This window comes from Aulonocara sp. 'chitande type north' Nkhata Bay, linkage group LG3 (assembly GCF_057382095.1).
Source record: "Aulonocara sp. 'chitande type north' Nkhata Bay isolate Kocher_YH1m ecotype deep benthic linkage group LG3, A_spYH_male_GT1.1, whole genome shotgun sequence".
Taxonomy (NCBI): domain Eukaryota; kingdom Metazoa; phylum Chordata; class Actinopteri; order Cichliformes; family Cichlidae; genus Aulonocara; species Aulonocara sp. 'chitande type north' Nkhata Bay.
Window position 1 is genome coordinate 24519077 of NC_141346.1, and position 70281 is coordinate 24589357.

Here is a 70281-nt window from a genome sequence, read left to right on the forward strand (position 1 = left end):
TACATATGATCAATAAGACTGAGATCCCTCGGCTCAGACAAAAGCTTGTATGTGTGTTAGGATTTAGCCTAAACAGCAGGCACAGATACACAGAAATAGGAAGGTTTTTGATTTGATTATGTATAACAATGGGAAGAAGTAATTTGTGTTGTGATTGATAAACACTAATGTTCAAGTAAAGTTCAATAACGGGTGTTAAAAAGATAAAGATAGAATAAGTACTCAGAAATAAAAAAAAAAATGCATTAACATCAGATGTTGTTCGTATCATAAAAACCTCTGCAGTTGATGATTATTCGCAGTTTCCCTGGGGGCATTGTCAAAGTGAGCAGAAGACTGGAAGACTCTGGTTGACATAGTCTTTTTTTTTTATACCCACTAGAGATAATTTTTTTAAACTTTTCTTTAAACTCTTACATTTTGAATGTGAATATTATTAACTGATTGAGCTGTTTCATTTGTTGTTTCTAAATTGCTTAATAAAGTATCTTTTTTTGCGATTAAAGTACATTTTGTGGACATTTCATTCTTTTGACGTAAAGATTGAACTTGGGCATGATTATTAACATCTACTTTTTTAAGGTTCTTATAAGTTATTCTAGTGTTTTAAAACTAACAGATCCCTGTGGTCTATTTTAGACCGGGGAGGGGGGGGGAGGTTAATGAATTATGCTAATAGTGAGTAAAAAGTAAACAGTATAATACAGATAAATAAAAAAACACTCCCAAAACAGAAAAAAATTATTACAAATAAATTATTACAAAATATTAATAAAAGAACTATAAAAATGGAGGCAACTTTGCCTGTGGTAGAATGTATACAATGTATGAAAAAATCTTTGCTGCAGATACTAATTTTGTGTTTTAAGATTTATGAGTTTCATGCTTTCATAGTGGCACATGGAAGAACTGACATTTTCTCAGGTGGTACACACTGTAAAAAGTTTGAGAAACACTGATAAGGTAAGTGTATGTGTGCTTTTGGAAAACATTTACAGCTGCAGTACAGAATCTTTGAAACAAGCTAGCATAAAACATTTTTAGAATATAAAAAGAGCACTCTGCTTCTCTTTACAGCTCCTCACTCCACCAGGGAACCGTTTGGCATTTTCTGTGCAAATGTGATGTATGTACTGCGGCAGTCATAAGTTTTAGTAGAGTTGTTGCTGAACCACATAAAAATATATCATTAATTTTAAACTCCCCAATCAATGATAATGTTATGTTGGAATGTTGTTAAAGAGGGTCAAAAATGTTTCAACCCAGTTTGTTTTGCAGATTCTGTATAGCAGCTTTAATATAGGAAGGACACAACTTCCAGATTGTACGAGTAAAATAAGGTTTTTTGTCTTTGTCAGTTTAAGTGATCTAGGTAGCTCTGTTTTGGAAGTTCAGTTAACGCTAGAAATGTGTTTTGGAGTTTGTACGTGCTTTGTCTCTAGGGGCCACCGTAAATATTTATATATAAACATATGTAAATAAAATCACTTGTTTTTACATTAGTAATTCCTTTTGTGCATAATTTTATATTATTGTTAATAATAAATTAATTAAAGCAACAAAACAACCTGAAGAGCCGGTTGGGAGCCGAAAGAGCCGGCTCTCTAAAAAGAGCCGGAAATCCCATCACTAATCGCTCTGGCAGCAACACCGCTAGAGCCAGAGCAGGGGGGAGCTGGAACAAACCATTTTGGGAGGGGGGGGGGTTATCTATACATTTGTTGTTAAAATGTTATGGCTCAACCAGGTATTGTATGCTTTTTATGTTTTTAGTAGTGTGTCACACAAATAGCAAATATTGTCAAAAAAAGTAAGAAATCTTTGGGGGTGCTTAAAATGTGCTAAAATCGCCCCTGGTCAGAAGCGCTCCGTCTTCACTGGACTCAGTGCAAAAAGAGATACAAACTATTAAAATAATGGTAAATGGTAAATGGCCTGTATTTATATAGTGCTTTACTAGTCCCTAAGGACCCCAAAGCGCTTTACATATCCAGTCATCCACCCATTCACACACACATTCACACACTGGTGATGGCAAGCTACATTGTAGCCACAGCCACCCTGGGGCGCACTGACAGAGGCGAATAATAGAGAACAAAGAAACATTTCACGAAGAGTGAAAATAATATCACAACCAAAACCTTGATCTTGGGAATGTTGCTACCTGTAAACTTCATGTATTCAGTGGTTTATACAGTATGAACATTGGATTTAATTTTACTTTGTGTATGTTCATTTTTTTTTTTTGCCATATTGAAATTAACCTTATATATTTTTAGATGATTGGTTATGTCTCCTACAGAAGAAAAGTTTAAAAGATGGATTTAGTCATAATTTCAACACATGCAGTGATAAGTAGGATGTATTCTAGATGTTGTGGTAAAAACTACAATTACGGACAAAAACTTCTACATGCATGGGCCACTTGATTAGGTACAACTGCACATTAAACTATACTGGTAGTCACTCTCAATTTGCCTATAAAAAATATAATTGCACCTGTCAGGGAAAACACTTACTGTGCAAAAAAAACCCAGACTGTTAAAACACATAAATAAAATAATAATAATAATAAATACAAATAAAATATATAATAAAACTTTTCTTCATAGTCAGCAAAGAACAAAAATTATTGGAAACATAGTCAAATTAATGAGCATGAGAGTACAGTATATTCAGCTTTGCAATATATATGAAATATATTCAGTTTTAGAATTTATATTCAGTGTTAAATTTAGCTAGGCTCAAAGTGTTAATTCTAGTTTATTTAAATAAACGACATACTCACATGCAAAAGTGGGGAGGCACCAAGGGTGGAAAGAAGTTAATGTAAGGTGGCACATGCCACCACTGTAGATCTGGCCCTGCTTAGTACATTAGATCATGTTTTAGCTACAAATTTGCTCTCTTGCTGGAACGTTTGGTGTTCATGAAATGTAGTAAATGTGTCTGTTTGTTTACCAATTTATGAATTCATTCATCCTATCATTGAAATAACCACATGAGAGATGATATTGCAAATTAACTGCACACAATAGCAGCAATTTTAGTTGTGCAATATTTCCCATCACTGCTTGCCTTTAGTTTCTCTAGTGTGTATACAAATGCATTGTAGAATAATTTGGGTTTTAGATTGTTACACTCACACTTGTCCATTTTCTAACCAGGAATAGGCTAAACATCTTATTCCATATTTCTCTAGTTTCCTGAATAGTAGATCATATCAGATCTACTGTATGAAAAGCTTTCTGTAGGTCAAGATAAAAACCATCGCAGAATTCATCATTTTATTGATTTTAAAAGACTATGAAACTTAGATTTACTCTCATCAACACAGCGTCAAAGCAGTTTGAGAATTATTCACAACGTTTAATCTATCAGTTAATTTCTGCCACAAACTCCCCTCCATCAATCTTACTCAGTTCACGAGACATCACACACTGGACTGACTGAGAGACATGAACTACTTTTTGTGCAGGTCTTCTTGTATTAAAACAATATTTTCTTCTATGTAAAGGAAGTAAATAAACAACAGAAAGGAAGAGAAATCCTGCCAATTCAGAAAATAGAACAAACTACATAATATGTAGTTTGTTCTATTTAAACTACATAAGACTGGCCACCTATAAAATCCAAATCTTTAAGAAATAAAAATAAATAAAGTTCCAGTGTTATTGTCGTTTAAGCAATGAAACCCTAAAACTGTTGAATTATTGCTTGATTATGTTTACGATAATTACTTACTTTACTTACTTTGGGGTCTAGTGGAAACTGTTTTGAAATAAATTTCTCTCATGTCACTCTGATCTGTTCACAAAGATTCAACAGAGAAAAAGTGCTGCATTGATTTGAATACAATTTCAAAGGTCTATTTGACTTTAATGAACTCTGCAGTGGCTCCATTTCCCCAAATATAAAGTCCAGCATAGAGCGGCTGAGTGAATGTGGTCTGGACTCTGTGGAGGAGAGTCATGGTTTCAGAGACGCTGTAGAAAGACAGAATACCTGCTCTGTGATCCAGGTACACTCCTACTCTGGAGGACCGAGGACCTGAGAGGACAGTTGGGACATTGTTGTGAATAAATGTATATCTGTTTGTGTAACAATATAATGCCCAAGATTTGTCATTGTTTCCAAATAAACATTCATTGCCCGTCCCTGCTCTGCTGATATTCTTGTATGCGACTGCAACACCAACTTCTCCCCCTCTCCACTCCACCTCCCAGTAACAACGTCCAGTCGGACTCTCTCTACTCAGGACCTGAAGCCATACAGTGAATCTGTCTGGATGATCAGAATAAGACTGTTGTTGTTTCATTCGTGTTACTTTTCTGTTCCCCTCAGATAATAACAGACGTCTGTGTGCTGTGTTTGGATCCAGTGTGATTTCATGTGAATATTTTAAGAATCCAGCTCTGGTCTTTGGCTCTGCTGGTGACAGTAAAACATCCTCTTCAGTGACTGTCAGTGAGATGTTTGTCCATTCCTCTCTCAGAATGTCCTGTAGTTTATCTCTCTTCTCTGACACAGCTGCTGTCACATCCTCAAAGTAGCTCAGAGGACGAATATTGATGCTGGATGAGTGTGTAGACTCACTGAGTGCTGACAGTGAGGGGTAGTTGTGTAGAAACTGGTTGTGATCCTCTGTGTGTGAGAGCTGCTCCAGCTCGCCGTCTTTCCTCTTCAGCTCAGCGATCTCCTGCTCCAGCTTCTCCTGAAGCTCTTTGACTCGACTCCCTTCAGTTTCCTGCTGGGATCTGACCTGCTGCTTCACATCAGAGCTTCTTTTCTGGATGAGACGGATCAGCTCAGTGAACATCTTCTCACTGTCCTCCACTGCTTTATCAGCAGAGCCATTGATGGCCTCCACCTCCTGTTGAAGCAGCTTCACATCTTTCTCTCGCTCCTGGATTCTCTGCTGGATGTTTAGTCGTCTCACCTCGAGCTCCTTCTGCTTCTCAGTCCTTTCTGCTGCAGCTGGGACTGTTTCATGGCCTTTATGTTCATCCATTGTGCAGAGATAACAGATACTCTGCTGATCAGTACGACAGAAAATCTTCATCACCTCATCATGACGAGAGCAGATGTTCTCCTGGAGCTTCACAGAAGTTTTAACAAGTGTATGCTTTTTAAAAGCTTGAGATTCATAGTGAGGTTGGAGGTGTTTCACACAGTAAGAGGCCAGACAGACTAAACAGGACTTGATGGCTTTCAGCTTCCTCCCAGTGCAGACATCACAGGCCACATCTTCAGGTCCAGCATAGCAGTGATCAGCTGGAGCAGCTTGGAGTCCAGTCTTCTTCAGCTGCTCCACTAAAGCTGCTAACATGGTGTTTTTCTCCAGGACAGGCCTCGGTGTGAAAGTCTTCCTGCACTGAGGGCAGCTGTGGATTCCCTTCCTGTCTTCTTCATCCGAGAAACTCTTAATACAGTTCATGGAGTAGCTGTGTCCACAGGCTGTAGTCACCGGATCTTTCAGTAGATCCAAACAGATGGGACAAGAAATTGTTTCTTTGTCCAGCTGAACTCCTTTCTGTGCCATTGCTCCTCTCAGTTTCTCTCTGGCAGAAAGGAAAGCATTCTGACCTCTGATCTCATAACATACTTTTCTGTAGTGAATGGAGCCTGTCGGCTCTGAAACGTTACAACATGTTTGTTATACCCATCTTCAAACTGCAGATCTAAAGGGGAGGGAACAAGGAAATACATTTACAGTGTTTCAGGAAGAAGAGGGAGGAGTTATCAGGCTTTGACACATTCCAGGAAGTGGAGCAGTTTGACGTAGACACTGTTTAACCCTTTGAACATAAACAAAGGAAGCAGATCAGTTTTTACATTCATAATATACAAATGATGAGCAAATAAAAAAGCTGCCACATTGTAACACCATGGCACATATTATACCATGAATTGTTTTTCATTTCAAAAATGTTCACATTCAGACACAAAAATCATTAAATATCACACAGTTATTAATCCTTCAAATATGAGACATTTGGCTTTCAGACACAGAGCCAGTGACTTTATCTTTACTGCAAGTATTTTTGTGTTTTACACCATTGAATATCAAGTTAAATATGCTGCAAAATGTGAACATTTACAGAATAAAAGTCAGAATGTGTAGAACAGGGTTTTTTTTTTCCACTTATAAAATGTTTTCACATTCTTGTCTTTTAAACTCGCAGATACAGGAAAAAATATTTGCAATCAACTGATATTTTCACAGATATATTGAGAGCTGCAGACTTGCAATTCAAATTTTACTCTTATTTATTATTTTTACTACTTGGAACCACAACTCTGTGATTCCAGCCTCTCAGATCAGTGAATACAAGTGCTGGTGTCATGATCCGGGGTGTCGGTGGTGTTTTGGGGAATGTTTTCTTACTCTGTTCAAAGCTCAGGTCCTTCCTCCAGGTGAAGTTCTGGGTCTACATCTGCCTCTCTCCACATGCGGCTCATTGTCTGCAATCAGCGATGAAGTTTTAAGGACCACCTCAGAGTATTTATCAGATTGTCATCTAAACAGTAGTTTTAAATCAGCCTCCATGTTCTGCTTGCTCCAAGTGTTCCTCTGTTTAATTTCACCTTCTCATTATCCACTCACCTCCACGCTTATCTGGATTTCTTCTGTCACATTGTGTTCTGTCGCTCCGTTTCTCCCAACTTCCTGTGGAGAATCTGGAAACCCACCTGCCTGCTTTCCTGCTCACTGTAACCATCCATCAGTCCAGAAAAGAAGGTCTCCCTCCCTCCAAAACCCAGATTCACCAGCCTGCCAAGGAAGCAATCTTCTTTACTCTCCTTGCAATACAACTCACCTGCACTGGAAATAATACCGGTCTCCTCTGTTACAATGGATCCAGCCTCTCAGACGTTTCCTCCTTGTAACATTTTACAGCTCTCTCTCTTTATTTAATAAAATCAGCTTGAGGTTGAAACAGCCGTGACTTGAGTCTGCTTGTGGGTTCACTTTCATGCTGGCCTCTCGGCCCTGAAAGCCTGACTTCTCCCTCTCGAGTCACAAATTCACACATTGTGAGCTTCCACTTTGCAGCTCTTCTTAAGAGAAATCTGGTACAAAACTTGCACTTCTAGCTGAAGGGGGACAGGTGGTGGTGAGGGAATTTGTGTGGTTGAAAGCAGAGACAATAGGAATGGAGGTCAGCCGATCAGAATATTGATAACTGGTACGTATTGCAGCTCTTTGTATTGTGTCTTTCTGGGGGTGTCGATCAGAACAAGCAGCAGCCAATCAAATGCAGTGCAGTCATTTATTTAGTTGGCTCAGATATTTACACAGCACAGTAATGAAGGGCACAGCACAGGTTTTACAGTCTTTGTAATCTGTGAGTGTGCATTGAGCTTTGCTCTGAAGAGGAAATAAAAAACAAGAAATAACATTTAGTTTCATGTCACGTCTGTAGGTTTATATAACAGTTATAATTAATTAAACTAAAACTCGTACACATATTTCTGTGTTAAACTAAGTACATCCTAACTCTGACGTTACAGCGTTCACAAAGACAAACACAGTCCAACATCACCATCTACTGACTACACGGGTTTAGAGCAGCGTGATCATGTGACTACATTTGCACAAACATGAGTATCAAGCTAGTTGCAAACTGTCTGTATCAGTGTTTCCATTCTGAAAGATGTGGAGAGGTTTTAAAAAATAAAATACATATGAAATAAAATAAATTAATAAATCATAACACTTTTAGATTCAAATATTTGATTGAATAAGCAATTCAAGATTTCCAACTTATGATGACAACATAAAGTCTATTCATATATTTTAATGACACAGTAAGTATGTTATATTACTGTGAACATTTAAATATTTAAAGACATAATTAAAGAGATCATCAAGAAATCCTTATTGGACCTCTTTTAAATGTAAAAATGCTGCAGATGTTTGGTAAAAGTAGATCCACAACGACTGCATCCCTGCATCTGTTTCTTTCCTGGTAAAAATTAAAGCAACAATAATGATGACAAAACAGTAAAAACAAACCAAAAAAACGATAAAAACAGAAATGCTACTCAAAACATAAACCTGCTTAACAGATGCTGATCAGTACGACATAAAATCTTCATCACCTCATCATGACGAGAGCAGATGTTCTCCTGGAGCTTCTTGGAGGGGGCCACCAGCTTGTGTTTCTTTATTGGAGCTGCATCATAGTGAGGTTGGAGGTGTTTCTCACAGTAAGAGGCTGGACAAGATAAACAGGACTTGATGGCTTTCAGCTTCCTCCCAGTACAAACATCACAGGCCACATTTTCAGGTCCAGCAGAGATCAGCTGGAGCAGCTTGGAGTCCAGTCTTCTTCAGCTGCTCCACTAAAGCTGTAAACATGGTGTTTTTCTCCAGAAAAAAAAAGTTTCCTACACCCTACATTTAAATATGTATCACTCTGAACTTTGCCAAGATGTGTCACCCTCATTTAAATTGTAGAAGACTGGACTTTGGTTATATAAGACGATAAGAGAAAATAATGTATTTAAATTTACTGCCATGCATTTGCTCTTTTCTGCCAACAAGTAACACTGATAAACCCAGCTAAACAAACCATGCAAACAAACAGTAACATCTCCACATAAACTAACAACACCTGCACAGCAAATTCAAAAGTGTTAAATGTTTTGGTGTTAATAGTCTTCTTGCAAAAGTAGAGTTAATTTTACTCTAAGCAGAGTCACATTCTTTTAATGTAACTCTGAGGTGTAAAATGATAGTAGTTAAAATCGAGTGTTAAAAATGAGTGTTTCTCTGTCAAATCTGGAGGTGTTAAAATGGAAACATTAACTCTTGACCTCTTAACTCTGAACTCCTAGAGGGGCTATGACACCAACAGAGTAAATTCACAGACTCCGCCCCCAGCACGGCTCCAATCGAAGCTGAAGTGAAGCCGTTTCAGAACATTTTGCTCTACATATTTGAGTTGTTTGCCATGCTTGGCAAGTCATTTTTTCAAAGATTGTTTCAATTGTTATTATGAGCTTTTACTTCTGTGGCTCTTTGGAGTTGAGACAAAGCTGTGTGAAAGGCATTAGCCATGTTGCTCGGTGATAGCATAATATTCTGTTTTAGCTAGCTGAAAGGTATTGTTTGCGGGCAAATACCACAGCCTTGAAAAAAAGCTTGCATGTGAATTTTCAGTCAAATCTTTGGTCAAATACACCTAAAACAATGTGTAGAATGTGAAATGTTGGTATAATGGTGCTACTTGAAGCCTGAAAACGATCGCCCATAAAAAAAACAAAAACGAGCAAACAGCAGTAGCAGGCGTCCTGACTGGGTTCTACGTTAGCATAGATCCCTCCAGAGTTTTGTGCACACGGTTTAGGTAAAAATTAAAAAGGTTGAGGTTTTACATTTAGTTCAGTATTACCTGTTGCCTGTGTCTTTGTCTTTTGGGAAAATACTTTACACAAGTAATGGCTCAAAGAGGATTCCTTTTTTTTTTTTTACTGTGCTGCAATTGTTTACTGGATTATTTGTGCCATTAATTAGTGTCAACTAATTTTTATTCAATCTCCGCACAGGATATGCTTGTGAAGATGGAATATGGGGGAGAGCAGAAGTGCGTTGAAGTTCCACAAAGGGATGAATGAAGGACATGCATATTGTATTGAAGAAATAAGTGATGAGAATGCTGTTATTTGCATTTACCATGTCAGACCTTTTGATAAACAAAATTCTAATGAAAGTGAGAACATGTATACTGTTACATCTTTCAGAAAATGTTTTGAAATTGTGGTGCACAGTTCAGAATAAATGTTTTCAAAAACCATTGCATCTTTTTAGTAAATGTTTATTTCCAAAAGAAATTTCTAGAAGTTCAGAACAGTAACATTCCCGCTTTTTAGAATGAATTATATATATATATATATATATATATATATATATATATATATATATATATATATATATATATATATATATTTTTTTTTTTTTTTTTTTTTTTTTTTTTAGTTATCAGTTTGTTGTTTGTTTTATGTTTGTTTGCCTGTTTGTTTATTTTTTGGTTTTGAATTGTACACTGTATTTTGTTATGTAATTATGTACTATTTGTGAAAATAAAAAGGAGAAAAGTTAAAAAAAATAAAAAAATTAACACTCTCTGGTGTGGACCCATATAGACACTTTAATAGTGTTGAAATCAAATCCGACTGTTAATTTGGACATGCTGGATTTGCTGTGTGCAATTAAATAAACCTTAAACCATAGCAATACCTACAACTGCAGATCACAACGTTTGCATCTTAACTAAACCCTTAAATACAACACTTAAAACACAAGACAGGAACTCCTAAAGCTGCCTGTAATAAACCACCTCAGGAGCTGCAGCACCTTCCTTGTAGATTTTGCAACTACTGCAACATATACAATGAATCACTGGAACTATTTCCACTGAACCTGCAAATGATAACGCTCCAGATCAACCGTGCAATCATCAATGCAAGAAGAGAACACTATCACTTCTGCAACAAAATAACTCCTAAAACCAGCAATCTTAACCAAAGGTTGTCCTGCATTTATCTTTACAGAATATCGTGACCTGCTCAACCTGTAAGCCAAACCAGCGCCCCACGCTTCTCATTTATGAGTTCTCAGTAGTGATTTTTTATTTTTCTGAACAACCATTGACAGACTCTGTCACACAGTGACACATGTCAATGTTTTGATCACCAACAATGCTGAGAGAACATAAAGGAAGAAGGTGCTAAATCTGGCAGCTTAGTGCTTGAAAGAACTTCTGCAACTAAACAAACTTTGGTCAGCTCAGTTCTTATGTTAAAAACTTATGTTTAATGTTTTCACTGATCAATAATTTTAGAACTGACTCTGTGTGTGTGTGTGTTTGTTTGTTTGTTTGTTTGTTTATTTTACCGAGTTTTTATTAAATACTAAGGTAAAAAGAAAAAAAACAGTCTATGAGCAATACCTCATTAAGAATCATTCAAAGCTACATGTGCAGTACTCCGTACAGCTTACATCCTTAGAGAGTAACCACTTCAAGCATTAACCCTTTGAGGTTCACACCAAGAAAACTGCAATTTAAGAAATAATTCTTTGCATTGTTTATTCCTTTAGAACAACAGCAACAAAGTTTAGATATTTTTTAACCAACTCCAGCTTCTCGTGTTCCTTCTTCCTGATGTTGCTGTCATTCGGAACCGCTACATCGATCACTACGGCCGTCTTCTTCTGTTTGTCTACCACCACTATGTCCGGTTGGTTAGCCACCACCATTTTGTCCGTCTGTATCTGGAAGTCCCACAGGACTCGGTTATTCTCCACCACTCTTGGGGGCATCTCCCATTTTGACCTCGGGACTTCCAGGTTATACTTGGCACAGATGTTCCTGTACACTATATATAGAGAGGGGGTTCAGTCTAATATGTGTGCTCCAGTGAGACATTAGACTTCAGTAAAACTATGCAGTTACCTAATTATGCCCAGTGTTTAATCTCCACTGAGAGCTAAAACTCAGTTTTAAAGCTGTGTGCTGGTGAGCGTAAACTGTGACTATCACCATGTTACATGGGCGCTACAGAAACATGAAACAAGGCAGAATTGTTATTAAAATGATTGCATTGTTGTCCGAAGACAATACTGCTACTAACACATCCATATCTGCCACACAGAGCTCTACATGTACTGCTCATTTAGAACAAATGACTGTCAGCAAACGAGGACACAATCACACAGTCCACTGTCTAGATGCGCGCCTGTTTCAGCAAAGTTCACAAACTCCCTCCAACACAACGTCCGGCCCACTGTGCGGCTCCACCAATGAGATCCGAGGGCCCGCGCAGTGGTATTAGCATACAGCCTGTATAAAAAGCGCCGCTCTCGGTCAAACAGCTCATTCGTTACTGCAGAGTATCGAGGAGAGAAAATGCCTGAACCCGCCAAGTCCGCGCCCAAGAAGGGCTCCAAGAAAGCCGTGACCAAGACCGCCGGCAAGGGCGGCAAGAAGAAGAGAAAGACCAGGAAGGAGAGCTACGCCATCTACGTGTACAAGGTGCTGAAGCAGGTCCACCCTGACACCGGGATCTCATCCAAAGCCATGAGCATCATGAACTCGTTTGTCAACGACATCTTCGAGCGCATCGCAGCCGAGGCATCTCGCCTGGCACACTACAACAAACGCTCCACCATCACTTCCAGGGAGATCCAGACCGCAGTGCGCCTCCTTCTCCCCGGTGAGCTGGCCAAGCACGCCGTGTCTGAGGGCACAAAGGCCGTCACCAAGTACACGAGCTCAAAGTAAACTGACTGGATCTCACACGTCAACACAACGGCTCTTTTCAGAGCCACACACTAAACTGACGAGCAGAATTCCAACTGCTAAACATGCAGCTCACTATGTTACAACTACTGTAATCGCGGATGTGCACCTTTGTGTCACTGGGTGCTATCAATCCGCTGTACCGACCCCCAGTCAACAGAAATGTGTTCCGGTTTTTACTTTGTAGTCACTTTGTCTTTCTACGAACACAATTAATGCGACTTTTTATTTAACACTTGGTTTTAGTTCAAAGTATACTTCTGATATGCAAAGTTGAGCAGTCATTAGATTAAAATGCTTTGGCACAAAACTAGACTCAACATTCATGTTGCAGCTTTTCATTGCATGGTCGTGTCTGTATAGTTTTGGTCGTCTGTATTCATCTTGTTGCAGTTTTCTGCTTCTGCTGTGAGGTCCCACCTCCATGCACTTATACAATTATTCGCTAGACGGGTATTTCTTATAAATGATATCATATTAGGGAAATTTTCCTATACATATCTTTGACCTGGAGTAGAATTGATTATGAAATGGAAAGAAAAAATGCTTATGAACTTACAAATTAGCAACATGATCCGTTTAAGGTAACCCTTTTCCATTTTTATGGAATTTGGAATTAAGAGAATTTGTTCCACTGTGCGAAAAGGCTGGAGTGCAGAAAAACTGGTACAGATGCAGTTACAGTGTACCTGGGCCCCACCAACTATCAGCTAAAGAGAAGAAATAAATAAAATTGCTGCACATTTTCTAGACCCGTCTGTGGTCCTGTCTGTTATATGCAGCACCATGCTCTTGCTTCACTGTTAAAAGTTATCAACTACATTTTAAAATATGCTATTAAACACATAATACATTTATAGATGCATATTATTATTCATGTATGAAATATTGAGTTCTATTGTTATTTTTAAAGCCTACACTGGCTGTTGTAGTGGAGGGACACATTTTATTCCAAGCTGAGCGCGTACTGCTATTTATTTTACCATGTATTTATTTCATTACTCGTTTCATAACCATTTTGATTCATGTACATTTGAACATATGGAGTTCTGTAGTGTTAAGGCCCTCCCAGCTGGAGGAGAAGAGTCAGTGGCTGCCCTGTGTCCCCCTCCTCAGTACTTTTCCACTAAAGCTGAGGTTGAAAGTTGCGATTTGGTGCGAGCCTCCCTTCGGTTAGACTTAATTTGTCATTAACAAAAGACAACATTTCCACATTTAGAGAGTAGAAGAGTGGGCGGGGCCACTGAGCTTCGAGCGGTCCAGCGAACCGTCTGTTTTCTTTTACGTCCGCCGAGCACAGATAATAACACGGCTCCGTGGGGTTGAGATTCATTCGACTTTGTTCGTTCAGAGAAGAAACAATAACCATGAGTGGACGAGGCAAGGGCGGCAAAGGACTCGGCAAAGGAGGCGCCAAGCGTCACCGTAAAGTTCTCCGTGATAACATCCAGGGCATCACCAAACCGGCCATCCGCCGTCTGGCTCGCCGCGGCGGAGTGAAGCGTATCTCCGGTCTGATCTACGAGGAGACCCGCGGTGTGCTCAAGGTGTTTCTGGAGAACGTCATCCGCGACGCCGTCACCTACACTGAGCACGCTAAGAGGAAGACTGTGACCGCCATGGATGTGGTGTACGCTCTGAAGAGGCAGGGCCGCACTCTGTACGGCTTCGGCGGGTAAACTCATTCTCTCCAATCCATCAAACGGCTCTTTTAAGAGCCACCCACTTTCACTTTCAGAGCTTTGTTCTGCGATCTTGTTGGTTTTTGGTTTTTTTTTTTTTTTTTTTTTTAAAATCATGATTCAGGCAAGTCCTGAAAGTTATCAAAATATCTGCCAGTATCCCCCAAGCAACTTCTGAAGTAATATGTTATAACTTAACAATTACCAACTGAGATTCCTAAAATTAACTCTTCATTTTTCTAGAGTCTATAAAATTAAGCTGTTTATCATGTGTGCTTTCCTTTCTCCTTAACTGACAGAGCCACAAACTGAACTTAAAGTTACAGACCTATTCAATACCACTGTTTCATTAAACTCAACTATAGCAGGAGTGTAGCCCAAAAGAAAACTGAAAGATTTCACTGATTAACCAGTTTATTTGTAAATGCTGTCCTGCCACAAATCCGCTTAAAGCAGAAGTACTTATTAGTGATGGGATTTCTGGCTCGGCTAACTAAAAAGAGCCAGCTCTTCAGGTTGTTTTGTTGCTTTAATTTATTAACAATAACAAGAAATTATGCACAAAAGGAATTACTACTGCAAAATAAAGTTTTTTTTTTTAATTTATATATGTGTGCAGTGGCCCCTGGAGACAAAGCATGTACAAACTCCAAAGCATATTCCTAGTGTTAATTGAACTTCCGAAACAGAACTACCTAGATCACTTAAATTACAGAAATGAAAGCATATGGGTATTGTTTGTGTATTTATACACAAGCACTCATATATATTCAAGTAATTTTTAAAAAAAAGTTCATTTACCTGCTACTACCACACACTAAATCCGGTCGTTAGTACTTCCTGGCTTGTGTAGCCACTAGGTAACAAAAGCTCAACACCGCGCCGAGCATCCTGGAGCACTTCTGTTGTGTTTTGTACGTGTTTTGGAGTTCGTATGCGCTTTGTCTCTAGGGTCCATTGTAAATATACTTTTATTTATTCACTCCTAATAAAATGTAATAAATCATATATTACAAAAACCAACTATTCAGTTCAACTTTTAACTATTTACATTTTCATCTTCATCTTTTTCCTTTTAAACAAATTTAAAGTGAAACAACACCAAACACTGCAAACCACAACACAATTAAATATAAATTCTAATATGAAAACAAAAAGATGCATATATTCTGTCATATGGACCTGCATGAATAAACTTTCTGAATCCTTTATCATCTGCAACTGAAAATAGTTGTGGATGATTACTACACCTTTCTAATGTGACGTTGTTGTCCGTGGCTCTCTTTCCCCCTCTCTTCCTCCTGATCTGTTCCTGTGCTACTGAGATTGTGACTACCGCCCTCCCCTCCTTCCCAGCGCAAAGCACAACCCACAATCATAAGAAAAGTGAAAGAGAGAGAGAGAGAGAGAGAGAGAGAGAGAGAGAGAAAACAACCCACATCTTGCGATAAGGAGCCGGCTCGCATCGTTCACGTCAAAGATCCGGCTCTAAGAGCCATTTCGTTCGCAACCGACACATCACTAGTGCTTATGTAGTATGTCTTTTTTTTTTTAAGATAACCAACCCACCTTTGATCTAGTACAGCAGGGGTCCCCAATCCCAGTCCACGAGGGCCGGTGTCCCTGCAGGTTTTAGATCTCACCCTGGATCAACACACCTGAATCACATGATTAGTTCATTACCAGGCCTCTGGAGAACTTCAAGACATGTTGAGAAGGTAATTTATCCATTTAAGTCAGCTGTGATGGATCAAGGACATCTAAAACCTACAGGGACACCAGCCCACGTCAACTGGGATTGGGGACCGCTGTAGTAGAGGGTGGACATGCGTGGATGAAGCCCTATGAAGCTTTTGAAGCCTCTTCCTGATGTGTGCCTGAAATTTTATTTTCACCAACAGGTCTGTTTAAACTGCAAACAAAATATCAAAGGCAACTGTTAATGCTCTGTGATGAAATGACCCACATCGCAAACAAGAAGTTTTGCCAGATTGTCTACGTTGACGTGCTTCCAGGTAAAGAAAAAAAAAAAAGAAAAAAAGGAGAAATATACTTTCCTACATTTGCAATTCTACATGCTTTTAAACAATTTAAAAAGTACAATTCATAGTTTGTGAATTACTTAATGTTTAATTACTATTGAACAAATGACCGACTAAGAATTTTAGACTTTAGTTTACTTCAGTCATATTCCATATAAATCAGGTATCATACAAAAATAAAAAAAAGCTTGAAATACAATCATGACAATAAAAGAATATGACTTTAAGGACTTAACATTACTTCAGTTATAGGACACTGTGTTGGTTCTGTCACCAGATAATAGGACATAGATGACAAGAATAAAATGGGTAACTGCTTCAGTGTTTCTGTCAGTTTGTGCAGATCTTGATATTTGTCTCAAAAATGAACCCTATGAATATGTCAGTACCATTAGGATGAAATTGTGTCACCAACATGTTAATGTTAGATAACATTTTAACAGCCTCTGCACTCAGAAAAATAAAGGTGCCAACTGGAACCAAAAGTGGTTCTTTAGACTGATGCCATAGAAGAACCTTTTTTGGTGCCACAAAGAACCTTTCAAACGATGGTTCTTTGAAGAACCATTTCTTTCAGTGGTTCATTGAAGAACCTTTAAAGGTTCCCCAAAGAACCATCAAGAAATGGTTCTTTGGGGCACCTTTAATGGTTTTTCAAAGAACCTTTTTAAAAATGGTTCTTTAAAAGAACCATTTTAAAGAACCTTTTTTGAGTGGTTCTTTAAAAAACCATTTTAAATCTTTCAAAATAAAATGCATCATAAATTGAATTTGAGTAGGGTAAAATAAATACGAGCACAGCATAGACATATATTAATGGTTTATTGTCATTTTGTAGTAACCAAAAGACAAAAAGGCATTTTAACCCTCAGCACAACATCACTACTAATACATGTCACATATTAGTGTTTTAAACAGTAATAATAAAATATATTTGCTATACTATAAATAAATATATATAAATACTATAGCTACAGATAACACAACAAATAATACATGTATTGTTTAATTAATAAAACATCAAAAAGTGATAAAACACATTAGAAATAGCAATAGCTTCATAACAGACCAATAAATCAACACATTATCAGCAGATGTTTGCATGTTCAGTAAAAATATTTCAACAACAAGTTTATGATTAAAATGATCAATGAACTTCAGCCTTACGCTATGTAATGTACGTTTCATGTTGTACTCATAGTCCTTTGTTAGTCCAGTTTAGGACAATGTCTCTGACGTATGTTTCATATCAAATATATGTCATATCAAAACAAGCCCACACCTGCAGTTGTTTCAGTTTTTCACTGGTGTTTCCTGTTAGCTGGTCAACCTCACTCAGGCAGACATCCATATCAGCCAACCAAACGACAAGTTCCTCCCTTTGTGCTTCAAATCCCTCCCACTCTGAGACAAGGAGCTGAAAGAGAGAGAAAAGAGTCAATTATAAAGAAGAGAAAAGTGAAACCCTCCTCAGAAGGTCTGACTCGCATACCTGCAGTTGACCTGTGATGGACTCCAGTTTGGCGTTCACGTCATCCCTCGCCGATGCCAGCAGCCGAGTCTGCAGGGTGCCCTGGAAGAGCTGAGTTAATGTTCGACTCCTCCTGGTCAAGCTCTCCAGCTGGATGAGCCGAGGTCTCCCCTCTCACCGCTGCCTCTGAACACAGAAACACAAATTTCATCTGAAGCAGGAGGTGCAGATTTTTTTTTGCTATTCTTTTCTAAATGCAGGCTAGATCACGTGGAGGTATTTGGAAAACTTTTTTGGCCAGTGGACGACTGTCGTCTTGCAGAAAGTCAAATCAAACATATGCGATACACAATCAATTCACAAGAACACATTATAAAAAATAAGTCCAGTTCTTGCCTGATTTCAAATGAATTCTGCATCAAAACAGGGTGACAGAAGTAAAACGAGTGCACAAAGCCTCACTTTGTACAAGCCTGCTATTACAGTTCTCCTCTATGCAGACGACTTTCCTGTTTTCAAGGCACAACTTGGATCTGCTGTACGAATCTTATGAATACACACTAAATGAAACAATAGTGTGCATGACTCCAGATTCTGATCCCTCATCCTAATATGGTCCCAACATAGCAACAGCAATAAAGCAAATGTTGAGGGTTCAAGTCCATAAACCAATGGCTGAAGTGGGTTTTATCATAAGGGTGATAAATATACAAATTTCAGTCTGTCTTAGAGATTTGAGGTTCATTTACCTGCAGATGCACTATACGTGCCTGCTCTATGGTTTTTCACAACATTTTGCACATCACTATTTAATACAGGAAGTAGGTGAACTAAAACAAGTCATCTTTCTTTGTTAGAGGACCATATTAATGAAACAAACCTCAATGACATCATAGGGAGCCCTAAAGATGCTCCTGCTGCTTCTCTTCCTCCTCATCCTAAGCTTCCTTCTTCTTGTCCTCAACTTCCATCCAATTGTAATTCAACCTAATTGTGTTTCTCCCCCTCCTCTTCCTCATTTTGTTGGAGCTGTGAACACAATTAATGTGAATCTGGATTAATTTGTGCAAACAAGAAAAATCTACAGCTTTTTGGTCAGAGGTGCTCTTGTGATTTAAGCCGGGTAGAGTAGATTTATGTGTTGATGCTACCTGCTTCAGCTGAGTGATATTTACACCCTGGCTGGATTACAAACTTTAACCATGTGCTGAACTTTGGCCCAGCGTTGATACCTCTTGTTAGTATAACGACCTCTTCTTAGCTTGTATGTATGATGTATGATGGTGGATAAATGAAATATACAAAAAAATTAACTATACTACAAAAGAACATCTATCTTGGAAACATCAAATGACCGGAGCATAACTTGTCAACTAGTCCGAAACTAAGTTATGCAGGAACAGTCAAAGACACACCTTCTCATGTCACATTTCTATTCATTTCTATATAATTTGATTAGACAATAAAGAGTTATCTAATCGAATTATTCATTCAAAACTCTTATGCATAGCTGTATTTTATAAAGCTCATACAGAATTCAAGGTACAGGTTCATGTGAGTATTTAATGTACGGCTCAGATCTACAGAATTTCAGAGTTTCTAGAGCAGACACAGCGCTCACGTCACAACAGGCTTCAGGCGCCATTTTAGTGACTTTAATAATATATTACATTTTAATTTCGGTCTAGCTGACATTAGGTTATGTACGCAGCACGCAATTGAACCACATATTTTATAAGCCAAAGGTTCAAATTAGCTGGGAGCAGCTTCACTTAATTATGACAGTGGTTTTGTTAGGAAAACAGTTGGATACTAAATTGCGTTGACCTCAACGGCTAACGTATCTAGCTAATCGCTACTGTTAGCACAACATTAACAGCAAGCTACAATGACGAGTAACAAAAATAAAACCGTAATAAGGTTTTAATGAAAATGTTTTACCTTTTCCAACAGTCCCAGAATCCACAGCTTCAAAGTCCAGCAGGTACTGAAGACTGTTATCCGTTTCGCTGTCACCGTCCGTGAGGTTTTTTTCCCCGAAAGGTCAAGGCCCGCCGCTCGCACACTCTGTCTGCGCATGCGCATCCCAACGACTGACCCCCTCCGTCCGCTCCCGGGAGGTTATAGTATGACGTGTTCTGACGTCACTCTCTCTCCCTGTCATTTATTTGGCTCGAAACACATATTAACAAATTGATCAGTGATGAACAACTACTCAGATCATTTACCTAAGCAGTGCGCTTTGTCAAAACGAAGTCTGTGTCCATTACACTGACATTCTGTTCTGCAATTGTTATTTACTTGTATTTTATAATTTGACTTTACATACTGCTGGGTGGTTTGTAAAGTTTACAATAACTAGTATTATCATTATACTATATTTTCAAAAATATATAATAATCTCAAAAGCAATGCCTTGGAGTAGAAAATAGTAATGCTTTATTAAAATTTAAAACTAATGTACAGTACTTGAATGTGTGTATTGTGTCTACTGTTTACAAATATTTCTAACTTTTATTTGAATATTCAGTTTCCTACCATCTTCTCTTAAAGGGTAATTGCCAGGTATCCCGCCCTCCCCCTTTGCACACACATGCACACAAAGAAAACACACAGTATAATTCACAGCCTCATTATAGTGAATAAATATTTATGCTATTTACACCATCAAACTTAGATTGCTAAGGATGAAGAACCTTTTGTTCTTTAAAGAACCATTTGTAATAGCTGAAGAACCATCCACAAAATAAAAAGGTTCTTTGACGTATGATGGTTCTTTAAAGAACCATGAAGACATCTGAAGAACCATTTAAGAACCATAATTTTTCTGAGTGTGCAAACCAATAATAACATGTGTAGTTTAGAGTATTTTATAGCACATTTAAACAATAGGAGTCTACGCTTTATACGTCAGAGCACTTGGCCTATCATATCATCTAGTACAAAGCACTGAAATGTGATGAGCTTTGGAAAATAATTAATGAAACCAAAAATGAAGGTGTAATTCAATATAAGTATGCAAATGAAGATGAAAACCTTTCAATAGTTAAAAATATACAAGACAAAATATTATCTGAAAGCATGAGAGACGTGGTATGGCTCATCTCGCTCGGGCGCCTCCCTGTGAGGGCGGTGGTACAGTGGAGTTGTTTTGTTACCACCATGAAATGTCCTATGACAGACTGTGATGAAGATGAGACCCTAGAACATCTTCTATTGGATTGTTATAGGACAACTGAGATCAGGCAGAAGATGACAGAGATTGGCTATGATGTGGATGTTAATATTAAAGCAGTTAAATATGGTTTGTTTAAAGAAAAAATGGGTGAAGACAAAAGGAGACTCTTTTGGTTAGTAATGTGTGTAATAAACACACGTATTTGGAAAACCCGTGCCAAAGGAGTACTTGAACAAAAGATAAGTAGTGATGTGGTGAGTAAACATATCATTACAGACCTGTGGAGAAGACGAACAATGGACCTGAAACTTGGGAAAGTTTTCCCCTGGAACGAATTAAAACTAAGTCTTGTGAACGTTGTGTGGACTCAGATTTTCCTCCTTGTTGTATGTGCTCATGGTTTTGTGTATGTAATTGTATGTGTATGTGCATTTTATATGTAAATAAAGTTTAAAAAAAAAAAAAGAAAATACGTGAATAATTAAAGGAGGAAGCCATTACAACAGCATACAACAATTCATGCTTTTAAAAAAAAAAAAAAAAAAAAGAAAAGAAAAATTTAAAAAAAAAAACAAAAAAAAAACGTTTTGTAATGGAAGTCGGTGAATTCCATGTTCATGCCGACTGTAGTTTCTAGAATAGAAAGAGCATGAAGATTGAAGTGCGAGTATGAGCTGCTACTACTACTGGACCGAGCTCTTGGTGTGAGTGAGGTGGCTCTGAAAAGAGCCGTTGTTGGTAGGAGAGCGTGCAGCTTAAGCTCTCTCTCCGCGGATGCGGCGAGCCAGCTGGATGTCTTTGGGCATGATGGTGACCCTTTTGGCGTGGATGGCGCACAGGTTGGTGTCCTCGAAGAGTCCGACCAGATAAGCCTCGCTGGCCTCCTGCAGAGCCATGACAGCAGAGCTCTGGAAGCGCAGGTCGGTCTTGAAGTCTTGAGCGATCTCGCGGACCAGACGCTGGAAGGGCAGCTTGCGGATCAGCAGCTCAGTGGATTTCTGATAACGGCGGATCTCGCGCAGAGCCACAGTACCAGGCCTATAACGGTGGGGCTTCTTGACGCCTCCGGTGGCCGGGGCGCTCTTACGGGCGGCCTTGGTGGCCAGCTGCTTCCTGGGGGCTTTGCCGCCAGTGGATTTGCGAGCGGTCTGCTTGGTTCTTGCCATTCTTCCTTACTTTTCTTTCCCTGTGATAAGAGCAGAAAATGTAGCGAACAGAGGAGACTCGCTGCTCTTATACTGTGTGACTGGCTGTGACGCGGTGCCGCTCCGGCTCGTGATTGGTGACGGGCTCCACGTGGAGCACCGCCCGCCTCGTGTGTGCTGCTCATTGGAGAAAAGTGCATTGATGTTGCGCGCTGCCGCAAGTCTCTCTGCGATTGGTGCGTGACGAAGCTGCGCGCGCTCTGCGGAAATATAAGCGAGGCTTTGAGCTGATCGGGCCACATTTTCTCTCAGTCTCGATACTACGAAGAAAAGAACCTGTTAAAATGAGTGGGCGCGGCAAGACCGGAGGCAAAGCCAGAGCTAAGGCCAAGACCCGCTCATCCCGTGCCGGGCTTCAGTTCCCCGTGGGTCGTGTCCACAGGCTGCTGCGTAAAGGTAACTATGCCGAGCGTGTAGGAGCCGGCGCTCCTGTTTACCTGGCGGCTGTGCTCGAGTACCTGACCGCTGAGATCCTGGAGCTGGCTGGCAACGCAGCCCGCGACAACAAGAAGACTCGCATCATCCCACGTCACCTGCAGCTGGCTGTGCGCAACGACGAGGAGCTCAACAAGCTCCTGGGGGGAGTCACCATCGCTCAGGGTGGTGTGCTGCCCAACATCCAGGCTGTGCTGCTGCCCAAGAAGACCGAGAAGCCCGCCAAGGCCAAGTAAACGCAAAGCGCTCGGCTTCACCAACAACAAAGGCTCTTTTAAGAGCCACACACTTCTCTCTAAGCAAACATCCTTCTTTCTGTTAGTGTTTGTAACAACTTGTGTCCTGGGAAATGTAGATTATGCATCTTGATTTACTTTGAAGTGTACGTTCATGTCATCTTAGTCACGGACTGAAATCCACCTTCAAAAAAAAAAAAAAAACTAGAGCTGTGTGCGTTTAGTCTATTCTTTTGTGAATAAAACAAACTTTAGGTCTTGATATAAAACTGAAGCAAAAAGCTCTGTCTCCTGCGTTGTGGTGTGGGGTCGTGTTCAACCTCATTGCTCATCTTACTAATTAAGAATACATTGGATGTCACTAATTATTAGCTTAACTGACTGGACACTCATCATGGTTCACACTCTTTATAATTAAAACAGTTTCTAAGCTCATGGAAACAGACAACACGCAGTTCAAACCTTGTTAAACACAGGAAAATATAACAACGTGAGGTGGAGAGGGACAGGTGGAGGAAAATGTGCAGCTGTTTGCGACGTGTTCAGCGCTGCTGCTGAATTTGGGACATTTTGCAAAGTCACATCTACGCTTAGGGTTTTGTGTCTATTGTGAGTAGAATAAAACAATTCGAAGAATAGAATGTGTTTAGGTTTACTTAGATAATAGGGGGCAGCTGGTGATCAGAAGAACAGGAAATGATTCCTAAGTGTGGGTTTTGTTAGAATGACTTTGTCAACCTGTTTTAAGGACAATAGTGGATTTTTGTTCTCAAAGCTTTTCATGCGACCTTAAAGCTCCCAAGAATGACATTAAGTTGCTGAACCCTGACCTCTGACGTGCCAAATCAGTTGGTTCAGCTATAAACTTTGGTGTGTAACTGTATAGTATGAAAAATGCATTGACAGTGGGGGTCTGCCTGTTATAAAGTGAGTGAAATCTGCCTCAGCCAAGAACAAGAAGCCACAGTTACTAGTCTGGGAAGAGGACAGTGGAGGGGGACACAGGGCAGCCCCGGACTCTTCTTCAGCTGGGATATCCAAAGAATCGGTGAGGTCAAGAAGTAAACTCAAGACTATATTTTGAAATAATATATAGTTTTTTAAACCTACAAATTATTAACAGAATGGTTTTATTGTGTTATTATAGGAGTTGTGTCGCCAAATAACAACATAAATCGCCTTGAGGCGACTTATGTTGTGATTTGGCGCTATATAAATTGAATTGAATTGAAAATAATTTAATTCCCCTCATCCTTCACGCTACAGAGCTCCATGGTAAAATAAATAGCAGTACGGGCTCAGCTTGGAGTAAAATGTGTCCTTGAAATCACACAATATCAATTCAACTGGCCTAGATTTCGTCAGGTAAAGTTGTAGATTAGAGCATTTCAAGTGGATTATATTAGCTAGGTATCATTAAAATATACAGTGTACTTCCAGTACAACAGCCAGTGTAGGCTTTTAAAAAAAATAGAACTCAATATTTCATACAAGAATAATAACATGCATCTATGAATGTATTATGTGTTGTTTAATAGAATATTTTAAAATGTAGTTGCTAACCTTTAACAGTTTATTTCTTGTATGATGTTTCACAGTAAAAGTGGTGTGATGCTTGTATTACGAAGGTGTGATTGTAAATAGTTGTTAATATTTGTATTCTTGTAGTTGCAGACTTGCTTAGACAGCACTAATGTGCACCATGATAAGATAAGATAACCTTTATTAGTCCCACACGTGGGAAATTTGTTTTGTCACAGCAGGAAGTGGACAGTGCAAAAGTTATGATAGTAATCCAAGTTGTAATTGTAATGAGGACAAATGAGGGGGAAAAAAGTGTTTTAATAACATGGACATTATTGTGAATGACAGAGTGGTGAGTGAGTGAGTGAGAGGAAGGAGCTCTTGTGTGTTGCTGTGGTGGCTCTGAGAAGAGCCGTTGTTGAGTGTGAGAGCGGTGTCAGCTCACTTCTTCTTGGCTGCTGTGGCCGCCTTCTTGACTTTGGGCTTGGCGGCCTTCTTGGCGGGGGATTTCTTTGTTGCGGGAGCCTTCTTGAGCACCTTCTTGGGGCTCTTTGCTGCTTTCTTGGTGCTTTTGGGCGCTTTCTTGGCCGCCGCTGCGGGCTTCTTGGCCTTCTTTGGCGACTTCTTAGCGGCTGCGGGCTTCTTAGCTGCTGCTGCTGCCTTCTTGGGCGACTTCTTAGCAGCTGCTGCCGGTTTCTTGGCTTTGGCCGCGGCGGGCTTCTTGGCTTTAGGAGCGGCTTTCTTCGCGGGCTTCTTGGCTTTGCTCTCAGTAACCTTCTTGTTCATCTTGAAGGATCCGGAGGCCCCGGTGCCCTTGGTCTGCACCAGAGTGCCCTTCGCTACCAGGCTCTTGATGGCGGTCTTTACGCGGGCCTTGTTCTTGTCCACATCGTAGCCTACGGCAGCCAGAGCCTTCTTGAGCGCGGCTGCGGACACGCCGCTGCGCTCCTTGGAAGCGGCCACGGTTTTCACAATCAGCTCGCCCACGCTGGGGCCGACCTTCTTGGGCTTGGAAGCCGTCGTCTTCTTCTTCTTGGCCGCCTTGGCCGGGACGACAGCAGGTGCGGGAGCTTCCTCGGACATTTTCCTCTTTCGCGTCTGATCGAGATTCACGGTACAGTGATGGCAAGTCGGAAGCGCCACGCTGCACTTAAACGCATCATGAGAACCGTGGAGAGTGAAGGCAGCGCGCGCAGCTCTCGCGTGTCTCGCAAAGCTTCATTTTGTGTTTCGTGTCTCGGGATCAAAGAGCTTAAAGTGAGTGTGTGAGCAGCACTGCAGGTCGACAGTGGAGCAGTCCACAGCGGGCTTGTGTCTCGTCGTGCAGGCCTCGTGTCGGGCTCTCGTGCTCTCTGCTCTCGGTTCGTGGAGCTCCCAAAGCTCGGCGACTCGGTGCGGAGCTCAGCGCTGCTCGGCGGCTTCTTGGACTCTTTTCTCTGCTAAAACCGGTGGAGCCGCAGCAGAGCTCCGTAAAAAGCCTTTTCCAGCTGATACACATGTTTGTTCACGCACTCCGAGTTAAAAGCAGCATCTGGTGAGCGCAGCTTTGGGACAAAGTGACGCTGCGAGCTCCCAGCAAACACACCGATGCTGCTGCAGGCCCACGGAGCAGCGAGACTTGTGTGACAGCTGCTCACTTCTAACCAAAGCACAGTTTCACTCACATTGTTGTACAGAAGCTTCATTAGTGACCTTACAGCAGCTCGCTTCCACACTTTGGCTCTGATCTCTTAGTCTGCATTGACTCAGTTTCCTTCTACAGTTACTGACTCTACAATAAACAACAGCAGTGAATGAACACGTGACTACACACATCCACAAACTGATCACTGCGTATCTCAATGTGTAATACTCAACACCTGCTAAAAACACACAGCCATCTCACTGTTAATCACTCTCTTTCGCTATTAGTCAAAAATTATTTTATCCTTGTATCTATTCTATTTATTATTATCGTAATAAGGTTGTTGTTATTATTTGTTATTTATTTTATCCTGCTCTGCCCATGTGGGTGCATTTCCCAGCTCTGGCACTAATAAAGCTTGTCTCATGCCCAGTATATCTGCTCCTCTTTCTGGAGGATTCTATTATCCCACCTACTGAAAAATATGTGACCACAGTTTTTTTTGTGCATAAGTCAAATCCTGAACAATACCCCTGACCCACACCATCATGTGCTGACCAGTCACCGGAGTGTGTTTAGTGAGAGACTGAGATGACCAAAAATCCCCTCTGAACACCACAGGAAATCATTACTACCTCCTGTACAACTCCTCCATCTTATGCACAGCACTTACTACAATAGTTGCATTATATAAAAGGTGGCTATGGAGCCATCAAATTAGGAGTTAGATTGAAGAAAGCTTTGATGGAAATTCCTCTGGGAATTGCAGAAAGCTGGATGTGAAGGACACAGCAGGGCCTGCCTGTGGCATAGGCAGTATAGGCAAATGCTAACAGTGTCATCCATCCAGGGGCACCACAAGTGAGGGAAAAAACAATTAAAATGCTTTGTTGCTACTAGTTTTGTGCCAAAGCATTTTAATCTAATGACTGCTCAACTTTGCATATCAGAAGAAGAGAAGTACACTTTGAACTAAAACCAAGTGTTAAATAAAAAGTCGCATTAATTGTGTTCGTAGAAAGACAAAGTGACTACAAAGTAAAAACCGGAACACATTTCTGTTGACTGGGGGTCGGTACAGCGGATTGATAGCACCCAGTGACACAAAGGTGCACATCCGCGATTACAGTAGTTGTAACAGTGAGCTGCATGTTTAATAGTTGGAATTCTGCTCGTCAGTTTAGTGTGTGGCTCTGAAAAGAGCCGTTGTGTTGACGTGTGAGATCCAGTCAGTTTACTTTGAGCTCGTGTACTTGGTGACGGCCTTTGTGCCCTCAGACACTGCGTGCTTGGCCAGCTCACCGGGGAGAAGGAGGCGCACTGCGGTCTGGATCTCCCTGGAAGTGATAGTGGAGCGTTTGTTGTAGTGTGCCAGGCGAGATGCCTCGGCAGCGATGCGCTCGAAGATGTCGTTGACAAACGAGTTCATGATGCTCATGGCCTTGGACGAGATCCCGGTGTCAGGGTGGACCTGCTTCAGCACCTTGTACACGTAGATGGCGTAGCTCTCCTTCCTGGTCTTTCTCTTCTTCTTGCCGCCCTTGCCGGCGGTCTTGGTCACGGCTTTCTTGGAGCCCTTCTTGGGCGCGGACTTGGCGGGTTCAGGCATTTTCTCTCCTCGATACTCTGCAGTAACGAATGAGCTGTTTGACCGAGAGCGGCGCTTTTTATACAGGCTGTATGCTAATACCACTGCGCGGGCCCTCGGATCTCATTGGTGGAGCCGCACAGTGGGCCGGACGTTGTGTTGGAGGGAGTTTGTGAACTTTGCTGAAACAGGCGCGCATCTAACAAAGACAGTGGGCTGTGTGATTGTGTCCTCGTTTGCTGACAGTCATTTGTTCTAAATGAGCAGTACATGTAGAGCTCTGTGTGGCAGATATGGATGTGTTAGTAGCAGTAATGTCTTCGGACAACAATGCAATCATTTTAATAACAATTCTGCCTTGTTTCATGTTTCTGTAGCGCCCATGTAACATGGTGATAGTCACAGTTTACGCTCACCAGCACACAGCTTTAAAACTGAGTTTTAGCTCTCAGTGGAGATTAAACACTGGGCATAATTAGGTAACTGCATAGTTTTACTGAAGTCTAATGTCTCACTGGAGCACACATATTAGACTGAACCCCCTCTCTCTATATATATAGTGTACAGGAACATCTGTGCCAAGTATAACCTGGAAGTCCCGAGGTCAAAATGGGAGATGCCCCCAAGAGTGGTGGAGAATGACCGAGCTAAGATCCTGTGGGACTTCCAGATACAGACGGACAAAATGGTGGTGGCTAACCAACCGGACATAGTGGTGGTAGACAAACAGAAGAAGACGGCTCAAATTTAAACTTTAAGCTTAATTCCTTGAGTCAGTAAAGTCAGTCAGTAAAAGTCAGTAAAAATCCATAAATAAAAAAGGGTTAAACAAAATTCAGCTACTAAATAAAGTTGAAGCAAATCTTATTACAAATCTGTAATAAATTAAATTAAATTAAAATTAAATTAAATCTGTGAGTACTGTAAAAATAAACTTCTATAATTAATGTGATTTATTTTTGTGTTGTTGATACTTGTGAGGTTATGTCAGTGACAGGACTGCACTGTCTGCACCGATGTCCTCTGTGTGTGTTTCAGACAGGGGAGACGTCACTTATGGATGACATCATCATCGAACACAAGATAACAGTCAAAGACTACAGAGGTACAGCTGTTGATCTTTTAGTACAAAGATGAAAAATCTGTTAATCAGAATTGAACTTTTCCTTTACTATGAACAGGAAGTGAGAAAGGAAAATAAGTTAAAACAAACAAACTCAAGTTCAAAGTGAGAGAGTAGGAAAAAAAGTGCGCACACATCCTCATTCTAGTAAAATGTGAGCTTATCCACAGCCGGGTCAGTGGGGCAGCAGCCTAAAAACAGACCAGACCTCCCTCTCCCAGGCCGCCTCCTCCAGCCTTTCCAAGGGAACAGGAGTTTCCAGCCAGCTGAGACATATAATCTCTTCAGTGTTTCCTGGTTCTGCTCTGGGGACTCCTCTTCTTTCTTCATCAGGGTTCAGAGTGAGTGCAGCAGTATTTAGATTTCACTCCGAGCCAAGTTGTGGTTAAAACGTATCAGAAACAACGCTGGTCGTCTCTGCAGATGCTGTGTGATCTGATACTTGTCATGTACTGCTCATGCAGCAGCAGAAAATGTGTCCAAAGTTCAACATTTATGTGACCCAAAACAGAAAGTTGTGTTATAACTGTGATGCGTTCACTGACATGTCCTTATTCTTTCACTTTGCTGTATATAAAGAGAACAGAGAGGCTCTGCTCAGCCCAGCAGTCGTCCACCAGTCCAACAACAGGAATCCAGCTGCTGCTCTCTAACTGGTTCTCACATTTATATTTAAATTCTATATATTTATATTCTGTTTGTTCTCCTCACAAAGGAGATGAACATGAAATGAAATCTCATACAACCACTGAGGGCCAGAAAGTTCAAATGGAGAGATATTCTTCTTTCTTTAATAAAGAAGCAGAAGAAGAAGATGGTGCCATAAAAAATTAATTTATCTTTCATACTTAATAGAAAATTCTTCACCAGGCCTTTCAGAATAAAAACGTGAACAATGGTAAATGATGGTGTGTTTTTGTTTTTCACAACAATCCTCTCAAATTCAAAGTCTAAGCTTAATTCCTTGAGTCAGGCAGAAGCCATGTTTGTACAGTCTTTGGCTTTTCTGCTAAGATTCAGGAAATCATTGTTGAAAATCCATGAATAAAAAAGGGTTAAACAAAATTCAGCTACTAGATAAAGTTGAAGAAAATCTTATTACAAATCTGTAATAAATTATTTGTAGACATTTTGGTGTTTGCAGCAACATGTTTGCTCTGTGACTGTTCTCTTTGAGTACTGTAAAAATAAACTTCTATAATTAAGTTGATTCTGTTCATCTGGACGATACATCCTGGACGTGGTGTTTTCAGTGGGAGAAACGTTTTGTCACTCATCCAAGTGACTTCTTCAGTCTCAGCTGACTGCAGGTTTCCCCAAATCTTATAAACAGTACATAAACAGTACATTTGCATAATGACTGAAACTAGAATCACTGAAGGAACAATGGGCAGGGAGGTCTTTTTCTTCATCATAATTGTGCAAATTCTCATGACCATTGATCAGTCATTGTGCGTGTGTGTCAAATCACTACCGATTGGCATGCAGACATGATGAAGTGGATCCAGTGAAGTTGAGAACCTTTTTATATCCCTGACATTCCGCTCCGAAAAGGAAGAAGATGACTCACATAAACCAGAATCTGTTGAAAATTTAACTTTTTAGAGAATTCAATCAGAAACAGGATCATATGGATAAGTTCAGAGTTACAACACAGATCACAGAGGAGTTTTTCAGAAGCATGATCCTGTTGCTTCTGCAGAAGGGAGAACCGGGTGCTGGTGGTGTAGTGGGGGATATTTTAATGGCACACTTTGGACCCCATACTGAGGATTGTTTAAACACCACAGCCTGCTTGAAGTATTCTAACTGACTGTGTGCATCACTTTATAACCACAGTGTCGGCTGAGGCTGATTCCTGCAGGATAAAGTGCCATGTAACTAATGTAATTTCTTGAACGTGACAACAATCCATCCATCCATCTAGCAAGGTATACCTAATAAAGTGGCCGCCGAATATATGCACTGTGTGTAAATGGGAAGATCAGTCACTTCATGATAGCAACCAGCAGATGGCAGCAGTGGAGCATTAGTTTTCCCAATGCATGACAGTTTTCATGTGACCTTTGACCTTTTATGTTACAGTAGAACAAACAGACTGTAAGTTTCCTTCTGAGACCCGAGCTTCTGGTAAGGATGTACTTTACATATCTGGAAGCTGGAAGTATGTCTCAGGTCCTAAAATGCATCTGGAGGACAGCTGATAGAGGATGCAGAGGTTAAACAGCTGTGGCCACAGCTGGAATATAGAAACCGCAGAGGACTCCTTTAACAGCTCGCCCTCTTTATTCAGTTTATTTCAGTTCTTTAAGATGATCAAACCTTCTGCCCTTCATTGTTTCTGTGTGTGATATCTTAAGAAGATGTGATGTCTGTCACATTATCACCATTTTGAAAAGCAGTGCCAACACCTGGAAAGCAGACAGATGTGTAACTACAGATCTTCCTTATTGAACTTTTGCATAAGGTTGATTTGATTTTCAATCTGCAGGAGAATTTGAAACCTTATTTTTTGCATAAAGTCAGCAAACTTTTTAAATGTTTTTATTATAAGATGATGCACAATGATTTTATGTTCCATGACCTTTGACATAAAAGTTATCTAGATGGTTTCTGAGTGCTTCTATTTGTTTGTCGTGCACATTTACTGTTAACATTCATGCTTTGTAGGAGGGTTTATATAAAATTGAAAGCATGTGACAGCGTGCTTTATGAGCATAGTTTGGACACAGGAGGACATTTTTGACCTCAAGAGTTGCAGACTTGGTTTAGTCTGATGCTTTATTATAAGAGGACATCATGGAGCATGTGAGGAATGATTAGAGAAGTGAAATCATGGACTGGTGTGACACTAAAACAAGCATCTCACAAATTTGAACCAGGACACCCTGATGAGAAGTGGCTACTGGACAAGAAGACATTGGTGTGCAAGAGATGAAAACAGGGTGTTGTTAGAACGCTACTACACAAGTAACCCCAGCAGAAGGAGGTACATGGACAGGATGAGGGACCTATGGAGTCTTCGATACCCAACATCCACATGGATGGTGAAACAACCAGTAGCTCAGTGTTCCAACATTCGAAAGAAGGAACTGCTCTCACAGCTAGAGATTGATGAGGTACAACACAAATGCTACGGCAAGGGGGAGCCAGGACGCCAGGTCAGGGGGGACATATCATCACCCCCACCCGAGATTGGGTACATAGCCCCAAGTGCAGTAGAAGAAGGATCGTTGAGTGCAAGAGGAACTGAGCTTGAAACCTGGATCCAGTGTAGCTGGTTACCAAATCTACATGAAGTACCCTCAGAAGATCTACTAGATGATGTGAATGCAGCACGGACGTTACCTACCACCACCAATAAACACAGCTGAGGTTTTTACAGTAAAAAATAACTTTTCCCCAGTAGGTTTTTATGTTTTGTTTTGTTTTTTTAGATCAGTTGTGTTAATAAAGAATGTTAATAAAAAATAGTTTGCTAAAAAAATAATGATAACAAAGAAGGTAAAGCACAGTTTGAAAGCTGTAAAAGTAAAGTTAAAGAGAAATGTCAGACCAGTGGGAACCATGTAGAGTCTATAACAACAGAAGCAGATCAGGTTAGTATTGTGTAACAGAGTGTGAAACTTAAGTTAGACTAGTGTTTGTAAATGAACCGCCTCATGTTGTGTAGCTTTCTGCATTGTATGTTTATTTATCATATAAGCTAAACAGTTCACCTTTTTTATTTAAGTGAAATGTTTAATTATGAGTGTTAAAGAAAACAATAAAGTTTTTTTTTATATAAAGTAGGCAGCAAGTATATTTCATGTATTTTAACCATGTATATGATACATAATAATGGATTGGATTTATATAGCGCTTTTCAAGGCACCCAAAGCGCTTTACAATGCCATTATTCATTCACTCTCACATTCACACACTGGTGGAGGCAAGCTACGGTTGTAGCTACAGCTGCCCTATGCAGATGTTACATTCTGTAATATGTGTAAAGAAATGACTTTGATTTTGCTACCCTGAGAAGATTTCTCTAGATCAGCTGTTGCCTCGACTCCTCCCTCTGCTGGTGACAGCTGAGTTATGAACAGAAAAATCTTGTCTTCACAACTTAATTGCACCAAACTGTTTGTGTGTGAGTACATCTAAAAACTAACATCTGCTTTGCCACATGACAGCAGAGGTTTGGTGACAGGAGACCTGCGTCCTCTCTGTGAGCAGCCAACAGCACTCAGCTGTCGTATGAAATTAATAAGATTTTGATATCAAACTCACCTGCACAGGTAAACCCCACGAAGGACAAAGACTCAAAAGTCCAAGGTTCCCTAGAGTGAAAAAGAAAGCAGCACAGGTCATACAGATGTCAGAGTGCGCTTTGAGAGATGTTGCTTTGGCACAGATCCAGTTTCTGCCATAGGTGGTGCAGGTTGTTGCTGTCCTGTCAGAGCAAGAAGGTTCTAGGTTCAAATCCTGCTGGGCTTCTTTTTTTCTGTGTGGAGTTTGCACTCAGCTACTCTGGAGTGGAAGATTCTAGGTTGGTCGTGTATGTGAGGGAGATGAAGTGCCCAGAATAAGCTGCTTTATGAATGTGCAGTTAATTAAAAGCACTTTGAGGGGTTTGTAGCACAGCATGAATGTAAGTACATGACCTGCCTATTGATGTGTGTAGTTTGTGCTCACAGGTACAATGTAACAAAATCTACATCCCACCTTATACTAATAGCACCACACTGATACATTGTAGACACAGTATAAAACATGGATGCCTGCATTCTCTCTGAAGGCCACCAGATGGCGATAGTTGGGGAAAAAAACTCACTTTAAAAGCAGAAGCAAAGATGATTTCACACAAACTCACTTTTGACTGATTCCAGCTCAGATTATTCAGTTTCATTTCAGATTTACTCATGAAGCAACAGGAAGCAACATTCAGGTTAAGAAAATTTATTTACAGAACAAAAACAGACTGTACAGGTGAGAAAGGGCCTTGATGCATGTTCAATCATCCAGGTAAGTAAATCTCCAAAAGTTGACTCTGTTCACCTGGACGTAGTGTTTTCAGTGGGAGAAACGTTTCGTCACTCATCCAAGTGACTGCAGGTTTCCCCAACCTTATAAACAGGACATTTACAAGCTACGTCCAGACGAACAGAACCAACGTTTTGGAATACAGGTTAGAAAATATTTTTTATAAAAGAGAATTCATGTATACAAAAACCAACTCATTTTTTCATCAATAATAACGTAAAACAATAAAATCTGTACCAGGAATAATTTTAAAAGTGTATAAATAAACAGAAATAAATAAAAGCTCCGTGTAATTTAATATATACAAATATATATTATAGATGTCTCGTCTATTTAAACTACAGAAACAGTCTGAGGCTTCAGCTCAGCAGGAGCAGAGGTCACGAGCTAACAGCTACACATACAGTAGAAACAGGACACGTCTGAAATTCAAGAAAACTAAAGAAAAAGAAGGAAAAGTACGACATTAGTTCAATCTTCTTTTGGAATGAATCCATCTTTAAAACTGTTCAACACAACGTGATGAAATCGTTCACAAAGATGCTGAACAACAAATCCAGGATGTCCTCGTCTGTCTCTGCTCTGAGAAGCTGGAACAGCAGCAGGAGACTCAGATCAGCTGGAAGCCCTCTGAGAGAGTTCAAGGAGGCGAATCCTGACTCTGTTTCTCTGTTGGACTGTTTGTCGATGTTTTGCACCAAACAAAAATAACATTTAATAACTTGTGAAAATCTTATTTTCACATTTCAAACAGGCTGCTGTTCAGCTGGAGGCTGGTATGAACCCTGACTCTGTGGTTTAAGTTTCCTGTAGATTAAAACACCACCAACAACAACAACAGCAGCAACAATAACGCCAACAGGAAGACCAACTTTCAGTCCAAAAAATTCATCCTCCTTCCCTCCTGCCTCCTTCCCTCCATCCTCTGTGTGTCCTCCTGGCTGATCTGCAGGTGAGAAACAGGTGTGAGGTGTCAGCTGTCAGGTAGGTGATGAGTGAAGAACAGAACAGAATCCATTTCCTCTTCAAACTGCTGTCAGACATTATCTACTGCACTCTGATCACATCACTCAGACCAGCTGCTTTCTACAAAGTCTCATCAACAACATCTTTAGAAACAAACATCAACAACCAGGAAGCAGCTTCACCTCTGATCACACACACACTCAACTCTACTCACTCACCTGGAGGAACAACAACACTCAGGTGGATGATGCTGATGGGAGGAATCTTTGACAGGGCTCTCTTCCTGCGCATAGTTCCTCTGTTGAACACACGACATTCGTATTTTCCACTATCAGCACTCGTTGCATTATTCAGAATCAAAGACACGTCTCCATCCTTCATCTGTCTGTCCTGCAGATCCACCCGGTTCTTAAAAGATGGATGCTGGTGATCTGGAAGGAACTGTCCACCCTTGTAAACAGCAACATGTTCTGGCTCCAGATCAGCTCTGCTCCACTGTACAAGTGTGAAGTTGTTGTTTGGAGCTCGACATGTCATCGTGGCGTTCTGTCCAGACTGACCCGTGATGGTTTTCTGGTCTGAAAGATGTAACAACAGAGCAGAGAGGAAACAGTCACTTCTACAGCAGCCAATCGGAGTGGGGAACAGACACAACTGCTCTCTGGTTTATGCTGGTTGAATCACACAAACGTGACCATAGACCTGTTAAAATCTGTTAAGGAATCACAGAATTCAGACGAACAACAAAGCGATAAATTCTTGATAAAGAACAAAGTCTAAACATATCTCAGTGCAAACAGAACAACTTGTGTTTAGCTCCCAGTGTTAGAAATCAAACAAAAACACAATTTGAAAGGACTTAAGAAAAATAATATTTTTGCAAACACCTTTGAACAGCTGCATATTTGTTGTTTTTGTTCTTATGCTCAGAAAGATGCAATGTTTTTCAGGTTATTATTTCAGGTTGTTTTTCTGGTGACCACAGAACGAAATTATGATAATAAGTTTATGTCTGTATAGGCTGTCAGTCAGAGTGGTCGCCCCATGATCGGAAAGTCGGGGGTTCAAGTCCACTGAACGGCTACCCTGAAGTATGTCTGAGCAAGGTACCGTTCCTACACACTGCTCCCCGGGCGCCTGCTCAGTGGCTGCTCAGTGCTTCACTGAGTGAACAGGTCAAATGCAGAAAGAGTAATTTCCCCACAGGGATCGTTAAAGTAAAATATACACATAATCTTAATATTGTGGACTTTAGCTCATCAAACATCTACATCAAGGTTTCTCTGTGTCCAGGTGATTGTAGAGCCAGGCTCTGAGCACGCAGATCACATGGATGACACGGGTGCATCCTTACTGCTGTAAGACTTTGTGGGTTTGTAGACATGAAGCCATGTTGTAGGTCCACCTCTGTTCACATAATCATCATCTTTGTGAACACGACATGAACTTCCTGGACATGTATTGTTGTAGGGTCTACCTTAGAGTATAAAGCACCTTGAGGTGACTGTTGTTGTGATTTCGCGCTATATAAATAAAATTGAATTGAACTTGTGTTGACCAGGCCAACATTCAATTCAACCAACATTCGTTAGTTTTTGCTCCTGATTTCACCATCAGCTCTTCATCTACTACACTGCTCCCTCTGAGAAATCAGTATCAGATAGATGCAGGTGACGGGGCTGACTAAATGATGCAATGAGCTCCCAGTTCAGACATCAGGCCCACGACTCCGTGCCAACCTGGGCGCGCTGTAGTATGTACCATACTGTACACTGCCCCCTATCGGTCATCGGCTCGCTCTGCAGGCACACAGGGAACGCGCTTCCGCTGCAATCTTTGTGAGCTCGCTACACGGTTGCTCTCCGTGAGAAGAGAAGCTGTTTGTGTTATTAACGTTTGTGTTATCGTTCGTGGACGGTGGAAAACAGCTTTGCTAGGAGCTTTAAACAATGATGCCCTTTACTCGAAATCGACGTGGGCTTAACTTTGGATATTGGAGCCTGTTTTTAATAGTGACGTCGACAAAAACGAAGCTTATCAGCAGCTTTCACCGTCTTCATGTTTGCTGACGTGTGGGATCAGGCACAAAGGAGCTGCTAGTATGTTTTTAGAGCCTCTGCATGTCGGGGTAAGTAAAACACAGACACGCAGAGTCATAAGAAGGTCGTGTTTCACGTCTGGTTGTAGCGCTGAAACATGGCTGCTGCTCTGGTTGAGCGTTGTGCCATTTATCACCGACGGAGCGTTCCCCAGCGTCGGGAGCGCGCACTGGTCAGGATCCAGGTTACTCCGCTTTCTTTACAACCAGCTAGTCAAGTAGTGATGTTTTAATTTGGTGACAAAGTTACAGTTGGATGTCGTTACATTGCCATAAAGTGAAACCTCCTAGAAAAAGAAGTTATAGTTTTAGGAAGTCTTACATCCTTGTTGTTGGTTCAGAGGTTGTTTCAGCAAATTGCTGCGGAAATGTTAAAGTTTGAGTGCATTCTCAAGTGAGGGATGACTTCTTATTGGAACAGGCGGAACGAAGCCCAAATATCAACAGGACCTATTTTCTTTTGTCCATGACCTTCGCTGTCATCCAGTTTCTGGATGGGGAAAACTCAGATAAACTTCACTACAGTGATGTTCTCAGCAGGTACTTGATGCGAGACAAAAAATGACTGTTCCTTAACCAGGCTCTGATGGTTAAATAATCCACACACAGTGCGCGCAAACAGTGCTCCAGTTGTGCGTCTCCTCGAGTTTTAGTACTTCTTTAGTGGCTTGGTTGTTCTCCTGAGATAACGCGGTCAAGTGAGCTGTGATTTGTGCGCCGGGGTGAAGCCAGCCGACCTGTTACCCGCCGCGAACATTAAGACTCGCGGTAGCGCTTCTCCTCCTTCGCTGATCGCTAGCATAGCGCGCGTTACGGAAGTGCGACACCGTGTCGAAACGCCTGTTTCGAGCTTTTTTATCCTTAACTTTCTCCCGTAGCAGAGCACTGCACATGCTAATAGCATTATATTAGTACCAACTTCAGGTTTCCCGGATTAGAAACCCCTGTTATGACGTGAAAGTAATCCGGGACCAGTCCGCTTTTGCCCGCTACTCTGATTTGTACCGCTATGCTAACTTGACGTGTCGCTTTGCTGTCGCTAGCTCGGCAGGTAGCCGTGCTTTGAGCCAAGTGAATGTTTTCTGTTATGTGAGGTTTTAGCCGAAAAACGATGTTCAGCAAGTCTCGGTGGCTCTAACAGTGATCACTTAAACTGCACACAAATACTAAGACTAAGCAAAACACACAGAAAACTCACACCACACAGAGCCGCTTCTACTTCGCAACTAGCTTCGCTAATCACGCTTACGTCCCGGTTGCGTGTGTTTAATATGCCAATAACGGCAAATCAATTCATCAGCAATCTAAGAGTTACATACTCACCTGTTGACGCAAACGCGAAATAACAGACGAGAAGAATCCCGAAGAGCGACGTACGAACACCGCTACCCATCTTGTCGCCGTGAAGACGTTCGCTCGGGACGGTAACGGTGCCAAATACGGTTGTGCCCCGAACTGGTTTCCTGGTTTCCGCATTAAAATGATTGGCCGTATTTACATTGTTGTAAATGACTTGTTGGTGTATATGTGAAACGTGTCAAATAACGCAGGATTTGAGATACTTTGCAAAACAGTTAATTTCTAAATTTTATATAACCCGTCATAAATCATGTTCACTGAACTCTACTTACCAATATAAGTAAAGACAATACACATAAAAATAAATAGAAACATTGGAAATGACTTCTGTTTAAATGATCAGTTTTGTAAAAACTCCAATAATCCATAAATGCATTGATCGGCTCTACTTTCTAAAAGACTGTATGTTTGTTATATTTATTAATAACTGTTCATTTGTTTGTTTGTTTTTTTTAAACATTGCAGTCAGATCCTTAAATGTGTTTATATATGTTGATAAAACAGAATTAATATTCCAGTCAGTTATTTTATATCTAATATTTTGTCTTCATTGTGTTTCCAGTCACATCATAATTGAGTTGTTGAAGACTTTCAGAAAGGACAGAATGAGGCTGACAGGTGAAAATCGATGATGACAGCTTAAGGATTCACTGTCGTTAACATAAGTGCACTGACACTTAATAATAAAAACAAAACTGTAAAATTAGAGTCCAGATGAGAGTTACAGCTGACATAAGTGGCATTATAACTTTTATTTATTATTTTTATAGTTTACATGTTGTGTATATTTAAAGTACCTAAATACATTTTTAAGAGGGCCACATGGTGACACTGAGCGTTTGTATCCACCACCTGGTCGGGGAGTCTCTGTGGGGGGTTTGCATGTTCTCCTTGTGTTTGTGTGGGTTCTCTTCAGGTACTCCAGCTTCCTCCCACAGTCCACAGACATGCAGTCAGTGGGGTTAAGTTCACTGGTGATTCTCAATCGCCCAGAGGTGTGAATGTGAGTGTGAATGGTCATCAGTACCTGGTACCAGGTATTTCTTTAGTACCTGCTCGGCCGGGTTTCCAAGCGATCTGAGCAGGTACTAAACTGTGATGTCACCGATTGGCTGGTCGGTGACGTCGCTTGATGAGTCGTAACAAGTCTGACAGGGTGACAGGCAGGTGATGCTGAAGAGGTTCATCAAATGGACACTGGTGTAACATCCGTGATGTCGATCAGACGTCCATCTTGGAAATATTCTTTAAAAAAAACTATCTGTGTGTTTTTGTAGCAACTTTAAGTAACAGGGCGTTCATACCACGTGTTAGAAGAGAGTAACCGTTACAGTGTGTTAATAGTTGTATATATTTCTAATGTATCTGACCTCGACTCTCTTTGTACCAACAGGAAGGAGGAAGAGGGCGACTTTACTTGGTGTCAGAGACAGAAATGAGAAAAAGCTGAAATGAGTGAGAAGGACGATGAAGGAAACATCTGTGCTGTGTCTGCTCTGTAAGTAGAATCTCCTGCACTACAGAGCAGGTTTATTATACCCAGGGTATATTTCTGTTATTCAGATTAGTTGACGCTAACATTGGTAATCAGGATATTCTGTCATATGAAGCTGATATGAGTTGATAAAACTCACTCAGTTAACCCGGGTTTTCCCTCCCTGCACCTCCACATGTGCTGTTTTCACACAGTTATGGATAAATGTATCAACATCAAAGAGACTGTCTGCTGCTGATGAAGAGTGTGTGTGTGTTTGTGTGAGTAATATACAGTAATGTAGTACTAGCAAACCTAGTACTGTACCAGTACTCTGTTGTTTTAGTCGAGTTTTATTGTCAACCAAACAATACACACTCAGGTAACAGTGGGACAAAACATCGTCCTCCTTCAAAGGTGAAAAACACTGTAAAATGACATGAAAATATAACAAATTCAAATATACATGTTTACAACTATACCGAAGATAAACTGAGAATAAGTTCAACAGTATTGTGCTTGAATAGAGAGAGTAAGGATGAGGGCTGTTCGATATAACCAGATATATCGTTTCAGTTTACGCTATCGTTTGTTTCGTGGTGTCGCAAAATAAACTGTTTACGTCAATATTTTTTCATGGTTTTGATGGTCGCTGTAGTGGCTATATTCATTTCTTTCTCTTATATTCAATATAACCACACTACGGACGCACAAGCGCCTGTTTTTATGCGTCGTCGTTAGCAACAACAACTGTAAAACCATCGTGTGTCCGCTTGTTTATGTTCCACATAAACCTTTCACAATAAAGCTCAAGATCCTGTTGAGACTTTTCAAAATAAACTGAATCACGTGAAAGAGTATGCAGTGTTTACGGATGAGAAGCAAAACAGCTACAACTTATGTCTAAAAATGTATCGTTTCATCGGTTAAAACACTCGACTCCAGCTACACGACGTGCAGCTGGAAACACTTCAAGCAAGTCGAGCTGCCCGAGATTCACAGAATTTACAGAAAATGTTACATTTTTGTGATTTATATCGTTATCGGACGATAGATGTTTTATATCAGGATATGAGATTTTGGTCATATCGCACAGCCCTAGTAAGGATAGAAAAGGATGATAATACATAAATACAATAGTACACAGAATAAATGCACTGCTCCAAAAACAAAGGGAAAACTTACACAACACAATGTAACTCCAAGCCAATCACACTTCTGTGAAATCAAACTGTCCACTTAGGAAGCAACACTGATTGACAATCAATGCCACACACTGTTGGATTAGACAACAGGTGGGAATTATTAGCAAGACATCCCAATAAAGGAGTGTTTCTGCAGGTGGTGACCACAGACCTTCTCTGTGCTGATGCTTTCTGGCTCATGTTTTGGTCACTTTTCAATGCTGGCTGTGATTTCACTCTAGTGATAGATTGAGACAAAGTCTACAATCCACACAAGTGGCTCAGGTAGTGCAGCTCATCCAGGATCACATCAATGTGAGCTGTGGCAGGAAGGTTTGCTGTGTGTCAGTGTAGTGTCCAGAGCATGGAGGCGCTACCAGGAGACAGGCCGGTACATCAGAAGGCCGTAGGAGGGCAACAACCCAGCAGCAGGACCGCTGCCTTCACCTTTGTGGAAGGAGGAACAGGAAGAGCACTGCCAGAGCAAAATGACCTCCAGCAGGCCACAAATGTACAGGTCTGCTCAAATGGTCAGAAACAGACTCCATGAGGGTGGCATGAGGGCCCGACGTCCACAGGTGGAGGTTGTGTTTACAGCCCAGCACCGTGCAGGACGTTTGGCATTTGCCAGAGAACACCGAGATGGCAAGTTTGCCCCTGGCAATGAAAGCAGAATCACACTGAGCACATGTGACAGACGTGACAGAGTCTGGACACAGCGTGGAGAACCTTCTGCTGCCTCCAACATCCTCCAGCATGATGGTTTGGCAGTGGGTCAGTTATGGTGTGGGGTGGCATTTCTTTTGGGGGGGGCTGCACAGCCCTCCATGTGTTCATCAGAGGTAGCCTGACTGCCATTAGGTACTAAGATGAAATCCTCAGACCCCCTGTGAGATCATATGTTGGTGCGGGCAGCTCTGGTTTCCTCCTAATGCAAGACAATGCTGAACCTCATGTGGCTGCAGTGTGTCAGCATTTCCTGCAGGACGAAGGCATTGATGCTGTGGACTGGTCCAGCTGTTCCCCAGACCTGATTCAACCCAGCACATCTGGGACGTCATGTCTCGCTCCGTCCACCAACTGCACCACAGACTGTCCAGGAGTTGGCAGATGCTTCAGTCCACGTCTGAGAGGAGGTCCATCAGGAGACCATCCACCACCTCATCAGGAGCATGTCCAGGTGTTGTAGGTCATACAGACACGTGGAGGCCACACACACTGTCGAGCTTCACTTTGACTTGTTGTAAGGACATTACTGTAGAGTGTTTTTCCTCTTTGAGTGTGACTCCAAATCCAGACCTCCATGGGTTGCTACATTGGATTTCCACTCATTCAACTATCTAAAGTATTTAATGAGAATATTTCATTCATTCAGATCTGGGATTCTTATTTTTGAGTTCCCTTTATTTTGAGCAGTGTGCAACACAGAGTCAACAGTGCAAGTGTTGGAAATGTCAGTCGTCTCAGGAAGGAGTGTGTACTATATTACTCTTTAGGACATTAGTCCTTCGCTACACCAACGAGTCCTCAGCAGCTGTTTATTTATTGATGGTACAACTTATTTTATTACAACACTGGTAGAATAAACAGTTTTTACTGAATAAAGTTACAAGTTTAAGAGTCAGTAACTCACTTTAAATATTGTTTGTATTTGATATTGATTGAGCCTCGTCTTCATATTTGCTGCAGCCATGATTGTGACCCTTCTGTTATAATCCTGACTTCAATAATATGAAAATTATTTAAACATTATATTTAGAACAATGTAAATGTGTGAAATGAAGAATACATTGAAATGATATAAATAATGTAACGTCAAAGATGAATTATTGCTATAGAAGATTTAATACTTAACTGGTCGCTTCATGAAGGCTGAATATGAAATATTTGCTCTGTAGGACATAACATAGCATCTATAACACTTTCTAACAAACAAACAGATTCTAATAATAAACTAAACAAAGGAATTCACTTTCACTCGTTCATCAGTAAAGTCAGAGGTTGAGCTGGAGCTCGTGTCCCGTCACACCAGATGTGAGAGTAGTGCGTTTGTTCGGTGCAGCATAACAAACTGGCTAATTAAAGTCTATATTTACACTTTTTATTTGAATACTTTATTTAATTCTATATGAGTAACAATAACAAAGTGAGCTGCACTGAAAACAGGAGAGCGTCTCAGTGTTCACAGTAATATTCACAGGAAATCTTAACACTTGTTAGACTTTTTAAGCCATGAGGAGGTTTTGCTAAACTCAGAATCTCCTCTAAGCTGCACTCTGACAACAGTCCAGCTCCATCAATGATCCCATTGTAGTTCTTATTAGTTACATGCTGTTTATAGTGAGTGGGCTTCTTTGCATGCTGCTCAGTGTCTTTGTCCCTTTGATGGGGTGTTGTTGTCACCCTGCTGGGTCCATAGGAGCCTCTACCAGGAGGCTGAGGGGCAGCGTTGGAGGTCATCAGTGTTTTTAGCCTGAAGTTAGCAGAGAGGCTAAACTTGACTCTTTGTTGCATTATAGAGTCAGAAGTTTAAATAGTGTTTAACAGGACAATCGAGGCTAAAATGGTTTAAAAGATGAACTCATTAAAAAACACTAACAAATCTTCATGTTTCAAATACTGAGAAGCTTCAACAACAAATATGTGTTCAAGCCAGCATGATGTTTGCTCCTGTAACTGATTGTTTTTCCATCTTGTTCTCTGAATATTTACCAAAGGCTCCATAACTAATGTCATTCATTTTGTTTCTTATCATTGAAACTGTTGTAGAAAATCCACTTTGTTAAGAAAACAGAGAAGCGACGTCTTTATATGAGACTTCAGAAAAATGTTGTACAAGACAAACTGAACAACATCAGAGCGACATCACGACTTCCTGTAACTTTTCTCTGTCCAGCTAAACATGAGTACCTTCCATTTTCTCCTGCAGAGGATTCTGGGTAAAGTCAATCGTGCACTGACGTCCTGTGTGTGTGTTTTATTGTGCAGATGCAGCTGCAGTCGGCTCAGCAGTGAGAACTGAAGACGTCAGTCAAAGAGAAGGAAAAACAGTCAGAGCTGAGAGGTACAGCTGCTCTTCTTTTAGTACAAACACCATAAATCTGTTGCTCACAATCAAACTTTTCCTTTACTTTTAAGTTTGTGTCACTTTTCAAACCATCGTTACGAGTGCTTCCCAGAGACGATGAGTGAAAGAGCAAAGAGTAAAATATGAATCAAACTACGGCCACACAGACTCAAAGTGTCATGTGGTGAATAACTTCCAACAGCTGGATGAATAAGATGAGTTAAAGTTTATATATTAGTCTTTAACAAGGATTTAAAAGACGACACTGATGAGGCGAGCCAGATTTCTTCAGGCAGGTCGTCCCAGGATCGAGGAGTCCTCACAGCAAACATTCAGTCGTCTTTAAGTGTGAGCTGGGAACAGTGAACAGGTTTGTGGCTGCAGCATCTCAGGATGTACACACTGACTGGGACACAAGCACCAGTTCCACTAAATATTCTGGTGCCAGTAACCTGTTAAGATGGAGCAATTTGATGTTATTTAATCAGTTTATTTTTCATCCTGCAGTTAAAATGTATCAAAACAAGATTGTGTGTCTCTGCAGATGCTGTGTGATCTGACACACCTGCACAAAATGTGTCAAAGTTCAATAAGTTACATTATTGTAACTGTGATGCGTTCACTGACGTGTCCTGATGCTTTGCTGTATCTAAAGAGAACAGAGAGGCTCTGCTTTGTGCTTATATTCTCCTCCTGTGTGTTTGTGTGTGCAGAGTTTCTACCAGAGCCAAATGTCATCTACTCCTCACTGAAGTCGTCCACCAGTCCAACCACTGGGATCCAGCTGCTGCTCTCTAACTGGTCCACACAGCAGCTCAGACCTGACACATTCACTGTAAACACACTGGTTTATATTCTGTTTGTTCTCCTCATGAAGGAAACCTCAGAAGATCTGAAATGTGAGTGTGTGTCTGCCCCTCATTGGTTGTTTCTGTCTGATGGAAACATGAATTCTTGTGGCTAACAAACACACCTGTCTGAGATAACAAAGAACAAACATGAGTCGACTTCAGCCACAAAGTAAAACCTGCAGGAACGTTTGGTCAGTTTTTGTCTCAGGAGTCATAAAGAGAACATCTGTAACATGTGTAACATGTGTCCTCATTCAGCCTGAGAATCCTGGAGACTCAGACGATCATTTTAACCTCTGCTTTATAACTAAAGTGCTCAGCAGCAAGTTTTCATGAAGTCAGACTGAAGTGAAAGAAGGACTCAGACAAAATCTCTTTAATGTGTTTATTTAAAGTTCATAGAGGAATGAATCACTGTTTATGTGATGTTTGATGTTACAGCTGTCTGTGTCACTGTGAGATATGAATGAATTTACATTTCTCTATTTTAACAGGTTCAAATGTGGTTTGTTTTATGATGGAGATACTTTACTTCATTAATAAACGTCCTTCATCTGCAATGTGTCTTTTTGAGTGAAATTGTTTTCAGCAGACACGTGTTAATGTTAGCACGCCCTCCAGGGGAGTTGGACTGTGCTTCTGTTTCTCTGTGCATACTCAGTACTTATTCTTCACTGACCCACAGATTTGAAATCAGGTTGTTGTTCACATACAGACATTTGTTTTTTTCTCCAAGTTTTATTCTTTAATAAGAAACTTAACGTGAGTTTTCAATTTGATCCAGCCAAGATGAAGTGGTCTGTGCTGCCATCTACCCACATTAAAGTGCAACAACAGGCTGCCCACCTCTGAGTCTGCAGCACTGAAAACTTAATGTCTACACTTCACACACATCACACAGGATCAGGAGTGCTCAGCTCTTTACAAGAAAATCTCTGTCACACACTGAACACCACAAAAATATACAAACAAGTTCACAAGTTTTATTTCATTACAATCATATACACTCACTGGCCACATTATTAGGTACACCTTCCTAGTACTGAATTTGGTCTTTTTTTTCTTCTTTTTTTTTTTTACTTTCAGAGCTGCTATAATTCTTCACAGCAGATTCAACAAAGTGCTGAAAACATTCCTCTGATGTTTTGTACTGAACTTCAGCACCAATGAACCCACAGAAAAAGTAATTGTACAGTCATCATCCTCTCAGAGTGCAGACGGCTTTGACTCTCAGTTACTCTCTCACACCTCAGTGCTCTGTGGATGAGGTCAGCGCTCAGCCTACAAATATGTACAGAAGTCCTGTTTCTCATCCATCAGTCATAACATCATCGTATAATCCACACTGATGTCTATATCACAGCCAATGTGGGCCACAAAAACAAAAGATGAAATTCTGAGGCCACATCTGGAGCTCACGGGGTGGAAGCAGCTTCCTGATACCTGAGAAACTTTCCTCATGTCTCTGTCTGCTTTTAGATGAAGTCCATCTACACTTACAAAGACTGTGAAACACTGAAACACAGAAGAACATTTAAACTGAGTTTGACCCGCATGTTTAATGTCAAACAGACTTTCTGAGTTACTGATTCCCACATACAGTGGGGCAAAAAAGTATTTAGTCAGCCACCGATTGTGCAAGTTCCCCCACTTAAAATGATGACAGAGGTCAGTAATTTGCACCAGAGGTACACACTTCAGGAACCAACCAAACCAAAGTTTCTTTGCTTTACATAAATCTCCAACCAAAACTTATCAGATGGTGTGGAGCTGTTACCATCTGGGTAATGAAATGTCACTCAAACAGCTTCTGATATTAAACTAAAATAGTCCACACAGCAGCTCCGACCTGAACACATTCAGTGTGAAACACACTGGTTTATACTCTGTTTGTTCTCCTCGTGATGTTGCCCTCATACAACTATCTATCTATACGTATAAATATGTCATTTTTATAGTTAAACGTTTTTAACTAGTTTAATGTATTCGCTCTCTCTCTTGTTCCATGGTGCTTTGCTTCAGACCATTTCCTTCTTTGCTTCTTCATCAGGAGGATGAAGAGGAGGATCTTTCTTGTGTTTTTTAGAGATCACAACTGCAAAAACAAGAATGATCACAGCAAGTAATAAAACAGAAGCCATCAGTCGACCATGATGACTTCTACCAACTCCAGCCTCCTTCCCTCCATCCTCTGTGTGTCCTCCTGGCTGACCTGCAGGTGAGAAACAGGTGTGAGGTGTCAGCTGTCAGGTAGGTGATGAGTGAAGAACAGAACAGAATCCATTTCCTCTTCAAACTGCTGTCAGACATTATCTACTGCACTCTGATCACATCACTCAGACCAGCTGCTTTCTACAAAGTCTCATCAACAACATCTTTAGAAACAAACATCAACAACCAGGAAGCAGCTTCACCTCTGATCACACACACACTCAACTCTACTCACTCACCTGGAGGATCAACATGAAGGTTGATGGTGCTGCTGATGGATGTCCATGAGAGTGTTTTTCTCACAAAGACATGACACTCGTATGTTCCAGTGTCACTGACCGTCACATCCCTCAGAATCACAGACACGTCTCCATCCTTCATCTGTCTGTCCTGCAGATCCACCCGGTTCTTAAAAGATGGATGCTGGTACTCTGGAATAGACAGATTGTCCCGGTACAAAAGAACATATTCTGACTCCAGATCAGCTCTGCTCCATTGTACTACTCTGTTGTTGTTGTTTGGAGCTCGACATGTCAGAATGACGTCGTGTCCAGACTCAGCTGTGACGTTTTTGTGGTCTGAAAAGGAAACACAGAGCAGAGAGGTTACAGATGAAAGTTTGATCTGTTCACTTCTACACCAGCCAATCAGCAAAGAGTTGTACACACTGGGTTCAGCACATTAGGCTAAATGTTCATCACACACACACAATATGAACCTGCATCTGTGAAACAAACTGTGTCCTGATTGTTCTCACATTAAGAAATGAATCAAACAAACATGTTGAGGTAGTCCGACTCGAATGTCAAGGAAGGTTGTAGGGAAGGTTGTAGGGAAGGTTGTAGGGAAGGTTGTAGGGAAGCAGACTACACAGAAATTTCAGGTTTGCAGAGGTGAGCAATTTATTTACAATGAACTCCGTTTAATGTGTAACGTAATGTGTAACGTAACTTAACAAAACTTTCCCCAAAAGTAACTCGATTAACAAAACCCATCAGTTCATGGACCTGGTAACACAGCTCACCTCTCCTCTGAATCTGGCTTTAAATAGGGCCATCAATTTCCCTCCAATTAGCCCAGCCTGTACCTCTCACTTAAACTGAGGGATCTAAAACTCTACACAGATGATTAAAAAGACACAAAACCTCCTCACACTTCTAATTGACACATTTACGTAACTAAATGGCTCCGTTTACATAAACAAGATTCAACAAACCCCTTCAGAACTTGAAACAAACAAAATGAAGCATTTCTATGGAAAAAGAAACCCCTCCGCTTGATGTCACATCAGCAGGACTTAAAACAACAAAATGCAAGGCAGGCGTTTCCCACCTGCACACCAGTTGGTGGCGATAATGCACCATTTGCACCAACCGGCAATAAACCCTATACAGAAGAAGGCGGCGTTTCCCACACGAAGACTGGAAAGAAACAACAAAGTATGAACAAATGACTTAATCTGTGATGAAATAAAATATAAAGAAACATGTAACTGGGTATTTGTCTCAATTTGCAGAATGTTTGTTTTGCCGGCAACAGACAAACCCGGGATAGTGAGTGCAGCAATGTTACTCAACAAATGGCAAATCAAAGCAAATAAATAGAAACAGAGAAACGTGCAAAAAAAAAAAAAAAAAAAAAGGTCAACTCACATGGGACAAAGGGAGAGCATTGCAACTGCTCATCCACTTTGTTACAGCACCTAATAAAATATATGACATATTTGTGAAATTTCATGTGTTATTAGCCTTTATCTGTGTGCCCAAACTTACTAAAATGCTCTCAAGGTGATGATGAGCTGTCATGTCAGGCATATGAAACAAACATACACATACCTGCATATACTGTGCCTTGAAAAGGTTTTCATACCCCTTGAACTTTTACACATTTTGTCGCCTTACAACCACAAACTCAAATGTTTTCACTGAGTTTTTCTGTGACAGACCAACACAAAGTAGCACAAACTTGTAAAGTGGTACAAAAATGATACATGGTCTTTAAAAAATAAACAAATAAAAACTCTGAGAAGAACTTTTAATCAATGAATCAATAATAAACCTTTACAGCAGTTTGTCCATGTTTATCTGACACCACTTTAAAGTTAATACAGTAATAAAATCTCTTCTCTTCACAGCTTCATTATACAAACTGTTATGTAAACGTGTGTGAGTCTAAACACTAACATCCACTTTCTAACACGACAGAAGAGGTTTGGTGACAGCTGAGACCTGCGTCCTCTGTGAGCAGCTGAAACTAAAGCAGCTCGAACATCTAACAGCGGGTAAGAAATAGATCGATAGGATTTAAAATAAAACTCACCTGCACAGGTAAAGCCCACGAGGGAGACAGACAGTAAAGTCCAGCAGAGCCACGGAGATGTTACAGCAAACATGTTTCATTAGGCACATTCAAAGTGCACGAGTGAATTAATGTGGGAGAGTGGAGCCGGCTGTTTTTGTTTTTTTTTTTTTCCTTTTTTCATGCTTCACGTCCGCGCTTGTTATTGGATAAGCCTGCTGTCAATTATTCACTGTTTCGCTAACACTGGCTGTGCCTCCCCGGTAGACGAGTGAGTCCTCCCAAAGGCGGAGTCACTCCCAGAGGTTTCGGTGTCAAACTAACTTTAGTGAAGTGAGCCGGAAACGCAGCTAGAGGTTCCACACATATCCACTGTACAGTTGTGACTCACGGCTTCAGGTTTCCTTAAAGTGCCCGCTACAGCATTGTTTGATAGACATGAAGAAAATCTTTCTTTTATGTGAATTTAAGATTAGCAAGTAAACAACAGTTAGCTAATAAACTTCATGACATCACACTTTAATAACATAATGAAAATCTAATATGTCAACAGTGAAATTTATCTCACTGCTATTTATTTATTTAAATCAAATTTTACAGCAGTGAAATTTAACTCTGTTTGAAATGCTGATCTTCAGGAAACATTAAAGGTGCTTTTATTTCTGTTTTCTATATTCAAATGTTGTTCTTTTAATATACTGGCACCACTACATTTATCTGAAAGCTGACTTATAAGAGTAAACTTTCAAGCTGTGATTAATTGAATGAAGACTGGACCGATATATGAAATATTCCCTTATTGTGAATCATTCCATATCATAACTGTTTGAACTCAGATTGAAAATAGACTTAAAAAGGCTGATTGTTGTAAATGAGTCTGACGGGTCACATTTACACAGCACGACTGTTGAAACTGAAAATCCTCATTCTCTCACCAGCAATCATTTCGGCACTCAGCAGCTTCTTGTTTGAAAATTATTTTAAAAGTTAGATTTGCAGAGATTCTTCTTGAACGTCACCTATAAAACACTCAGGATCCCTGTAGTTATATTTTTGTTTAATTTGACATTTATACTTGTATTTCTTTTTGTATTTAATTTCATAAATGAAGCTGCATGTGAGGCACGACCCCTAGTGCCAACAGTGAACGCATCACTCTTTCACTCTCTCTCTAACAGCAGCTCTAGTTCACTCTGAATAGGGTGATGACATCATTGCTGTAACGAGTTTGTCGATCTGAAGCTTTTGTATTTGCTTCAGGGAAGCTTATCACTGTGGTCAGCATGTGTTACATGAACGGAGTGCTCAGTCACAGCTTGTATGAGTCGTACATGCTGTCTGACATTTGAAGACTTTTCCTAAAGTGACCAAAATGACAGATTTACACATTTATATCGTTCTACAGATGTTCCAGATGTTTACACATTGAAGCTGTTCCTGGTCACTTTTACCTGAATCTGTTCAGATGTTACATCTCAAATCAATGAGACAATGTTAGTTTTAGGGAAAACTGAGGTGACAGAGGTCAACTGAGAACCTGAGGTTGTCATGGGAACGGTCTTTGAAAATCATGGGAAAGTCTCTAAACAGTGAAACAGCAGAGGTCACACAGAGGTCATACAGAGGTCAGAGCATGTTTGGAGAGGTGGTGCTTTAGCACAGACCCAGTTTCTGTCCCCTCAGAGCAAAAAGGTTGCTGATTCAAATCCTGCTGGGCTCTTTGTGTGGAGTTTACACTCAGCTCCTCCAGAGTGGATTTCCTCCATCTCTGCTGTGTACATCCCACCCTGTACTAATGCCAGTACTAATCAGCTGCTGTATTCTCTCTAAAGGCCACCAGATGGCGATAGATGTGGTTGTAAGAAGACACTTTACTGCTGAGTTCATGGACTCAGTCACTTGTTTTCAGTCATATTGAATAAAAGATTATTTTGAAAATACTTGTATGTTTAAAAATGGAGGAATACCTGAGTGTTATTGTTGAAGTCAGAGTCTCCTTCACCAAAGAAGTGCGACCATGGAGACCAAGGTTTGGAAAGGCAAATTGAGTCAGATGGTTCATGGAGGGTAAAAATACCTCCTCTCACTTCTGCAGACACAGTCAAGTCCAAATTTGTTGCCTTTTTTCTGTGCTTCACGATTTTTGTGATTCTTAGTTTAAAAGTGACTTTTTCTTTTACTTTTACTTTTTCTTGTAACCGGAAGGTTGCCGGTTCGATCCCCCTGCTCTCGCTATCCTGGTCGTTGTGTCCTTGGGCAAGACACTACCCTACCACCTACTGGTGTTGGCCAGAGGGGCCAACAGTCTTATTGCACATGTGGGTTTGATCAGCTGCAAAAGTCTTTGTTGAGGAATCTGACAGCAGTGGGGAGGAAAGACCTGCGAAATCTCTCCGTCCCACACCGTGGGTGCCGCAGCCACTGAAGGAGCTGCTCAGTGCTGTCAGAGTCTCTTGCATGGGGTGGGAGATGTTGTCCAACAGGGATGACAGCTTAGCCGCCATTCTCCTGTCACTCACCACTTCCACTGGGTCCAGAGGGCATCCCAGAACAGAGCTGGCCCTTCGGATCAGCCTGTTCAGTCTCTTCCTGTCCCCAGCAGAGATGCTGCCGCCCCAGCAGACCACACCATAAAAGATAGCTGAGGCCACCACAGAGTAACTGAAGGTTTTCAGGAGTGGGCCCTCCACTCCAAAAGACCTGAGTCTCCGGAGCAGGTACAGCCTGCTCTGCCCTTTCCTGTAGAGAGCGTCTGAGTTATGAGTCCAGTCCAGTTTGTTGTTCAGATGAACACCAAGGTACCTGTAGCTGTCCACAGCCTCAATGTCCATACCCTGGATGTTCAGTGGTTGCAGTGTAGGATGCTCGAGCCTCTGCCATTGCTGCACGTATTACCAGAGCCTGTTCTTTAAGAAAGAAACACTTGTGAACTTCTAAATCCTTCTTGCTTGTTGTCTCATTTGTTGTGTGCTGGTCTGTTACATTTTCTAAAACTACACTACACACAACTTTACATTCAGATTGAAAGTGTGCACACATGTAATGAAAACAAATTCCATTAAATCATTATTGTCATCTCCAGTCTTTTCCTTGTGCAGTAATACAAGGAACGATTTGCTGTCAGCTCATTTTAATCTGATGTGTTTGAAAGTTTAGTGATGACATCCTGTCTGATGGCACTTTGTTTACAGGCAGCGTTTTAATCACTATTTTAAAGACACTGTGTATGAATGTAACAGCTCAGTGCTGTCTGACAGCATTAGCATTGTTAGTTACCTTAAACAGGCTGAATCCACCGCTGCACTGTGAGGATAAAGACTCTGTGTCGCTCTACTGTCACGTCTTATTCTTCATATGTCACAGCTGAAGATTTTACAAGTGTGAATAACACGCCACGTGCAGAAACAACAGCCTGTACTCTGCAGCGCAACAAGAAACCAGAGCCTAAAGTAACTCTGGTGACGCGCTTTCTCTCTAACCAATCAGAGAGCTCCTTACATCACTGCATAGCTCACATTCCTCCGTCAGGTTGTTTCTACTGGAACGTCCTCAGCAGAACCAATAAAAGGAAAGTAAACTGCAAAGTAAATTTTTATTGATAACATAAAAATATGATCCCTAATTTGATTTTGAAGTTTACTTATTTTTAAAACGACATTAAAAAACATTTTGAAAATCCTGAAAAATATCAGAATTTTACTTTTTTGAATGGGGTTTTTAGTGAGTTATTGTTTTCCACCTTTTTCATTTGAAAGCAGTGCTCCACATTTCACATTTTTTGGATGTGAGTTGTTTCAAACTGTAGACACAGATCTGTCTGTTGAATTGAATCGTTCAATACTCGAGAATCACTTTACTGACTAATGAATCATGATTCACAAGCCCAACGGACTCACTGACTCATCCCTGTTGCTGTTAGCAGCAATGTATCTAGCTTATAATTAAAATTGTGGAGAAAAAACACAACATCCAGTATCTTAACAAAAAATTTCTGCTCTGAACTGGAAGAAAAAACCCTGAGTAGAAGCTCACATCAAGAAAATAGCTCCTCCGTTCACAGTAGCATCGCTCTGCTAACATGCTAACAACACATTTGAGCTACTCACCCCCTCCCTCCTGTGCTGAATCGTGGTGGTTTGCGATACATGTGGCAAAAAAGTGAGGTGTTGTGGCCATACTTGCCAACCTTGAGACCTCAGAATTAGGGAGACATTCAAAAGGACTGTTGGGGGTGATAAATACATTTTACAGTTTTTATTTATCGGCTAAAATACGTTAAATGTCACCATTATTATTGGCCGGCCCGGAAACAGCGGGACCCGGCCTTTGCGGTCTAAAGAAAGCCGGGTGCTGCAACACATTCTCACTCCCAAAGCATACCATTTTATGCTAGGTGACAAATCGTCAACATATTACGTTTTCTTTTTTTTCTTTTTTTAATTCTTTATTTAAAGTAAACAAACTTACATATAAAATGTACATACACTTACAATTACATATACAAAACCGTGATCACACACCACTCATTAATGAAAAAGGAGAACAAGGAGGACAATCGAGCATCTGAGTCCACAAACCACTTTTAAAACTTACAGTTTCAATTCGTTCCAGGGGAAAACTTTCCCAAGTTTCAGGTCCATTGTTCGTCTTCTCCGCAGATCTGTAATGATATGTTTACTCACAACATCACTACATATCATCTTTTGTTCTAACACTCCTTTGGTACGGGTTTCCCAAATATGTGTGTTTATTACACACATTACTAACCAAAAGAGTCTCCTTTTGTCTTCACCCATTTTTTCTTTAAACAAACCATATTTAACTGCTTTAATATTAACATCCACATCATAGCCAATCTCTGTCATCTTCTGCCTGATCTCAGTTGTCCTATAACAATCCAATAGAAGATGTTCTAGGGTCTCATCTTCATCACAGTCTGTCATAGGACATTTCATGGTGGTAACAAAACAACTCCACTGTACCACCGCCCTCACAGGGAGGCGCCCGAGCGAGATGAGCCATACCACGTCTCTCATGCTTTCAGATAATAATTTATCTTGTATATTTTTAACTATTGAACGATTTTCATCTTTATTTGCATACTTATATTGAATTACACCTTCATTTTTGGTTTCATTAATTTTTTTATAGATATTTTTCATATTATCTTGGAGAATATTTAAACTATAATGTTCCCATTGACTTGATAAATCACCAAACATAAGTCTGTGGTATGGAACACCCGCTCTGGCCCTGCCTCTTTTCTTTTGCCACAATTCCTCTTTCCCTCGAACCCACGGGGCACCCCGAGAAATTGCGCTTTGAGTAATTTTAATAAAAGGGATTCGCAAGACAATCTCTAAGTCTGGGGCTCCCAAACCCCCGTGCTTCCTACTCTTGTACATAAATTTTCTCTTAGTCACTTCTCGATTGGATCCCCAGATAAATTTAATGCACATCTTACTTATTTTCATTACGGTTGTTCTCGGAGGAGGAAGTATTGCAGCAAGGAAAAGACGTTTTGAAATTGTGTGTGTTATTACAATGTTAATACGTGTTTTATAATTTGTATCTTTATTTTCCCATTTCATAATTTCCATTTTGATTTCATTTTCTTTCTTATTCCAATTTAGTAAAAGAGAGTCAGTATTATCAATCCATATACCCAAAATTTTAATCTCACTACATAGAGAGATCATCATTTTAGGTTGTCTGGACTGATGTCCAAGCCACACCCCTTCAGTTTTGTCTTGGTTCAGCTTGGCACCTAATGCCTGTTCGTAGTGGTGTAATATCTCCATAACTGAAGACAGTTCGTTTTGGTTTCTGATTATCACCGTCACGTCATCTGCATACGCCAAAGCTGCGATTATATGGGATTTGTCAAGGACGTATCCCTTAATCCGTTTATCATCATTTATCCTTTTCAATAAGGGGTTAATTGCAAGGACATATAACGCAGCACTCAATTGAATAATAGAAATAAATTGGTCTGGGAAATTATAAGCTTTCATTACTTTCCATAAATAAGAGTGGGAAACAGAATCAAAAGCCCTCCTTTGATCTAAGCCTAGGATGCAGAGTTCTGAATCCTTTCCATTATAAATAATTTCTCTTAACATACTTAAATTATCCCACATCAGTCGTCCCTTAATTGCGCATGTTTGTTCTTTTTCAATGATAATATCTAATACATCCTCTAGTCTGGACATAATTATTTTAGCAAAGATTTTATAATCTACATTCATTATTGTCAGTTGCCTATAATTGTTAATGTCTTCTCTATCACCTTTCTTATATAATAAACACATAACTCCTTCATAAAACGATTTACCCATTGTTTCTCTTTCTATTCCTTCATTAAAATACTGAGTTAATAATTCAGACAGTTCTTTACTCACAATTTTGTAAAATTCAGAGGGGAGTCCATCCAGACCAGGTGTTTTATCGGTACTAAGTTGGTTAATTACTGACTCCACTTCCTCTCTTTTAATTTTTCCAATCAAAGTTTCATAAATGACAGAATCTAATGGTTCAACCTCACTCAAAAAATTGTTAATAACCTCGCTGTTTGTAGCTATGGATGAAAACATCTCCGAACAATAATCTCTAATTACTTGTCTTTTCCCCTCTTCTTTAAAAATGTCACAGGCTGGGTCTCCGACCCAGCACTTTGAGCTTTCTTTGTATTGTTCTCATTTTTTGAGATGTTGTTAGTTTTGTGGTATTTCCTATTTGCCTTTAGTTTAGGCAGTTATTGTTCCTGGGTTTTCTGTTTGAGTTCTTGCATTATTCATCACGTATTTGGTATGTTAAGTTTGTATTGTCATGTCTAGTTTTAGTGTTTCCTGTTTTATTCTGACAGTGTCATGTGTTCTTTGGTCATTGTATTTAGTTTCACTCCTCCTGGTCCTGTCATTAGATTCATGTCAGTCAGCTGTTTCCTCATGTGTCGCCACTTCCCCTGATCACCTCATGTCTGTATTTAAGCCTTTTGTTTTCTTCATGCCATTGTCAGTTCGTCTGTTTATTCTCACCAGAGTCATAGTCATAGCCTGTTTATTTTTCCACCTCGGTCATAGTTATAGTTTTTGGTCTTAGTACCTTTAGTGTTTTGTTTCTTAGTGTTTTGTCAGTTCAGTGTTTTGTTTCTTAGTGTTTTGCCTGTTTGCTTTGGTCTCTTGGTTCATTTCCTGCCGTCATCGCAATAAAGGTTCACTTTTCTGTTAATCATTACTATTCCTCGTCATCATCTGCTTTTGGGTCCTGTTTCCGCACACATCGGCGCACCCCGCCGTGACAAAAAACAGACTTTCCATGTTTATCCTTAATTGAGACAATAAAATCATTTCGACATTTCTTTTGATTATCATATAATCGCTATTCCCATGAAAGTCAGTACGTCTCAACATATTAAATAAAAATTCTCTATTGACTCGATCAATGTCCTCTTTAAGAGACATCATTTGATTTTCCTCCTCCTTTTCTTTCTCCTTCTTATTTCTTAAATATATATATCACATCTTCATTATATTTCACATTCTTTGCATGGTTTAATTCTCTCGCTTTAAATTAAAAAAAATGACACATAGTTTAAGGAGCTCCCAGAGTTCCGAGAAAGAAGTAGTAAAAATCTTAAGATGTAATATTTTCTTAATTTCAGATTTAACTTCGGACACAAGCAACTCGTCTGCTAACAAGGATGTATTCAATTTCCAATAGTTCAAAAATTCATGGGGACAAAACGATACTGTTGCCATAACCACCATATGATCAGAAAGGTCTGTTAAAAGAGTGTCATATTTCAGACCTTGAACATTATGTGATATGTAGAATCTATCAATCCTTGTTTTAGTTAATGAATCGAATATAGTGTAATGGACGGTGTGTGGATGCAAGTGCCTATATAAATCAGGAAGTGCTGCTTCCTTACAAACTTTAACCAACAATTTGCTTTCTCGCAATTCTCTAAATTCAACCTTGTATATTCTGTCAGTTGCTTCAGTAACAATGTTAAAATCTCCACACAGAATTATATTAAAACCAATCTCTAATAAATACTTAAGTTTTTTCAATGATTGTATCTTTTTCGTTCGTTCGGGTGCATTATAAACATTAATAATACGCAACCTTTGCCCGTAATAACAGCAATCAACAAGGAGGAGTCGTCCCGGTATTATGTCTCTTCTTTTGATTATATTCACCGTATCTTTTTTAAAGAAAATACCCACTCCGTCAGAGCTGTCTTCCCCTATCGATATTATTGAATGGGCAGTGTTCCACATTTTATTTAATTCACATACATCTACGTGTGTCTTTAATCTCATCTCTTGAAGGCACAAAATATCATAATCAAGTCTTTTTAAGAAATCAACCATCCTTTTCCTGCTCTTATCTGATTGGAGACCTCTGACATTAAATGTTATTATTTTGATGTTACTCATAGGTTGACTAAAGGGGAGACCATCTCAGAAATATTACCAATATTACCAGACCAACTATTATCCTTCCGCTTATCTCTTCCAGAGCTAGAAGCAGAAACGCTCCTTTTTCTGCTTCCTCTCGTATCCTCGTTGACGAGCTCGTCGAGGGCCGGGTGACTTCCACTAAAGAAGGTCTTCCATTTTACTTTCGTTTCCCCGGGCAGCGAAGCAAGAGCCAGAGATGCCGCCTCTGTGAGAGGGAAGGATCCATGGTCCTCGCTATCTCCGTCGTCATCAGGTGTCTGCTCGCTGTCAATTTCTTCGTCGTCACTATCGCTTTTATTCTCACCATCCGATGTCTCTATGATTAGGTTACCACCTAGCTCTTCATCACTCTCGTCACTTTTTTTACTTGACTGAGACAGTGGAGATGGTAACTCATTTTGAACAGGGCTAGACTGGTTATCCTGATCATCCACTTGTGGGTTATCCAATCCAAGCGAAACTGGGAGTGACAGTGAGGCAGCTGTCGGAGGAGGGAGGGGGAGGAGAGGGAGGGGGCTCTCTCACCTGGTCATTCACGGGGGGATCCATAATTTGAGAAGGATCCTCCAAGGAAGAGAAATCCATGGTGTCAGAAAGTCGGGGTTGTTGGGAAGATTTAAGTATATTCACGAAGGACTTGGGGCATTTAAAGAAAGTGTGCCCTTTCGCACCACAGAGGGAGCACTCACTTTCGTTTTGGCAAATTTTAGCCTTGTGGCCCAACTCACCACATTTCCAACATTTGACAGTGGGGCATTCTCTCGCCTGGTGGTCTGGACCTTGGCAGATGAAGCACCTCACCGTTTGGCCAGGATAAATAATCCTGCCATTATAGGGGCCCAACGAGATGGAATTAGGGATGGAGATTATATGTCCAGCTTCATCTCTACGCATCCGAACTTTGTATTTTCGGACTCCATACCAGAATCCGAATTTATCCACTGGCTTGACTGGGGGTTGAAGAATCTCGCAGTACCTTTTAAGAGATAGTTCGATATCTTGGTCTGGAATCCTTCCAGTCCAGAATTTAACAACAAGAGTCACTACCTCGACCTGGACAGAAGACTCCACTTGCCAGTCTTTCCATTTCGGATGCGATGCGTTGGAAAGAGAGATCTCTAAGAAGCGACGTAAAGGCGCCTCTTGGGTGAAACACAGCTCAAAATCCCGTTTACTGGGCAGAGCAATGAAAGAGTATATGTCCTGCACATTCAGCCATGATGTTTGCAATAACAGCTCTTCAGCAACATAATCACGGGTTGGGGGGTCCCCGTTTCCGATGTACTTAAGTCTCACCCATAGACTGCTGAAGTTTGAAGCAAACGATAATGGGGCATACGGGGGCATGATTACATAACCAACTACTCCTCCGGTTTTTCCGCGTCCACTCATTTTGGCAGCTTAAGTGATACTGAACCTTAACCACACAGCAGGAGACAGAGAGCATTTTGCTTTGGTTTTATTTTGACTTTATATTAAGACCCTCTATTTTGGTCTTGTGAATAAAACAAACACTCTGCTTAAGCACTCACAGTATTTTTTTGAAGGTGGATTTCAGTCCGTGACTATGTAAGATGACATGAATGAACGCACATTTCAAAATAAATCAATATGCATAATCTACATTTCCCAGTACACAACTTGCTAAAAACACATTAACATCAAGAAGAATGTTTGCTTAGAGAGAAGTGTGTGGCTCTTAAAAGAGCCTTTGTTGTTGGTGAAGCCGAGCGCTTTGCGTTTACTTGGCCTTGGCGGGCTTCTCGGTCTTCTTGGGCAGCAGCACAGCCTGGATGTTGGGCAGCACACCACCCTGAGCGATGGTGACTCCCCCCAGGAGCTTGTTGAGCTCCTCGTCGTTGCACACAGCCAGCTGCAGGTGGCGCGGGATGATACGAGTCTTCTTGTTGTCGCGGGCTGCGTTGCCAGCCAGCTCCAGGATCTCAGTGGTCAGGTACTCGAGCACAGCCGCCAAGTAAACGGGGGCGCCGGCTCCCACACGCTCCGCATAGTTGCCTTTGCGCAGCAGTCTGTGGACACGATGAGCGGGTCTTAGCCTTAGCTCTGGCTTTGCCTCCAGTCTCTCTTTTTTTTAAAAACAAAAAAACAAAAACAAAAACTGTTTATTACAATTTGAATTTCCCAGCATGCCTAGGGGCTGATACAGACGGGGATCAAACTGTCTGAGCTGTGCTTTAAATAAAGTTTTACGTTTTGTGTGTTTGAATCAAAACTTTCTGTGAAGAAGCCCAAACACAAACCCGAGGAAATCAAACACCTCACTGCTGACAGCTACTTCCTGTCCGACCTCTGACCTGTTGTATTTACTGCTTGCAGGATTCAAGAAACACTTAATCAGCATCCAGTAAGCGGCAGGAAGCAGCTGATTACATCTGAATGGACTAACAAAATAAAAGTCTGGCTGTGAATAATGTTAGCAGAGACGGGTCTCCCAGCGGAATCTGCATGAATATTGAAGATACTTATATTGTCTAGATGGAGGAATAATCACACGTGGTGCATTGGCTTTCACCGGAACATCACACCAAAAGGTGACTTTGTTTATTGAACTCTCGCGTGCACTCTGCAGCATAACAGGAAGCATCCTTTCAAAATAAAATCACAACAGATGACAATGAGGGCATACCTATTAACTAGCTCAACACCCCCACTTGCACTCACATTGTCAGCTTTACATGCATTCCAAAAGAAACAGTTTTTTTCTTTACTATTTGTTTACACTCCAAACATTCTCAAACTTCAATAACTTCCCCTTTGTTGCTGGCTTTGTCATAACATCGGCCACCATCAGACCTGTCGAACAATATTCCAATATCAAATTTCCAGCATTAACTGTTGATCTCCCAAAATGATACCTTATATCGATATGCTCACACCTCTGTTAGTTAACAGGATTCTTTGCCAATGCAATAGTCCCTTGATTGTCCTCAAAAATCTTTGGTGGTCCCTTTTGATGCTCATACATGCTTTGCAACAGTTGTGTCAAGTACAAACATTCTTGTGTTGTTGCTGCCAAAGCTATGTACTCTGCTTCACAAGTTGACAAGGCAACAGTTGGCTGCTTCTTTGTTCGCCATGACACCAAAGTACCTTCTTCATTCAGGCTTACGCAGTAACCTGTAGTACTCCTCCTGTCAGTCACATCTGCAGCCCAGTCTGAGTCACTGTGACCTTGTACTCTCAAATCTTTGTCACTTTTCCTGTAGCACAATGTCTTGTCTTTTGATTGTTTCAAATACCTTAGAACATGTTTCACAGTAGTCCAATGTTCCACAGCTGGTTCTTTGAAGTGCTGTGACAGCTTACTTACAACAAAACTCAAATCTGGTTGTGTGCAAGAGGTCAAGTAAATAAGGCTACCTACTGCCTCTCTGTACATTCTGACATTGTTCATTTTCTCAGCATCATCATTGTAGTTCCACTTTTGTTCACAAGGAGTTGATCTTGGTTTACAGTCTTGCATTTGAAATCTTTCCAGTATGTTTTCTACATATCTCTCTTGTGACATTTTTACAGTCTTTGGTTTGCTCAAAATCAATACCAAGAAAATGTTTGAGATTCCCCATATCTTTCATTTTGAACCTTGCAGTTAGCATTCCCTTCACAGTTTTCAGAACCCTTTCATCACTGGCTGCAATAATAATATCATCAACCCATATGATCATGATCACTTTTTCTTTTCCTGTTTTCCTTGTGTAAACACAATGATCTACAGGACTCTGCATGAAACCGTTCTCTATCAAATAGTCATGTAATGTCCTGTTCCAGTTTCGGCCTGACTGTTTAAGCCCATAAAGTGACTTTTCCAGCTTGTAGACCAGTTTCTCATCTGTTTTTCCTTTTACTTCATAGCCGTCTGGCTGCTCAACATAAACTTCAAAATCTATTGGTGCATGCAAGTATGCGGTTTTTACATCCATCTGATGCAAAATCAGGTTTTCTTGTATTGCACACTGCATCAATACTCTTATGCTTGTCAGGTTAGCAGTCGGAGAAAAAGTTTCATCATAGTCTATCCAAAAACAGTGGTTGTAACCTTTAGCTACGTACCGTGCTTTATATTTTTCTGATCCATCACCACTGTTTTTTGTTTTTTTGTTTTTTTGTTTTTCTTCACATTTACCCATCTACCCCCCACTGCTTTCTTTCCCTCAGGTAGGCTTGTTAGGGTAAAGGTGATGTTCTCTTTTAAGGATTGCATTTTCTCATCCATAGCTGCTTTCCACTCTTTACAGTTGGGTGACTTTACAGCTTCACTGAATGTCACGGGTGAGTTACTTATCAGTCTGTAACAGTAGTCTATGTTAGTCAGCACTTGATCATCAATGTCTTCTCCTGACTCATAATCATTTAGATAATCTGGTCTCTTTCTTGTTCTAGAAGGATACCTTCTGGAGTTTTCAGTCTCATCACTAAGTGGCATCTGACTGTTCACTTCTGGTTGGTTGTCAGTATCTGGTTCCTGTGAACTGGTACTGGGGCTTTCCCTGTCCATGTTTGGTCTCTCCCTCACCTGTATGTCCTCATCCTCAGATGTCGTATCAGTTTGTGTTTGCTTTTCCTCATTGTGTTTGGTTACAAACTTAACCAGCCTAAACTTTTGCACTTTAGCGCTGTCTGGGAAATAAACCTTGTATGCTGGACTGTTTTTGTCGTAGCCTACAAAAATCCCTTTTGTACACCTAGAATCCAGCTTACCCTTGTCTTGCTTGTAAGCATAACACTCACACCCAAACTTTCGCATTCTGGATAGATTGGGCTTCCGCCCAGTCAGCAAAAAGTAAGGTGTCTGTCCTGTCCGGTTGTTAAAGCATCTGTTTCTCACAATAGCCGCTGTTTGAACTGCATACGTCCATAATTCTTTTGGTATGGCACTCTCAATAAGCACGCACCTTCCCATATCAAAAAGTGTTCTCCAGCCACGTTCTGCTGTACCATTCTGGTGAGGGGAATATGGGGCTGAAGTTTCATGTCTTATTCCATGTTTGTTTAACAATACCTGGTAACTCTTTGCCATGAACTCTGTGCCGTTGTCTGACCTGATACACTTTACCTTCCCGTGTGGGGCTGTATCGGCCAAAAAGATTTCAGTTGCTTGCATTGTTTCACTTTTGTTTTTGAGAAAATATACAAATACTGCACCGGAAAAGTCATCGGTAAACAATAATGCATATCTGTGTCCATCTCGTGATTCTGGATCTATCGGCCCTGCTAGATCCGTATGTACCAGCTCGAGAGGTTTCTCAGCTCTTCTGTCAGGGTTTCTATTCCTAGTCTGGACAAATTTTCCCTGAATACACACCTCACAGTTCAAACTTTGGTTGTCAGTTTTCCCTTTGATTTTCATACCTTCAACCACATTTTGTAACTTCAGAATGTCACTATGATTGCAATGTCCCAAAATTTCGTGCCATGTCTGCACATCAAAACAATTATTACACTTATCATCATACTCACTTACAGTCTCAAGGTAATAAAGTCTGTTGTGCTCATGGATGTAGAACTTTGTACCGTCTCTGTGTTGAAGGACGTTCCTTCCTTTCTTAAAGATGATAGTGGCTCCATTCGTGGTGGCCGCTCTCACAGAGAAGATATTCTGTGGAAATGAGGGAATGCATAGAGCGTCTTTCAGTGTTGTTTTACACTGTCTCCCTCTGCTGTCTTATCAAGCACACCTCTGCATCTCCTCTGCCTTCAGCCACTCCTTTACACCTGGTGTCATCAGCTAATTCCACACAATGTGTTCCCGGCTGGAAGTCGTCATTAAATTTCTTGAACGCTGTTTTATCATTCAGGATGTGTGATGTTGCGCCAGTATCCACCATCAGGCCTTTGGTCCTGATGTCCTGTCGCTGTTGAGGTTCCTCGTAGTCATCGCTCATCCGGAAGACATAGGTGTCGTCGCTCTCTGCGTTGCCGCCCTCCTCCGAGGCTGTGCGTGCTTCATCATTCCGTTGTCGTCTCCTGCAAGTCGACTCTCGATGGGTGTTGCTCCTACAGTGACCGCACCATTGTTTGTAGCGGCATGCTCTGGCCTTGTGTCCCCGCTGGCCACACTTAAAACAGACTATGTCTGACATGTCTCTCCTGTGGTCATTAGCAGCTGCTGCTGGTCTCACGCTGGGTTCCACTCTCGCCTTCATGATGTTATCCTCTTGTTCCACTAAGCGCATTTTCTCAGTGTCCTCATAGCTGCGGAGTTTTGTTTTAAATTCTGCAAACTTGATTTCTGATTCACTTTGCGTAATGTGAACAGAAAAAGGTTTAAATGCCTCTGGTAAACTTTTTAACACCATCGCTACAAGCAGACCATCACTAAGTGTCTCTCCAGCATTTCTCAGGGCTGTAATAAATGTCTCTGCGCGTATGATGTACTCCGTGACGCTCTCAGTGCTTGCTTTCTTCAGAGAAGTCAGTTCAGTATAAAGGCTGATAATTCCTGATTTACCTTTTCCCGCATAATAATCTCTTAATTTTCAGTGCCTCGCGTCCATCATCGGCAGCTTCTCTCATCACGAGCGATAAACTCTTATCATCCAGGAACTGTATTAACTCTGCAAAGGCCTGGGCATTCTTATCGTCGTCCTCATCACTTTTCAATATTGTGTCTTTTAGACCTTGTAATCTAAGATGTCCCAAAAATTTTGTCTCCCAAAGTTCATAATTCTCCTCATCTCCGTCAAAAACCAACCTTGCCCATCGGCCACTGGGTTCACCAGCACGCTTACTCATGGTGCTAACTTAGCATGCTAGTCCTCACCGAACACGCTGTACTTTGCGACTTTTCTGGTGGTAAACTTTCCCCTGGCGTAGCTTCAATGTTTTCCTGGGCCCATAACCTGTTAGCAGAGACGGGTCTCCCAGCGGAATCTGCATGAATATTGAAGATACTTATATTGTCTAGACGGAGGAATAATCACACGTGGTGCATTGGCTTTCACCGGAACATCACACCAAAAGGTGACTTTGTTTATTGAACTCTCGCGTGCACTCTGCAGCATAACTGGAAGCATCCTTTCAAAATAAAATCACAACAGATGACAATGAGGGCATACCTATTAACTAGCAGAGCGTTCTCACTCCCGAGACGTAACATGTCGACGTTTTGTCACGTCCCGCGGCGTTCCTGAGGAACGCGAAAGGAGACCTTCGGCGTTCTTATGGTACGCGGCGGGTTATGGCTGGAATCCAGTGCAATGACGCTCCCGCGGTAGTAGACGTTCCAGCCCTGTATTCCAGCCCTAAACCTAACCTTATCCCTAGCCCTGACCATAACCTTATTCCTGACCTTAACCAGGACTTTAATGATGTTAAATAGCGTGTTTCTAAGCGATTTGAAGAAAAAGAGCGAACATGTGTAGGTTCAGTCCAGACGGTTCTCATATTTCCTCTTTTTCCGAGGTCGTCATTTAGGAACGTGGTGGGTAGCCGAAAACGTAATATGGTGACGATTTGTCACCTAGCGTAAAATGTTACGCTTTGGGAGTGAGAACGGGTTGTAACTAGCCACATTAATGCCACTCCGCCTAAGTCCGAACCTCCGCCTGATGTAGAGAGGGCGGGGCAGAAACCTGCTTCCTGCCTGAGAGAGGCGGAGCTTCAGTGGCTCTTCTTGGATGAGCCGAAGCCAGAGAAGCCCATCACTGCCGCCATCTCTTCATCCTCCTCGAAGTCCACGTCCTCCTCTGCCCGTCGCTTCCGCTCCTTCTGCTTCTCCTTCTTGTACACCTTCGCCTTCTCCTCCTCCTCCCGCAGCTCCTTCACGCGCTCCTCGAAGTCGTACTCCTTCTGCTTCTCCTCCAACTTCTTCTTGTTCACCTCGAATCTCTTCTTCACCTGATCAAGAGACGAGCGCTCCACCCGCATCGACATGCCCAGGTTCCTCTGATGTTTTTTGCCGTTGATGTGATCCAGGAAGTTGATGGAGTCTTTGACCACACAGTCGCACACGTTACAGTAATACCCGCCCATCTCGGCCTGCGGTGTGGTCTTGGTGATGATGATGGTCTTCCCCAGCTTGGACTCCAAGTCCACCTTGTAGTCCCGGTGATGCAGGAGGTCCCGCTTGACTGGCGGCGCAGTTTTTCCATCTCGCCGCTCGTACTCCCTCTCCTCCACCAGACGTTTTTGGGCGAGGTTCTCGTACTCGTCTTTGTCCCATTTCCGACGGAAGTCGTTTTTACTCGACCCGCTGCCTGACGCCATCTTGTTTACTTTTGACCGGAAAAAATCTCCGGTCTTGCCGCAACCACTCATTTTGACAGGTTCTTCTCTTCGTAGTATCGCGACTAAGAGAAAATGTGGCCCGATCAGCTCAAAGCCTCGCTTATATTTCCGCAGAGCGCGCGCAGCTTCGTCACGCACCAATCGCAGAGAGGCTTGCGGCAGCGCGCATATTCAATGCACTTTTCTCCAATGAGAGGCACACACTGAGGCGGGGCCGTGCTCCTCTGAACGGTGCTGAGCACCACGTGGAGCCCGTCACCAATCACGAGCCGGAGCGGCACCGCGTCACAGCCAGTCACACACTTTAAGAGCAGCGAGTCTCGTCTGTTTGCTACATTTTCTGCTGTTAGCACAGTTAAAAGAAAAGAGACGAAGAATGGCAAGAACCAAGCAGACCGCTCGCAAGTCTACTGGCGGCAAAGCCCCCAGGAAGCAGCTGGCCACCAAGGCTGCTCGTAAGAGCGCCCCGGCCACCGGAGGCGTCAAGAAACCTCACCGTTATAGGCCCGGTACCGTGGCTCTGCGAGAAATCCGCCGTTACCAGAAATCTACCGAGCTGCTGATCCGCAAGCTGCCCTTCCAGCGCCTGGTCCGCGAGATCGCTCAGGACTTCAAGACCGACCTGCGCTTCCAGAGCTCTGCTGTCATGGCTCTGCAGGAGGCAAGCGAGGCTTACCTGGTCGGACTCTTCGAGGACACCAACCTGTGCGCCATCCACGCCAAAAGGGTCACCATCATGCCCAAAGACATCCAGCTGGCTCGCCGCATCCGCGGAGAGAGAGCTTAAGCTGCACGCTCTCCTACCAACAACGGCTCTTTTCAGAGCCACTTCACTCCTATCAAGAGCTCGCTCCTTTATTGTTTTTATATTAATGTCGTATTCGCACTTAAATGTTTTTGCTGTTTCTATACTAGAAACTACAGTTGGCATCAACGTTGAATTCATCATAAGTGTCTTAATGTGTGTGACTGGGTGGATGACTGAATGTAGTGTAAAGCGCTTTGGGCTCCTTAAGGACTAAATAAAGCACTATACAAATACAGACCATTTACTATTAAGTTCTCAGTCTCCCAGAGTAGCATTTCTAATTTTGATTGAACTGTCAGAGAAAACAGCAGCCTCAAGCCAGGCTATTAGTTTACGGAGGCTGTTAAACTTATGTCTAATGTTGGTGACTCAAGAATGTCATATTTATATTAAACCTATATTTGCATTTCAAGTTATAAACATTTACTCAACATGTCGTTTTTTTGTTTTGTTTGTTTTTTGTTTTTTATTGTAAAAAATACTACTAGGATTTTAAGATCCATGTGATTTCAGTAATACTAATGCAGTATGTCAGTGAGGAAAAACCACTAAATCCAGTTGAGCTGAAAAGAATGACACCAAACAAGGCAAGGGGAAAAAAATAAAATGAAACAATTTGAGGGTGAAATACAAACGTAAACTCAAAAGGAGTCAAAAATGGCCGGTTGTATTGCAGATCTCAGTGGGTTAATCCAAGAAATCATGAAAAATTAGGTTTCAATTTTTGTTCATGACAATGTAGATTTCTGACATTGTGTAATTTAAGCATGTGACAATGTGATTGTTTTCCAAAAAATAATTTAAACCATATGTAACCACCTGCATGTGTTTGGGGGAAAAAGGCTTTGATTTTGCCACAACATTTAATTTCTTTGCCACCTTAAAAAATGTCTCTAGATCTGCCCCTGTTATAGATTAACTAGTATTTATTATCGTGACAATTGTCGGGCTGCTTTCAGTCATCCCAGTATCCTCGGCTGAGGCTGAAAGAAGCTTCAGTGCTCTCACAAGACTAAAAACATGGCTAAGGTCAACAATCATCATCATCATTTATTTATTTATATAGCACTTTGGTCTACCAGGTGTGTTTTTAAAGTGCTGTACAATACTAATATGCACATAGTAACAATGACTCAAATGAGATTAAACAATGCTGCTGTATGCCATGTCCACCAGGAGAGACTGGACAGTAAATATGTAAAACCAATATGCCACCAGTTTATCTCGGTTACCGAGAGGAGAAGGCATGTGTTTGGCTGCTTCACATAGTGGACATTGAGTTGTTGTGTGGGGCACCAGTAGTCCATGTCTGTTTCTGTAACTGTAGTTCATGTTTAGAAGAAAAAAAATCCCAGCTGACTGATTTGATCGGGGAAGTAGTGCCTAAAATATTGCATAGTTTTGCTGAGAGATCTTTTACTTTGCGATAATCTTAGATGAGTAGTTTTATGGACAAAAACCACCAGGTCATTCAGTGTTCCCTTAGTGCCAAAATATAACAGATGTTGGTGTACTATATCTGAAGTAATGTTGTTAAGTCCGTAAAGTCATATTCTTTTGTTATGGCTCTATTTTTATATGGAATATGGCTGAAGTAAACTAAAGTCTAAAATACTTGTCTGTTTGTTTAATAGTAATTTAGCATTATATAAGTCACATATAAAACTATGAGCTGTAATTTTAAATGGTTTAAAAGCACGTAGAATAGCATATGTAGGCAGGATCGTCCCCCGCCACCTGCAGCTGGCCATCCGCAGCGACGAAGAGCTGAACAAGCTGCTGGGCTGAGTGACGATAGCTCAGGGTGGTGTGCTGCACAACATCCAGGCCAAGAAGACTGAGAAAGCTAAAGAAAATCCAGCGACTGTCCTCAACCAACTAACGGATCTTTTAAGAGCCACTCACAACCTCTGAGAGTACACTTGCTTACAGAGTGCGGCCCTGCCTCTTCAGAGCGTACACTACATCCATGGCGGTCACAGTCTTCCTCTTAGCGTGCTCAGTGTAGGTGACGGCGTCACGGATGACATTCTCCAGGAACACCTTGAGCACACCGCGGGTCTCCTCGTAGATCAGACCGGAGATACGCTTCACTCCGCCACGGCGAGCCAGACGGCGGATGGCCGGTTTAGTGATGCCCAGGATGTTATCACGGAGAACTTTACGGTGACGCTTTGCGCCTCCTTTACCGAGTCCTTTGCCGCCCTTTCTTTTTTTTTTTTTAAATCACTTTATTTAAATATCAAAATTCACAATTACACATAATACAAGCACCATGCACAAATTATTCGCATCTTATTTTACATATTACAATAATAAAAGCTCCCACGGCAAGTCATTTCCTAATTTCATATCTCTCGTTTTTCTTCTTCTCAGCTCCGTTACAATGTTTTTACATACGGTGAAACTACTTAACACTTTTTGTTCTATAACACCTTTAGCCCTTGTTTTCCATATGTGTACATTTATAACGCACATCGCCAGCCAAAACAATCTTCTTTTATTTTCACTCATCTTTTCTTTAAACAAACCGTATCTTACTGATTTTATATTATTTTCAATATTAAAACCTAGTTTTTCCATCCTCCTTCTTATTTCAACCGTCCTGTAACACGATATCAAAAGATGATCAAGAGTTTCGTCTTCATCACAATTCTCCATAGGGCATTTCTTAGTAGTAACGAAGCAACTCCACAGAACCACAGCTCTTACTGGGAGACGTCCGACAGAGATAAGCCACACTGTATCTCTCATGTTCTCGGATATTACTTTGTCATATATGTTTTTAACTATTTTCTGATTTTCTTCTTTTTCCACAGCCTTATATTGTATCATACCTTCATTTTTTTTTAGATTGATTTTATTTTATATCTGTTTTGAGTTTAATTGTAAAATATTTAAGCCATCCAATTTCCACTGATCCACAAGATCCCCAAACACAAGTTTAAAGTATGGCACTCCCGTTCGGGCTCCCCCTTTCATTTTTTTCCACAAAGCTTTCTTCCCTTGGATCCAGTGGGTGCTCCGCTCAAATGCGCCATATACATTTTTTAGAAAAGGAATCATCAAAATAATGCTAAGATCTGGCGCTCCTAATCCTCCATTTTCTTTTCCTTTATACATTAATTTCCTCTGTGTTACTTCGCGGTTTGTCCCCCAAATCAAGTTGGTACACAATTTACTTAATTTAATAACAGTTTTGTGAGGAGGGGAAAAGACAGTAGCCAGAAACAACAACTTTGAGACTACGTGTGTTTTCGCAATATTCACACGCGCTTTATAGTTTGTATTTTTATTGTCCCATTCAGCTACTTCGTTTTCTATTTCACTCTCTTTCTTTTTCCAATTCAAAAGACATGGATCATTTTTAGTAATCCAAATGCCTAAAATCGTCATCTCCTTGTTAATTTTTAAAGCAATTACAGGTTATTTTAAGTTTAGTCCAAACCAAACTCCTTCGTCTTTTCCTGGTTTAGCTTAGCACCAGAAGCTTGTTCGTATTTTGTTAGCAAATCCTTAAGTATTGGTAGCTCCTTTTGATCTTTAATAATTACAGAGACATCATCCGCATAAGCAAGGGCAGTCACCTTGTAGGTGTCATTTAGGATGTATCCAGTAAAACGGCTATCACTATTGATTGTTTTAAGTAACGGATTTATTGCTAGAACATATAGGACATCCTTCTTTCACTCCACATTCGACACGGAAGGGTTCGGTCAGTCTGCCGTTTACTTTTATCTGGACAAGGGATTTTTTATATAATACTTTAATCATAGAGATGAAGGTTTCAGGCATATTATACGCTTTCA

The 70281-nt window shown here is 41.0% G+C and overlaps 8 protein-coding genes, 2 long non-coding RNA genes and 2 pseudogenes across 12 annotated transcripts; 5 read left to right on the forward strand and 7 right to left on the reverse strand.

The window, feature by feature from the left end:
- Positions 1-3069: 3069 nt before the first annotated feature.
- Positions 3070-5542, reverse strand: LOC147334723 (tripartite motif-containing protein 16-like). 3 transcript variants are annotated; one of them, XM_086287402.1, is made up of 2 exons: positions 5422-5542; positions 3070-5313 (listed from the first exon to the last, which is right to left on the reverse strand). In XM_086287402.1, exons 1-2 carry the CDS (start codon positions 5540-5542, stop codon positions 3869-3871), a joined length of 1566 nt encoding a protein of 521 aa, XP_086143528.1. In that variant the 3' UTR covers positions 3070-3868. The 3 variants fall into 3 exon arrangements, with proteins under 3 accessions (XP_086143528.1, XP_086143529.1, XP_086143527.1); XM_086287403.1 differs by having other exon boundaries at positions 3070-5092; positions 5210-5542; XM_086287401.1 differs by having other exon boundaries at positions 3070-5542.
- Positions 5543-11881: 6339 nt separating this feature from the next.
- On the forward strand, positions 11882-12453 carry LOC147334724 (histone H2B 1/2). Its single transcript, XM_086287406.1, has one exon. It carries the CDS (start codon positions 11916-11918, stop codon positions 12288-12290), a length of 375 nt encoding a protein of 124 aa, XP_086143532.1. The 5' UTR covers positions 11882-11915; the 3' UTR covers positions 12291-12453.
- Positions 12454-13578: 1125 nt separating this feature from the next.
- Positions 13579-14010, forward strand: LOC147334725 (histone H4). Its single transcript, XM_086287405.1, has one exon. The coding sequence runs from the start codon at positions 13676-13678 to the stop codon at positions 13985-13987; it is 312 nt and encodes a 103-aa protein (XP_086143531.1). The 5' UTR covers positions 13579-13675; the 3' UTR covers positions 13988-14010.
- Positions 14011-17076: 3066 nt separating this feature from the next.
- On the reverse strand, positions 17077-19779 carry LOC147334726 (uncharacterized). Its single transcript, XR_015128597.1, has 4 exons — positions 19445-19779; positions 18384-18532; positions 17525-17689; positions 17077-17449 (listed from the first exon to the last, which is right to left on the reverse strand). It is a non-coding gene; the product is annotated as an uncharacterized LOC147334726 (long non-coding RNA).
- Positions 19780-21428: 1649 nt separating this feature from the next.
- LOC147334727 (histone H3) lies at positions 21429-21847 on the reverse strand. Its single transcript, XM_086287407.1, has one exon. It carries the CDS (start codon positions 21845-21847, stop codon positions 21437-21439), a length of 411 nt encoding a protein of 136 aa, XP_086143533.1. The 3' UTR covers positions 21429-21436.
- Positions 21848-22161: 314 nt separating this feature from the next.
- LOC147334728 (histone H2A-like) lies at positions 22162-22585 on the forward strand. Its single transcript, XM_086274587.1, has one exon. It carries the CDS (start codon positions 22171-22173, stop codon positions 22555-22557), a length of 387 nt encoding a protein of 128 aa, XP_086130713.1. The 5' UTR covers positions 22162-22170; the 3' UTR covers positions 22558-22585.
- A 1875-nt stretch (positions 22586-24460) lies between these two features.
- LOC147334729 (histone H1 pseudogene) lies at positions 24461-25212 on the reverse strand (annotated as a pseudogene).
- A 1539-nt stretch (positions 25213-26751) lies between these two features.
- On the reverse strand, positions 26752-27329 carry LOC147334730 (histone H2B 1/2). The gene has a single exon (XM_086274599.1). It carries the CDS (start codon positions 27312-27314, stop codon positions 26940-26942), a length of 375 nt encoding a protein of 124 aa, XP_086130725.1. The 5' UTR covers positions 27315-27329; the 3' UTR covers positions 26752-26939.
- Positions 27330-33348: 6019 nt separating this feature from the next.
- On the reverse strand, positions 33349-49220 carry LOC147334731 (junctional adhesion molecule-like). The gene is made up of 4 exons (XM_086274533.1): positions 48971-49220; positions 46891-47229; positions 34626-34985; positions 33349-34387 (listed from the first exon to the last, which is right to left on the reverse strand). Exons 1-4 carry the CDS (start codon positions 49041-49043, stop codon positions 34188-34190), a joined length of 972 nt encoding a protein of 323 aa, XP_086130659.1. The 5' UTR covers positions 49044-49220; the 3' UTR covers positions 33349-34187.
- On the forward strand, positions 36201-45000 carry LOC147334732 (uncharacterized). Its single transcript, XR_015126372.1, has 4 exons — positions 36201-36535; positions 39258-39362; positions 43511-43586; positions 44303-45000. It is a non-coding gene; the product is annotated as an uncharacterized LOC147334732 (long non-coding RNA).
- Positions 49221-64964: 15744 nt separating the features above from the next.
- On the reverse strand, positions 64965-65699 carry LOC147334733 (zinc finger matrin-type protein 2 pseudogene; annotated as a pseudogene).
- Positions 65700-66040: 341 nt separating this feature from the next.
- Positions 66041-66451, forward strand: LOC147334734 (histone H3). Its single transcript, XM_086274575.1, has one exon. The coding sequence runs from the start codon at positions 66041-66043 to the stop codon at positions 66449-66451; it is 411 nt and encodes a 136-aa protein (XP_086130701.1).
- The last annotated feature ends 3830 nt before the right edge of the window (positions 66452-70281 follow it).

Excerpts from the sequence above, each read along its gene's own strand:
- LOC147334734 (XM_086274575.1), top strand. The coding sequence starts at position 66,041 with ATGGCAAGAACCAAGCAGACCGCTCGCAAGTCTACTGGCGGCAAAGCC.
- LOC147334731 (XM_086274533.1), bottom strand. The coding sequence starts at position 49,043 with ATGTTTGCTGTAACATCTCCGTGGCTCTGCTGGACTTTACTGTCTGTC. Across the intron at positions 47,230-48,970 it reads CGTGGGCTTTACCTGTGCAG|ACCACAAAAACGTCACAGCT; the intron begins GTGAGTTTTATT and ends TTTCCTTTTCAG. Across the intron at positions 34,388-34,625 it reads GAGTGTTGTTGTTCCTCCAG|ATCAGCCAGGAGGACACACA; the intron begins GTGAGTGAGTAG and ends TCTCACCTGCAG.
- LOC147334730 (XM_086274599.1), bottom strand. The coding sequence starts at position 27,314 with ATGCCTGAACCCGCCAAGTCCGCGCCCAAGAAGGGCTCCAAGAAAGCC.
- LOC147334723 (XM_086287401.1), bottom strand. The coding sequence starts at position 5,542 with ATGGCACAGAAAGGAGTTCAGCTGGACAAAGAAACAATTTCTTGTCCC.
- LOC147334727 (XM_086287407.1), bottom strand. The coding sequence starts at position 21,847 with ATGGCAAGAACCAAGCAGACCGCTCGCAAATCCACTGGCGGCAAAGCC.
- LOC147334724 (XM_086287406.1), top strand. The coding sequence starts at position 11,916 with ATGCCTGAACCCGCCAAGTCCGCGCCCAAGAAGGGCTCCAAGAAAGCC.
- LOC147334728 (XM_086274587.1), top strand. The coding sequence starts at position 22,171 with ATGAGTGGGCGCGGCAAGACCGGAGGCAAAGCCAGAGCTAAGGCCAAG.
- LOC147334725 (XM_086287405.1), top strand. The coding sequence starts at position 13,676 with ATGAGTGGACGAGGCAAGGGCGGCAAAGGACTCGGCAAAGGAGGCGCC.